Consider the following 72,089-nt stretch of genomic DNA (forward strand, 5'->3'; position numbering starts at 1 on the left):
GGAATATAATGTCATGCAAACGCCGCTCCATGGTGGGCGAAGTGCCCCCCTCCTCCCGCCATTCCATATTGTATTCCAAAGGAAGATAACTGTTCAGATGGGGATTCAGAGGGAGTTGACCACTCCTGTTTACCACCTGAGGTGTTTGCTCTAACCTGGCATGCTGATGTTGGTCATATCATGCATATGGAGCCTCGCATTGCTTGCATTATACATCTTATATGTCATCAGCTTAGTTTAGATTTGCTTTGTGTGAATGCCACCTGTTTTGTTTCTATATCATACTCCCACCATTCCTAAATATTTATCTTTTTTAGAGATTTGAACAAGTGACTACATATAGAGCAAAATGAGTGAATCTACACTCTAAAATATGTCTATATACATCCGTATGTGGTAGTCCATTTGAAATCTCTAAAAAAAGACAAATATTTAGGAATGGAGGGAGTATATAGGAATTATGCAATGCCATCTTCTTTAGCCAGGCATCATATATGTGAATCATGCAATGCCATCCTGTTTAGCCAGTCATCGTATACGTGAATTGTATCGTGCCATATTTTTTTCATAATGTATTCCATTTGTCAACAGTGTTTATACATTCATCTACTCTTCCTGTGCATCAGCCATTTGAGTCGGTCATGGAAAAATCTGGAGTGAAAACAAGGTCTTCTGAGCAGTCAGTGCTACCTATCGATGCAGATTTCTTGCTGGTTACAAATAGCTCCTCAAAGGAGGATTCAGAGACAGATGACTAGTCATATCCACCCCCCGAGGAGCATGCTCTAACTTGGCAGGGTTATATTGCTCATATCATGCATATGGTGTCTTGCATTGCCATGCCATCTTCTTATATTAGACATGCTTTGTGTGAATGCCTCCTGTTTGCTTTCTATATCAGATATATGAATTATGCAATGCCATGTTTTTCAGCCAGTTATCATATATGTGAATTATGCACCGCCATGTAGCCAGGCATCATATATGTGAATTATCTCATGCCATCTTTTTTTATTACGTATTCCATTTGTCGACAATTTGTGTATATTGAACTACTCTTCATGTGTATCAGCCATTTGAGCCGGTTATGGAAAAATCTGCAGTGAAAACAAGGTCTTTAGAGTAGGCAATGGTACCTGTTGAAGCATATATCTCGATGGTTACAGGGAGCTCCTCAGAGGAGGATTTAGAGACAGATGACTAGTCCTATATCCCACTTGAGGTGTATGCTCTAAGTTGCAATGTTTATATTTCTCATATCATGCATATGGTGTCTTGCATTGCTTAGTTTAGACATCATATGCACAATATTGAATTCCATGTGCTTAGTTTAGAGATCATACATGCGAGTGCCAGCTGCTTAGTATATGAATCAATTATGTCAATTATATCATGCCATCCTGTATACTTAGACAACATGTATGTGAATTATTTCATCCCAACCTATTTTAGAAAGACATAATAAAGTTTTGTCATATCATCCTATTTAGATACTCATCATATGTTGAAATATGCCATTATATCATGTTAAGTTATCCATCATATATCTGAAACTGTGTCATGCTATCCTGTTTAGTTAGGCATCATATATGTGAAATTGTGTCATGGTGTCCTGTTTGGTTAGACAACATATATGTGAATTACCACATCTGTCTATCATACAATGTCTGTATGTTCAATTTCTTTGCTTGTTTATCAGGGGTGATGGCAGTATCTAAGGGAGCAAAAACCCGTTCTTCACAAAAGATAGTGCTACCTGTCGATGCAGATAGAACCATAGTTGTACCGGCCCCACAAACTATCCCCACCACACATAATCGAGACTTTTCCAGATTGCACACTTACACCGTTGGGAAGAGAACCAGCTACAACCCATCTAACCGCAACCCCAGCGGATAGGAACCCACTTCTAGTTGACAAAGCACCATGTCCACCATAGAGTACCCACACACAAGCAGTTTGTAAAGCAACTGCAGTGCTCAAAGCACAAAGACCACCACAGCTAATCCAAACTCCACATTTAAAGCAGAAGAGCAACTGATCTCAGGTCAGATTCCATAGCTATGGTCCATACTCCTTTGTTGTTGCATCACTGTATTTACTCATACCAATTACTTTCGAATTTGAAGGATCCAATTGAAACTCCAATGGTGCAACATGTATGTTTTAAACCTATTTCTTTAACTGGATTGCTGTTCTAACTTCTTGCTCTATGTTGATTTCAGTTTCAGTTGTATAAACAGTTATGTTCTCATGTCATGCACATTACAAGTGTTGCCAATGCTGTGTAGTTTCTCACACTTATATTCTGTCTATGCTGCCGTGTCTTAAAAATATATGAGTTGAACTGTGTCTCTATCTTGATTAGGCAACATAAACTAGAATGATATGGACAATACAGTGACCATAGTACCTAGATATATGTTTGTTTCATGTTGTTATCCTGTCCACCTTACTACTGAACCGGTTTACCAAAATGAGTTTTGTATACTACATGCTAAACATGTGATGTGTCTGCTTGTTTTTCTTGTAGTATGCAAACAAAATATTGCAGAAGAGCACCCCACTATGCAATGGTAGAGAAAGTAATGCAGATAAGGTTCAAGATAGTGAGACAACCCTGTTGGTCTCCAAGAAAGGTGATAAAAACGATCTTGTAGACAGTGAGGAAACCCCACAGTCCTGCGTTGATGTAGTGTTCGAGTTACTGGCCAGTACCGCTAGCACGAGATCTTTGAACTCGCTTCCTGAATCAATTCAGCTTCTTTAGTGTCAGCTACAAGCTGAAAGGCATCAGTCAGTTGTGCTGCGGCAAGAAGCCGAAGGACTGAGGAAGTCCCTGCAGAATTCAGATGCATACTTTCTTGTGCAACAACAAGCGCTGGAGGATTTAAGCGCCAAACAAAAGAAAGTTAATAAGCTTGATAAGCATCTTGCCAGCATTATGGGTACCCAGGATATTGTTTCTTGAGCTCTTCTGAAGTGGTTTTAGTTCTGGACTTTTTTTGCTGTGGCGTTTATATGCCGGTTTGTTCCCTATATTTGCACTGGTGGCGAACTTTGATGCCCAGTGGATGTAATATGTGTAATAGCCGTGATAGCCTAGCTTAAGTTGCTTTCTTATTTATTTACTTGTTGTCTTGTTTATTTGTTTGCTTGTAGTCAGTGCAGTTCTTTTTCCACAGTTTGCTAGTGGCCGCAATAACCTATTTTTTAAAACTAGGCCACAATAACCATGGTCTACATATTTACTGTAGTGACACTGGGCCTCCTATGGGCCGTAGAAACAATGGGCCTTCTACGGGTCGTAGACACAATGGGCCTTATACGGGCCATATCATCAATGGGCCGTATGATCGATTGGCCAAACATGGGCCAATAACAGACCGCATTACGACCGTAAACGGGCTAGAGTTGGAATCGTCCATTCATGGGCCGACCATAACGGGCCGTCGTTAGTAGGCCCTATTTGATGATGCTATGAAAATGGCCCAACGTATTAACGGACCACAAACGGGCCGACTATAACAACAGGCTGAATTTGGCCCACAAGCAGAAAATGATAGTAACGGGCCATAAGTAATCGAATGCTCGAAATGATCCCAAGAATAAATGGGCCCTGAGAAGGCCGAAAGATAACATGTGCTAGAAACGTCCAATGGAATAACAAGCCGTTAATGGGTATAAAGTGATAAACTGTTCATTACAGGCCAGTTTCACCACGGGCCGTTAATGGGCCAAGAGTTACAAAGGGCCGCATATGGGCCAAAAGATGTCATGGGCCATACATGGGCCGGAAGTTAAAACGGGCTGGAATCATATTGGACGGCCCAGATGTCGCTACTAGGCCTAATTCGGGTGGGTCATAACGGGCCCTGGGTTAGCGGGCTGTAAATGTGCTATATGCGAACAGGCCATTAACAAGATTTCCGTGGGCCGGCCCGCCACCTTTTGACCAAGTCAAACGGGCCGGCCTTTTCACAGGAATGGGCCTCTGTTGGGCCGTGCCATGTGTCGATGTATCATAGGCGCCTTCAGTCCAATGGGTGGATGACATCTATCTAAACAGTGAGCCGACACGTGTTTCCTCCAGCCAATGATGATTTTACACGTGGAAAATACCCATTGGCCCGGGCTGTTAACGGGTTATCGGATCCAAAACCAAACCCGATAGCTTAACAACGTTCCATTAGGTGGATGCCACGTGTCGGTCACCCTGACGAAAGCACTTTTGCGATGCGTGATTTATCGTCATGGAAGTGGACACTTCCGTGATGATAATTTTGGTAATGTCATGGAACACTTCTACGACAGCACAGGTATGACTAGCTTGATTCTGTCATAAAATCTTCATGGATGTACATGCATGACAGAAAACGTGACCTACTGTGATAAACACGTATCATCACGGAAGTGTATTTTTTTGTACTGATCATCCCTCCACTCTCTTTTGACCTCATCACTCTCAAAATAATGCCATGGAATAATTTTATTTAATGGCATAATATTCATTTTCATTTTGAAAATGAATGTTTCTTCAATATGCTATGAAGCAACCATCATTTTCCTCGCTCAGAAAATTCCCAATAAATTCCCAAATATTCTTTGGGGCATGCCTCACCTTCCCAAGGGGAGCTACCAAAGCAAAGCAGAGGATAGATGCCGGTGATGCACGGTGGGAGAGAAGGGCCGGCGACATCACCGGCACTACGCCGACAGGCGACGGGTGTTGAGGAAGAAGATTCATCGCTATCGAGGCCGCCTTGCTCGAGAAGCGGCCTCCACAATGCGATGCGGAGGGACACCTCCTCCATGTTGATGGTCGACCAGTCGGATTCTGAATCGGATCCGCCGCTGGTGTAAGGGCATATTTCTCCCTATGTGGTTTTGGTGATTGACGACAGTGCATTTGTAGACTAATCGTGTGCATTGAGCATATCAGATATCTCATGTCTAGGCATAAGACTATTCGTTGCCCCTCGGAGCCTATCAAAGACGGCAGTTCTCTACATTTATTTTTGGTGGATTTGAGTCGTAGGAAAGCCGTACTATTAAAAGGGGGTCCGCTTCGGAAAGGTTAGGACAGAATCAACACATACACATCTGTTTCTTTGCACAATCTTTCCTTCGCTTCTTTGGAGCTCTGTTCATTTATCCTTGTCGCTGCGAGAGGAAGGCTTTCAAGTGCTATAGTTTCTGTGGCGTGTGGTAGTACTGCTCAAGAGAGCAGTAGTATCGCAGTGGCCCACGGTAGTACCGCTCAGGGAAGCGGTAGTACCGCTCCTAGCAAGCGGTAGTACCGCTGCCTCTATCCCATAACGCTGTCGCGCACAGAAGTAGGCATGGAAGTAATTTTTTACTTCCGCCCCTACGCGATAGTACCGCTCCCTGCGAGCGGTAGTACCGTGCCGAATTTTCGCACGTCCCAATCTCAGTGGAAGTAGTCACGAACATAATTTATTTAGTCTGTACCTTTTCCAACCCTGGTGAGACCTGCCTTGCGGTAGTAAGGAAATGATAAGTGGTTTTTAGTAAGGTATTCTCTGCAAGCATTGAAATTATCGGTAACAGATGGTTTTGTGATAAGGTAATTCGTAACGGGCAACAAGTAACAAAAGTAACTAAGGTGCAGCAAGGTGGCCCAATCCTTTTTGTAGCAAAGGACGAGCCTGGAAAAACTCTTATATAAAGCAAAGCACTCTCGAGGACACATGGGAATTACTGTCAAGCTAGTTTTCATCATGCTCATATGATTCACGTTTGTTACTTTGTTACTTTGATATGTTAGTGGATTGGTGCTTGGGTACTGCCTTTCCTTGGACAAGCATCCCACTTATGATTAACCCCTCTCGCAAGCATCCACAACTATGAAAGAAGAATTAAGGTAAACCTAACCATAGCATGAAACATATGGATCCAAACCATCCCCTTATGAAGCAACGCATAAACTAGGGTTTAAGCTTCTGTCACTCTAGCAACCCATCATCTACTTATTACTTCCCAATGCCTTCCCCTAGGCCCAAATCATGGTGAAGTGTCATGCAGTCGACGTTCACATAACACCACTAGAGGAGAGACAACATACATCTCATCAAAATATCAAACGAATACTAAATTCACATGATTACTTATAACAAGACTACTCCCATGTCCTCAGGAACAAACAAAATTACTCACAAAGCATATTCATGTTCATAATCAGCATTAAGGATCGAACTAAGAAAAATGGTAAAGATAGAAGTGTGATGGTGATACGATACCGGAGCACCTCCCCCAAGCTTGGCAGTTGCCAAGGGGAGTGCCCATACCCATGTATTTATGTCTCTTTCTTAGGAGGTGGTGTTGATGGGGTTGTTGATGACGTAGGCTTATTCCTTAGCTTGCGCTTGAGGATATAATTTTGCTCCCTTAAGTCACCGATCTCCTACTCAAGGCTAAGTATCTTTTTACATAGTTCCTGTTTGTTTTCCTACAAGAGACGAAAAGGGATAAACTCGATGTTAGGTTTCTTTGCTCTATCAGGGAGACTTGACTTATTAAACTCCACATGCATGTCCCCAGGTTGAGGTAGTGGGACTTTATCTTCATCTGGGCTTGTCTCCTCCTTTCCTTTAGGATAATAGTCTTCTTCTTCCTCCGTGGTCCAACCACAATGCTCCGAGTCCCCATAGACTTTGGGGTCTGCAAGGTAATCAGCCACATAGCTTTCTCCTTCCGAATCGTGGGACGACATATTGCTCTAAATCTATGGCAGAAATAGCTCAAAACAAAAACAGAGGATTTCGTCGTGGTACGGTGGTCAAAACCTTCGGGAGATTATATAATGATTTTTTATCAACCAAAAGAAGTATCGTGAAACAAAACGGAGTCCAGAGGGCACATGAGGTGGCCACGAGGCAGGGGGCGAGCCGAGGGGGTAGGATGCACCCTCCAACCTCATGGGTGCCTCGTGTCTCTTTCGGACAACTTTTAATTCTCCTAATTTTTAAATATTCCAAAATATAGAAAAATTGCTATTTGAGCAGTTTTGGAGTCGCTTTACTTACTGTACCACATACCTATTCCTTTTCGGAGTCTGAAACGTTCTGGAAAGTGTCCCTTATGTACTCCTCCGGGGTTACGGTGTCAATTACATTGGTTTCAACATTTATGGGATTACCTGAGATATAGTGTTTGATTCTTTGACCGTTTACCACCTTCGAATTTGTGCCTTCGACGTTGTTGATTTTGATGGCACCAGAACGATAGACCTCCTCGATAATGTAAGGACCTTCCCATTTAGAGAGAAGTTTTCATGCGAAAAATATTAAATGAGAGTTGTATAGCAAAACATAATCACCTACATTAAACTAACGCTTTTGTATCCTTTTGTCATGCAATCTTTTAACTTTTTCTTTAAACAACTTGGCATTCTCATACGCCTGGGTTCTCCATTCATCAAGCGAGCTAATGTCAAATAACCTCTTCTCATCGGCAAGTTTGAAATCATAATTGAGCTCTTTAATAGCCCAATATGCGTTATGTTCTAGTTCGAGAGGTAAGTGACATGCTTTTCCATAAACCATTTTATTTTGAGACATACCCATAGGATTTTTATAAGCAGTTCTATAGGCCCATAATGCATGATCAAGTTTCTTGGACCAATTCTTTCTAGATCTATTAACAGTCTTTTGCAAAATCAATTTAATCTCTCTATTACTCAATTCTACTTGACCACTAGACTGTGGAAGGTATGGAGATGCAATTCTATGATTAACATCATACTTAGCAAGCATTTTACGAAAAGCATCATGAATAAAATGTGAACCACCATCAATCATTACATATCTAGGGACTCTAAACCTCGGAAAAATAGAAGTGTTATGATGAGCACTACTAGTTGGAATAGATTCTACCCACTTAGTAATGTAATCAACAGCAACTAAAATATGTGTATACCCATTAGAGGAAGGAAAAGGTCCTATATAATCAAAGCCCCAAACATCTAATGGTTCAATAACAAGTGAATAATTCATAGGTATTTCTTGACATCTACTAATATTACCATTCTTTGACATTCATCACAAGACAAGGCAAACTTACGGGCTTCTTTGAAAAGAGTAGGCCAATAAAAACCGGATTGCAATACCTTATGTGCAGTTCTATCTCCAACGTGGTGTCCTCCGTAAGCCTCGTAGTGACACTTGCGTAGGATCTGTTCCTGTTCATGCTCAGGCACACAACGTCTAATAACACCATCTACTCCTTCTTTATAAAGGTGTGGGTTATCCCAAAAGTAATGTCTTAAATCATAGAAAAACCTTTTCTTTTGCTGGTATGTGAAACTAGGTGGTATAAATTTAGCAACAATGTAATTAGCATAATTAGCATACCATGGTGTAGTATGAGAAGCATTTATGACAGCTAATTGTTCATCAAGAAAGCTATCATCAATAGGTAGTGGGTCATCAAGAATATTTTCTAACCTAGACAAGTTGTCTGCAACGGGGTTCTCAGCTCCCTTTCTATCAATAATATGCAAGTTGAATTCTTGTAACAAGAGAACCCATCTAATGGGTCTAGGCTTAGCATCTTTCTTTTCCATAAGATATTTAATAGCAGCATGATCAGTGTGAATAGTAACTTTGGAATCAACAATATAAGGTCTAAACTTATCACATGCAAACACAACTGCTAAGAACTCTTTTTCAGTAGTAGCATAATTTCTCTGGGCACTATCTAGAGTTTTACTAGCATATTGGATAACATTTAATTTCTTATCAACTCCCTGTCCTAGAACAGCACCAATAGCATAATCACTAGCATCACACATAATTTCAAAGGGTAAATTCCAATCAGGTGGCTGAACAATAAGTGCAGAAATCAAGGCTTTCTTAAGTATTTCAAATGCTTCTACACAATCATCATCAAAGACAAAAGGAACATCTTTTTGCAAGAGATTAGTTAGAGGCCTAGAAATTTTAGAGAAGTCTTTAATAAACCTCCTATAGAAACCAACATGACCAAGGAAACATCTCATACCTTTGATATCTTTAGGACATGCCATCTTTTCAATAGCATCTACTTTAGCTCTATCAACTTCAATACCTCTTTCAGAAATTTTATGCCCCAAGACAATACCTTCATTAACCATAGAGTGACACTTCTCCCAATTCAAGACAAGATTAGTTTCTTCACATCTCTACAAAATTCAATCAAGGTAGCTTAAGTAATCATCAAAAGAAGCTCCGTAGATGGAGAAATCATCCATGAAAACCTCAACAATCTTTTCACAAAAGTCAGAGAATATAGCGGTCATACATGTTTAAAAGGTAGCAGGTGCATTGCATAAACCAAAAGGCATACGTCTATAAGCAAAGGCACCGAAAGGGCACGTAAAAGTGGTCTTTTCCTGATCCTCTTGTGTCACGGGTTTTTGAGAGAAACCAGAATAACCATCTAGAAAGCAAAAATGTGTATGTTTGGATACTCTCTCTAGCATTTGATCAATAAAAGGTAGAGGGTAATCATCTTTTCTAGTAGATTTATTTCATTTGGGAAATCAATTACCATTCTATAACCTATAACAATTCTTTGTGGGATCAATTCATCCTTATCATTAGGAACAACTGTAATACCTCCCTTCTTAGGGACATAATGGACAAGACTTACCCACTGACTATCAGCAACAGGATAAATTATACCTACCTCCAGAAGCTTTAGTATTTTATTTTTTACCACTTCTTTCATTTTAGGATTTAACCATCGTTGATGATCAACAACTGGTTTAGCATCTTTCTTCAGTTTTATTTTGTGCTGGCATAGAGTGGGACTAATGCCCTTAAGATCATCAAGAGTATATCCAATAGCGACACGGTGCTTCTTCAGAGTTTTCAATAGTTTCTCTTATTCATGCTCTGAAAGGTTAGCACTAATAATAACAGGATATATCTTCTTTTCATAAAGATAAGCATATTTAAGAGTATTAGGTAATTGTTTAAGCTCAAACACGGGATTACCCTTGGGTGGAGGAGGATCCCCAAGGATTTCAATAGGCAAGTTGTGTTTCAAAATAGGTCCTTGCTTAAAGAATACTTCATCTATTTCCCTTCTTTCATTCATAAGCATATCATTTTCATGGTCGAGCAAATATGTTCTAAAGGATCATTAGGAGGCACGGCAATAGAAGCAAGACCAATAATTTCATCTTTACTAGGCAATTCTTTATCATGGGGTTGTCTACGAAATTTAGCAAAATTAAAATCATGAGACATATCCCCTAAACTGACAGTAACAATATCCTTTTCGCAGTCTATCTTAGCATTAGCAGTATTCAAGAAGGGTCTACCTAATATAATGGGACAAAAGTCATCTTGCGGGGAACCAAGAACAAGAATATCAGTAGGATATTTAATTTTCCCACACAAGACTTCAAAATCTCTAACAATCCCAAGTGGTGAAATAGTGTCTCTATTGGCAAGCTTGATAGTGACATCAATATCTTCTATCTTAGCAGGTGCAATATCATGCATAATTTCTTTGTATAAGGAATGAGATATTGCACTCATACTAGCACCCATATCACATAAGCGATGATAACAATGATATCCTATTTTAACAGAAACAACAGGCATGCCAACAACATGTCTATGTGTATTTTTAGTGTCAGATTTAGCAATTCTAGCAGCTTCATCACAGAAATAAATAACATGTCCATCAATATTATCGACCAAGAGATCTTTGACCATAGCAATATTAGGTTCAACTTTAATTTGTTTAGGGGGTGTAGGTGTTCTAGCATTACTCTTACGAACCACAGTTGAAGCTTTAGCAGAAAAGGTGGTTTCTCAATATAAGCGGTAGGAACAATATGATCAACATTATAAGTAATAGTTTTTTCTTCAACTTTAATAGGTTCTACTACCTTCACTTCAATGGGAGGATGATATTTAAACCACTTCTCCTTAGGGAGATCAACATGAGTAGCAAATGATTCATAGAAAGAAGCTACTATCTTAGAGTCAAGTCCATATTTAGTGCTAAATTCACGAAAAGCATCAGTATCCATAAAAGATTTAACACAATCAAACATAGGGGTTATACCTGACTCCTTACCTTTGTCGGGTTCCCAATCTTCAAAGTTGTGTTTAATTATTTCCTATAAATCCCATTTGAATTCAATAGTCTTCATCATAAAAGAACCAATACAAGAAGTATCAAGCATGGAGCGATCATTATGAGAAAGCCAAGCATAAAAGTTTTGAATAATAATTTATCTTGAGAGCTCATGATTGGGCATGAATATAACATTGACTTAAGCCTCCCCCAAGCTTGAGCGATACTTTCTCCTTCACGAGGCCAAAATTAATTCCATGATCCAATATCATCACATAGCCTATACCATGTCAATGCCTTTCCCTTCAAAGATAAAGGAAAGACCTTCTTCTTGACTACATACTCGGGCATACCTTCAAGCTTAAATAATCCACAAACTTCATCCGCATAGATTAGGTGCATATCGGGATGTAATGTTCCATCTCCTGTATAGGGATTAGCTAGCAGTTTCTCTATCATGCCCGAAGGAATTTCAAAGTAAATATTTTCAGTAGGTTCAGTAGGTTGAGGAGCAACTCCTTGCACTTCTGGTCGGGGTGAAGATACCCCGAACAAGCCCCTCAAAGGATTATTTTCCATGGTAACAAGTGACAGCAAATTTCAGCACACTATATAAATGTTTCCTTACCAAATTCCGCCTACCAAAGGCGCTTCACTCCCCGGCACCGGTGCCAGAAAAGAGTCTTGATGACCCACAAGTATAAGGGATCTATCATAGTCCTTTCGATAAGTAAGAGTGTCGAACCCAACGAGGAGCAGAAGGAAATGACAAGCGGTTTTTAGTAAGTTATTATCTGCAAGCATTGTGAAAGTGCAACTAATCGCTGGGTGGTTTTGGTAATTCTTAACAACATGTAGTTCATTGAACTAATGCTCTTTCAAGATGATCATCTCAGAAAGTTGAATGATTGGCATGGCATGGACTAGAGATGTGGACCCCTCAAAATGCTAAGGATACATATTGGCAACAAGCTCAAGACTCTACATTTTCATTTAAGTGATCCAAGATCACATTGAGTCAATAGGAAAGACAATACTATTAAAAGGGGATGAGGTGTTGCTTAATGGCTTACTTGCTCAAAATGCTTAGTGATATGCTCCAAAACCCTCAACCACTTTCTCATTTCCACATATGTCCTAAACCTAAAAGTCAAATTCGGCCCCACTGATTTGATATATCTGGCGCCACCGAGTTTCATTTGACATAGCCACTGCCACAAATCCTAGTCACTTTGGTTTCACCGATAGGGATTTCAGTCTCACCGAGATGGGATGGCAAACTCCCTGTTTACTTTCTGTAACATTTCAGTCACACCGAAATGAGTGAATCAGTCTAGTCTGCGATGCAAACTCCCTGTTTCCTTTTCGTAACACTTCGGTTCCACCGAAGTGAGCGAATCGGTCCCACCAAGTTTGCCTGACCAACTCCCTATGTGCCTATTGCTGAAATCGGTCCCACCGAGTTTATGCGATCGGTCACACCGAGATTACATTATGCCCTAACCCTAGCATATCGGTCTCACCGAGATGACTGTGTCGGTCCCACCGAAAAGCCTAACATTCATATTTTGACCTGAATCGGTTTGACCGAGTTTTACCATTCGGTCTCACCGAGTTTGGGAATCTGTATGTAACGGTTAGATTTTGTGTGGACGCTATATATACCCCTCCACCCATTCTTCATTAGTGAGGAGAGCCATCAGAACATGCCTACACTTCCAGCATTCATCTGAGAGAGAACCACCTACTCATGTGTTGAGACCAAGATATTCCAATCCAACCACAATAATCTTGATCTCTAGCCTTCCCCAAGTTGCTTTCCACTCAAATCATCTTTCCACCATAGCCAAATCTGTGAGAGAGAGTTGAGTGTTGGGGAGACTATCATTTGAAGCACAAGAGCAAGGAGTTCATCATCAACACACCGTCTATTACCTTTTAGAGAGTGGTGTCTCCTAGATTGGTTAGGTGTCACTTGGGAGCCTCCGTCAAGATTATGGAGTTGAACCAAGGAGTTTGTAAGGGCAAGGAGATCGCCTACTTCGTGAAGATCTACCCCAGTGAGGCAAGTCCTTCATGGGCGATAGCCATGGTGGGATAGACAAGGTTGCTTCTTTGTGGACCCTTCGTGGGTGGAGCCCTCTGTGGACTCGCGCAGCCGTTACCCTTCGTGGGTTGAAGTCTCCATCAACATGGATGTACGATAGCACCACATATCGGAACCACGCCAAAAATCTCCGTGTCAACATTGCGTTTGCTCCCTCCAAACTCCTCCCATTTAGTTTCTTGCAAGTTGCATGCTTTACTTTCCGCTGCCCATATACTCTTTGCATGCTTGCTTGAATTGTATTGAGATTGCTTTACTTGTGCTAAGTTGCTAAGATCTACCAAGAACTAAAACTGGGAAAGGTTAAGTTTTTATTTGGTCAAGTAGTCTAATCACCCCCCTCTAGACATACTTTCGATCCTACACATTGAAATTATCGGTAACCGATAGTTTTTTGATAAGGTAATTCGTAATGGGTAACAAGTAACAAAAGTAAGTAAGGTGCAACAAGGTGGCCCAAACCTTTTTGTAGGAAAGGACAAGCCTGGACAAACTCTTATATACAGCAAAGCGCTCCCGAGGACACATGGGAATTATTGTCAAGCTAGTTTTCATCATGCTCATATGATTCGCGTTCGTTACTTTGATAATTTTATATGTGGGTGGACCGGTGCTTAGGTACTTCCCTTCCTTGGACAAGCATCCCACTTATGATTAACCCCTCTCGCAAGCATCCGCAACTAAGAAAGAAGAATTAAGGTAAACCTAACCATAGCATGAAACATATGGATCCAAATCAACCCCTTATGAAGTAATGCATAAACTAGAGTTTAAGCTTTTGTCACTCTAGCAAACCATCATCTACTTATTACTTCCCAATGCCCTCCCCTAGGCCCAAATCATGGTGAAGTTTCATGTAGTCGACGTTCACATAACACCACTAGAGGAGAGACAACATACATCTCATCAAAATATCGAATGAATACCAAATTCACATGATTACTTATAATAAGACTTCTCCCATGTCCTTAGGAACAAACATAACTACTCACAAAGCATATTCATGTTCATAATCAGAGGGGTATTAAATAGCATTAAGGATCTGAACATATGATCTTCCACTAAATAAACCAACTTGCATCAACTACAAGGAGTAACCAACACTACTAGCAACCCACAGGTACCAATCTGAGGTTTTGAGACAAATATCGGATACAAGAGATGAACTAGGGTTTGAGAGGAGATGGTGCTGGTGAAGATGTTGATGGAGATTGATCCCCTCTCGATGAGAGGATCGATGGTGATGACGATGGCGGTGATTTCCCCCTCCCGGAGGGATGTTTCCTTGGCAGAATAGCTCCGCCGGAGCCCTAGATTGGTCCTGCCCAGGTTCCGCCTCGAGACAGCGGCGCTTTGTCCTGAAAGCTTCCTTATGATTTTCTCCAGGGTAAAAGACACCATATAGCAAAAGATTGACGTCGGGGGCCTGCCAGGTAGCCCACGAGGCAGGGGGCGCGCCCTCCACCATCGTGGCTGGTGGGTGGCCCCCTTTGGTGCTTCCTTCGCCCAATATTTTTAACATATTCCAAAACTGACTTTCTGGAGATTCAGGACTTTTGGAGTTGTGCAGAATAGGTCTCTAATATTTTCTCGTTTTCCAGCCCAGAATTCCAGCTACCGGCATTCTCCCTCTTCATGTAAACCTTATAAAATAAGAGAGAAAAGGCATAAGTATTGTGACATAACGTGTAATAACATCCCATAATGCAATAAATATTGATATAAAATCATGATGCAAAATGGACGTATCAGTGTCGTTGGGAGCCTCCAATTAAGTTGTGGAGATAGCCCCAACCTTGTTTGTAAAGGTTCGGTCGCCGCCTTCAAGGGCACCACTAGTGGAATCACGACGTCTCGCTTTGTGTGAGGACGTGAGGAGAATACGATGGCCCTAGTGGTTTCTTGGGGAGCATTGTGCCTCCACACTGCTCCAACGGAGACGTACTTCCTCTGAAAGGGAAGGAACTTCGATAACACATCCTTGTCTCCACCGACTCCACTCTTGGTTATCTCTCACCTTTACTTGCGCAAGCTTATATTGTGTTGTATCCCTTGCTTGCTTGTGTGCTTATTGTTATTGCATCATATAGGTTGTTCACCTAGTTGCACATCTAGACAACCTACTTTGATGCTAAGTTTAATTTGGTCAATAAAAGCTAAAAACCGTTAGTTGCCTATTCACCCCCTCTAGTCAACCATATCGATCGTTTCAATTGGTATCAGAGCCTCATCTCTTTATTAAGGACTTTTGCCATCTGAAGAGTATGGTTGACACCACGGACGAGGTGGAGGATCACCCTTGTGCGAATCCCACTTTGTCCGCGACCGATGGGGGATCCTCGGTCTCTCATGAGGAGTTCAATTCAGCTATGGACACATTGAAAATCTCCATGGCGGCCGAGGTTAAATGCATGTTTAAGGAGTTTCTTAATGGGCTTAAATTATCCACCGAACCGTTGGAAGTGGTTGATCCCGCTAACAAGGTGGCGGATGCTAACTCTAGAAGGGGGAAGCTAGTAGTGAGCAAGCTCCTTTGCCTAGTGGTAGGAGTGGGTGTGGCATCTTTGCCCTTGTTGAACTTCAACTTACTTATGGAGGACCGGTTCCCTCCACGCATATGAATCATGTTGGTCCTCCTCCTAAGCTTGTGAAAAATGAGGATTTTGCTTCTTGGGTGTATCGCTTTAAACATCATTCAAATCATAGTTATGCTAATATTTTGATAATTATTGAGCAAGGTTTCTACCCGCATGATCCAAGCAACTTCACTCCTAAATAAGCCGCGGACCATCAATTCAACGAGTCCGCTCTCTTCATTCTCCAAGAAGCAATTCCTCCCGAAGATATTGCTCACCTCTGACCCTTCACTGTGGCCAAGGAAGCATGGCAACATGTTGTTTCCATTTACAAGGGAAGCGCAAGCATCCAACGCTCCAACTTTGAAGTGGTACAAGATGAAGCCGATGAGTTTGTGATGAATGAAGATTAAGAACCTCGTGAGCTTTACCGGAGATTAACCAATTTCACTGTCTCACTCCGAGATCATGGGACCAAGGATACAGATGAAAATTGGACAGGCAAAAGTTTCTCAAGGCCATGATGCCCTACCACAAGGCTATGTCCTCCGTCATCCGTCAAAGGCCGAACTTTCATGCCTTGTCCTCAAGTGAAGTGTTGGATGAGTTTGTTGCTATGAGGATCTTGGACAAGACCGCCGACAATGCGGTGTTGCATTCTCAACGATCAAAGAAGCCCAACCTTGCTTTGAAGGCCAAGGCTAGTGTGGAAGAAGAGAGTGAAGAGGAAGAAGAGGAATGTTGCCCCGAAGATACCAAGTATATGCTTATCATGAGCACATGGCTCTCGTGTCACGGAAATTTTGGAGCAAGAAGAACAAAAGGCCCAACTTCAACAATAACAACTCAAGTGGCACCAAGGGTAAACAACGTGTGAGGACATGCTATAATTGTGGCAATGTGAGCCACTTTGTTGCGGAATGCCCGTACAAGAAGAGGGAAGACAATGGGGGAAAGATTATCCGAAAAGACAAGGCCAAGTCCTTCCCCAACAAGAATAACTTCACCAAGAAGACTCCTCCCAAGGGGTTGGTGGCACAGGAAGAGTACAATGAGGATTATGATGATGATGAAGACGGTGAGACGACTGCCATGGCCTCCGTTGCCATTGCAACAACTCCACGGGTGTCCCTCTTCGACTCACCCAACAAGAACATCATCGCCAAGTGCCTCATGGCTAAAGCCACCAACAAGGTAACCCCCAACATCAAAACCACCATCACTACTAATCCTTCCTTGACGGATTGCATTGATGAAAGTGAGGGTTCGAAGGAGGAAGAAAATGAATTTGAGTCTTTTATGAGTAAGCTCAAGGGTAAATCCAAGAAGCACTTCGTTTCTCTCTTGGAACAACTTGGTGAAGTCAATGACATGATCGAGGCTCTCAAAGAAACCATCTCTAAAATGGAAGAGCATAGTCGTGACTATGCCGATGAGATATCGGATCTCTCTAATGCGCTTGAGGAAGAGCGTGGCCATTGTTTGGCTCTTTAGGAGTCACACAACGATGATCATGCTAAATTAAAGAAAGATATTGATCATGCTCTTGTTGCATCTCGTGTGCTCAATTCCGAGAATGCTAAACTTGTGGTTGACCATGCTAGACTCAAGGAGGAGTTTGATATACTTTAAAAAGCTCACAAGGCCTTGAAGAGTGCTCATGCAAGCCTCAAAGAGTCTCATGATCAACTCCAAGTGAAGCTAACCAAGGAGAAAGCCACATTTCCTTATATGGTTTTAATTGATAATGCAAATGCTACTAACCCATGTTGTAAGCATGTGCGTATTGTGGAGGAGAATGCCAAGTTGAAGGAGCAACTTGAGAAAGTCCTTGTGTCGTGCATACAAGGAGAGAAGAACCTCAACGATCTTTTGAGCAATCAAAAGGAAGTTGTGGCCAAGGAGGGGATTGGGTTTGCACCCAAGTCCAAGAAGAAGAAGAAGAATGACAAGACCACACAACCTCCTTCCCTCAAGCAAAGCTTTGTGAAGGAGGGAGAGGGTACTCCTAAGGAGAAGAAGAACAACACGAAGGGTGGCGGTGTCAAGAAGGGCAATGCCACTCCTTCCAATAAACCAGCGATTTTAACCCTTCTTATGTGTTGTGCCATGCTAGTGATGGGCATGTTTATGCCAAATTTGTTAGTTCTTCTTATGAGTACATTGAATGGACTATTTGGGTTCCTAAGACCCTTGTTGCTAACATCAAAGGACCCATTACAAAATGGTACAAGCATTGGTCTCTTGTAGGTGTTTGCTTCTGGTGGGAGATCATGGTTGCTCGATAGTGGAGCCACAAATCATATGACAAAAATCAAGGACTTGGTGGTGTTCCTGCATAAAGTTTCATCTGTGCCCACCAATGTCGAATGGGGTGATGCTTCATCTTCTAAGGTATTGGGTCTTGGCAAGGTTGTCATTTCTCTTGATCGAGAAAGTCATGCTTGTTGAGTCCCTTGCGTACAAATTACTTTCCGTTCGTCAACTTTCACTCATGGGCTTTGCCACTTTCTTTGATATTGATACCATGTCCCTCTTGTGGAGCAAGACTCTTAAAGTAGCCTTTGTTGGGCATGTCGAGAACAGTCCTTATGTGATTAACTTTTCAGAGCAACCCACTAAGACCGCGACATGCCTAATGTCTAAAGTTGACGTGGGATGGCTTTGGCATCGCCGTTTAGCCCATGTCAATATGAGATATTTGCAAAGTATTCTCAAGGGGGACCATGTCCGTGGACTAACAAATGTTAGTTTTGCCAAAGATCGTGCTTGCAGTGCTTGTATCAAAGGAAAGCTACATGAGAAGGCTCACCCTCCCACGACTATCATCTACTCGAAGAGGCCCTTGGAGCTCCTTCACTTGGATATCTTTGGGCCTCCATCCTTTGATAGTCTTGGAGGTAGAAAGTATTGCTTGGTGATTGTGGATGATTACTCAAGATACACTTGGGTATATTTCATCAAGAGGAAGAGTGAGACCCAACAAACCGTCATCGACTTTGCAAATGAAGCTCAACGTCAACACAATGCAAAGATCTTGACAATAAGAAGTGACAATGGAACCAAGTTCAAGAACTACACCTTGGATGAGTTTATTAGTGATGAGGGGATCAAGCATCAATATTCCGCACCTTACACCCCTCAACAGAATGATGTAGCGGAGAGGAAGAACCGGACATCGCTGGACGCGACAAGGACCATGATGGTGGAGTTCAAGTCTCCATACAACTTTTGGGACGAAGCCATCAACACCACTTGTCATGCATCCAATCGTCTCTATCTCTGTAAAGGCTTGAACAAGACTCCATATGAGATACTCACCGGTAACAAGCCCAACCTCAAGTACTTTCGGATGTTCGGTTGTAAGTGTTCATTCTTAGGAAAGGTGTTTGTTTGTCAAAATTTGAGGCTAGATCTCATGAGGGTATATTTGTCGGTTATGATACAAACTCTCATGCTTACCGTGTCCTCAACATGTCCACGTGACTCATTGATGAGACATGTAACATGGAGTTTCACGAGAATAACAGCTCCAAGTGGAGCAAAGTGGTACTTGTCATGTAGGTGATGAAGTTCCTCCCCAATACATAAGAAGAATGGGTGTTGGTCATATCCTACCCATTGAGGAACCCCTTGTGACCGAAGGAGAAGGACAATGTTCCACTCAAGTGGAACCATCACCAACCCAAGACTCACATGCTTCCGAAGAACAAAGTGAAGGCCCTCAACCAAGTGAACAAGATCAATGACAAGATCAATCTCAAGATGGTGGTGGACCACCAAGTGATGCCCAAGGTCAAGTTCTTCCCCCTGAGCTAGTTCAAGATCAAGAGCAAGCTCAAGATCAAGAACAAGCTCAAGACGACGCTCCAGATGATCAAGTTACTGCTCCTCAACTCTCTCTTGAGGACGACTTGGAGCGTCGTGCCGCCAAGTTTGCATCCAAGCTCACTACCAAAGATCATCTCATGAAGAATGTGCTTGGAAGCTTAAGAAATGGGGTAAGCACTCGTAGCAATTAGCAAACTATTGTGAACATCACACGTTTGTTTATTATGTTGAACCCCAAAAGGTCTATGAGGCGCTTGAGGATCCAGATTGGCTCAATGCCATGCATGAAGAACTCAACAACTTTGAGCACAACAAGATGTGGAGATTGGTTCAAAGGCCAAAGGGGAACCATAATGTCATTGGAACCAAGTGGATATTCAAGAAAAAGGAAGATGCTCATGAGATTATCGTTCACAAGAAGGCTCGTTTGGAAGCACAAGGCTACTCCCAAGTCGAGGGTATCGACTACGGTGAAACCTTTGCTCCCATTACTCACCTTGAATCTATTTGTTTATTGATTGCTTATGCTTCTCATCATAACTTCAAGTTGCAACAAATGGATGTGAAGAGTGCTTTTATTAATGTTCCTATTAATGAGTTGGTGTATGTCAAACAACCCCGGGGTTTTGAGGATCCGAAGTTCCCCAATCATGTGTACCAACTTGATAAGGCACTCTATGGCCTTAAACAAGCCCCACGTGTGTGGTATGAGCACCTTACCAAATTGTTGCAAGATCGTGGGTTTGAAATTGGGAAAATCGACCCCACTCTTTTTACTAAGAAGGTCAAAGGGGAGTTGTTTGTATGCCAACTATATGTTGATGATATTATCTTTGGTTCTCCTAACAAAGCTTTCAATGAGGAGTTTGTTGCTCCCATGACCTCGAAGTTCAAGATGTCCATGATGGTAGAGTTGAAGTTCTTTCCCGGGTTCGAAATCAAACAAAGAAGAGAAGGAACCTTCATCAACCAAGCCAAATACACTCAAGACATGCTCAAGCCATTCAAGCTAAGTGATGTCAAGCCGGCTTCCACTCCAATGCCCGTCAAATGCCGACTTGACATTGATCCCAATGGTAAAGCGGTGGATCAAAAGGTATATCGTTCCATGATTGGCTCCTTGCTTTACCTTTGGGCATCTAGACTGGATATCATGTTGAGTGTGGGAATTTGTGCACGGTTTCAAGCTACACCTAAGGAAAGCCACTATGTGGGGGTCAAGCGAATATTTTGATATTTGGCTCATACCCCAAACTTTGGCTTATGGTACCCAAGAGGAGCTACCTTCAACCTTATGGGCTATTCGGACTCAGATTGGGCGGGAGACAAAGTGGATAGGAAGTCAACTTCCGGAGGGTAAAAATTTCTTGGTTGCTCTTTGGTGAGTTGGTCTTCTAAGAAGCAAATTTGTGTGTCTCTCTCGTCCACCGAAGCGGAGTATGTGTCCGCTGGTAGTTGTTGTGCTCAACTTCTATGGATGAGGCAAACTTTAAAGGATTACGGTGTCATTTGTGACAAAGTGCCTCTTTGGTGTGACAATGAAAGTGCCATCAAGATTTCTCTCAACCCGGTGCAACACTTCAAGACGAAGCATATTGAGATTCGGTATCACTTCATCCGGGATCACATTAGGCGAGGGGAGGTCAAGCTCAAGTATGTCAACACTCATGATAACCTTGCAGATATTTTCACGAAGCCTTTGGATGAAGCAAGATTCCATGAGCTAAGGCATGAGCTAAATATCATTGATTTGAGCAATGTGGCTTCAACCTTTGCACACCCCACCATACTCATCTTGATGTCTTGTTTAGGTGTAGGCATGGACATAGGGGGAGTGTTGTTCTCACAATGAACTCTCCCTCCCCCATTATGCATAAATTGGTCAACTCTTTCACATTAGCCATTTTTGATGGTACTTGTGCTTCAAAGACGAGTTTCGGTGATGGTCCCAAGGATAATTCTTCGCGGTACCATACCAATTGACTCAAACATAGGTGGCACCGGCCAACGCCCTCTCTCCTTGAGAGGCTTTGATTTGCGTTTGGTCCTCATTGTCTTTTGCCTTTGAGTCGTGTTTGTGTTTGAGTTGCCTCATGAGTGCTCGTGTGCGTGTCTGATTTCTTGAAGCGTGCATTGTAAAGGCCCTGTTTTTCTATTTTTGTCAGAACTTGCACTTTCTTGGGCATATGGTACTACCGTGGCTAGCCATGGTACTATCGCAGGAGGTGGGTGGCATTTGTGCTTGTGCAGCTGCAACCCCGGCATGGTACTACCACTTCTAGCACGGCAGTAATTTTGTACTACCACTTCCAGCACGGCATGGTACTACTGCTCTGTGTGCAGTATTTCCGCCCGGGCAGTACTACCGCGATGACCCGCGGTACTACCGCGCTGTCGAAAGCGCGTGGGGGTTAAGAGCGGGCATGGAGAGTTCCAACTCCCCATACCCATTCATCTCTTCCCCTCACTTCATCTCTCTCTCTCTCCTGCCCATGAACGGTGCCGGAGGACCTCGCCGGATCTCCGTCTCCGGCCGCTCGCCTCGCAATACGGCCGGTGGGATCGATCCCCACCTCACCCTCTTGCCATGGAACCGAGTATCTTCCTTAGTCCCTCTCTCTTTGCCCCGTTGGTGTGCTTCTAGGTTTTGGGAGATTGATGTCTACTACACAACCTTCTTCTTGTAGACATTGTTGGGACTCCAAGTGCATAGGTTTGTAGGACAGTAGCAAATTTCCCTCAAGTGGATGACCTAAGGTTTATCAATCCGTGGGAGGCGTAGGATGAAGATGGTCTCTCTCAAACAACCCTGCAACCAAATAACAAAGAGTCTCTTGTGTCCCCAACACACCCAATACAATGGTATATTGTATAGGTGCACTAGTTTGGCGAAGAGATGGTGATACAAGTGCAATATGGATGATAGATATAGGTTTTTATAATCTGAAAATATAAAAACAGCAAGGTAACTAATGATAAAAGTGAGCACAAACAGTATTGCAATGCTTCGAAACAAGGCCTAGGGTTCATGCTTTCACTAGTGCAAGTTCTCTCAATGATAATAACATAACTGGATCATATAACTATCCCTCAACATGCAACAAAGAGTCACTCCAAAGTCACTAGTAGCAGAGAACAAACGAAGAGATTATTGTAGGGTACGAAACCACCTCAAAGTTATTCTTTCCGATCAATCCATTGGGCTATTCCTATAAGTGTCACAAACAACCCTAGAGTTCTTAGTAAAATAACACCTTAAGACACAAATCAACCAAAACCTTAATGTCACCTAGATACTCCAATGTCACCTCAAGTATCTGTGGGTATGATTATACGGTATGCATCACACAATCTCAGATCCATCTATTCAAACCAACACAAAGAACTTCAAAGAGTGCCCCAAAGTTTGTACCGGAAAGTCAAGACGAAAACGTGTGCCAACCCCTATGCATAGATTCCCAAGGTCACGGAACCTGCAAGTTGATCACCAAAACATACATCAAGTGAATCAATAGAATACCCCATATTGTCACCACAGGTAAGCACATGCAAAACATACATCAAGTGTTCTCAAATCCTTAAAGACTCAATCCGATAAGATAACTTCAAAGGGAAAACTTAATCCATTACAAGAAGGTAGAGGGGGAGAAACATCATAAGATCCAACTATAGTAGCAAAGCCTGCGGTACATCAAGATCGTGCCATATCAAGAACACGAGAGAGAGATCAAACACATAGCTACTAGTACATACCCTCATCCCCGAGGGTGAACTACTCCCTCCTCATCATGGAGAGCGCCGGGATGATGAAGATAGCCAATGGTGATGGATCCCCCTCTGGTAGGGTGCCGAAACAGGACCCCGATTGGTTTTTGGTGGCTACAGAGGCTTGCGGCGGTGGAATTCCCGATCTAGGTTATATTCTGGAGGTTTGGGAATTTATAGGAGAGGTTGGCGTCAAGAACAAGTCAGGGGCACCACAGGGAGTCCACGAGGCAGGGGGAGCGCCCTCCACCCTCGTGGGGCCCACGTGACTCCCCTCCGACAACTCTTCGTTCCAGTATTTTTTATATTTTCAATAAAAAATCTCCATTTATTTTCAGCGCATTCCGAGAACTTTTATTTCTGCACAAAAATAACACCACAGTAGTTCTTCTGAAAACAACGTCAGTCCGGGTTAGTTCTTGTTGGAAATATGCCCTAGAGGCAATAATAAAATGATTATTATTATATTTCCTTGTTCATGATAATTGTCTACTATTCATGCTATAATTGTATTGACCGGAAACCGTAAGACATGTGTGAATACATAGACCACAACATGTCCCTAGTGAGCCTCTATTTGACTAGCTCATTGATCAACATATGGTCATGGTTTCCTAACTATGGACATTGGATGCCATTGATAACGGGATCACATCATTAGGAGAATGATGTGATGGACAAGACCCAATCCTAAGCATAGCACAAGATCGTGTAGTTCGTTTGCTAAAGCTTTTCTAATGTCAAGTATCATTTCCTTAGACCATGAGATTGTGTAACTCCCGGATACCGTAGTAGTGCTTTGGGTGTACCAAACGTCACAACGTAACTGGATGACTATAAAGGTGCACCACAGGTATCTTCGAAAGTGTCCATTGGGTTAGCACGAATCGAGACTGGGATTTGTCACTTCGTATGATGGAGAGGTATCTCTGGGCCCACTCAGTAATGCATTATCATAATGATCTCAATGTGACCAAGTAGTTGGTCACAGGATCATGCATTACAGGATGAGTAAAGTGACTTGCCAGCAACGAGATTGAACGAGGTATTGGGATACCGATGATTGAATCTCGGGCAAGTAACATACCGATTGACAAAGGGAATTGTATACGAGATTACTTGAATCCTCAACATCGTGGTTCATCCGATGAGATCATCGTGGAACATGTGGGAGCCAACATGGGTATCCAGATCCCGCTATTGGTTATTGGCCGAAGAGTTGTCTCGGTCATGTCTGCATGATTCCCGAACCCGTAGGGTCTACACACTTAAGGTTCGAAGATGCTAGGGTTATAAGGAAGATTTGTATGTGATTAACGAATGTTGTTCGGAGTCCAGGATGAGATCCCGGATGTCACGAAGAGTTCCGGAATGGTCTGAGGTGAAGATTTATATATGGGAAGTCATCATACGGTCACCGAAAATATTTGGGTGTATACCGGTATTGTACAGGGACCACCGGAGGGGTTCCGGGGGTCCACCGGGAGGGTACATCAGTCCCGGAGGGCCTTATGGGCTGTTGGTGGAAGGGAACCAGCCCCTAAGTGGGCTGGGCACCAACCCTCCTAGGGCCCATGCGCCTAGGGTTGGGGAGAACCCTAAGGGGGCGCCTCCCCTTGCTTGGGGGGCAAGCCCCCTCCCCCTTGGTCGCGCCCCCCTCTAGATCTCATCTAGAGGGGCCGGCCCCCTTTCCCCTTCTCCCTATAAATAGAGGGGTGAGGGGAGGGCTGCCGTAACACATCAAAGGTGCAGCCCCTCTCCTCCTCCGCACGAGCTTGGCGAAGCCCTGTCGGAGAACTGCCACTCCATCACCACCAAGCCGTCGTGCTGCTCTTGGAGCCATCTTCCTCAACCTCTCCCTCCTCCTTGCTGGATCAAGGTGCAGGAGACATCACCGGGCTGCACATGTGTTGAACGCGGAGGTGCCATTGTTCGGCGCTAAGATCGGAATCCACCATGATCTGAATCGCTTCGAGTACAACTCCTTCATCCGCGTACTTGCAACGCTTCCGTCTCTTGATATTCAAGGGTATGAGATGCACTCCCCTCTCTCTCGTTGCTAGTTAGTCCATAGATTGATCTTGGTGATGCATAGAAATTTTTAATTTCTACAACGATCCCCAACAATGGCATCATGAGCTAGGTCTATGCGTAGTTTCTATGCACGAGTAGAACACAAGTTTGTTGTGGGCGTCGATTTTGTCAATTTACTTGCCACTACTAGTGTTATCTTGTTTTGGCGGCATCGTGGGATGAAGCGGCCAGGACTGACCTTACACGTACGCTTATGTGAGACAGGTTCCACCGACTGACATGCACTAGTTGCATAAGGTGGCTAGCGGGTGTCTGTCTCTCCCACTTTAGTCGGATCGGATTCGATGAAAAGGGTCCTTATGAAGGGTAAATAGCAATTGGCATATCACGTTGTGGTTTTGGCGTAGGTAAGAAACGTTCTTGCTAGAAACCTATAGCAGCCACGTAAAAACTTGCAACAACAATTAGAGGACGTCTAACTTGTTTTTGCAGCATATGTCGTGTGATGTGATATGGCCAAAACGGATGTGATGAATGAAATATATGTGACGTATGAGATTTATCATGTTCTTGTAATAAGAATCATGACTTGCATGTCGATGAGTATGACAACCGGCATGAGCCATAGGAGTTGTATTTAATTTATTGTATGACCTGCGTGTCATTGAATAACGCCATGTAATTACTTTACTTTCTTGCTAAACCGATAGCCAGAGTAGTAGAAGTAATAGTTGGCGAGACAACTTCATGGAGACACGATGATGGAGATCATGATGATGGAGATCATGGTGTCATGCCGGTCATGATGATAATCATGGAGCCCCGAAGATGGAGATCAAAAGGAGCAAAATGATTTTGGCCATATCATGTCACTATTTGATTGCATGTGATGTTTATCATGTTTTTGCATCTTATTTGCTTAGAACGACGGTAGCATAAATAAGATGACCCCTCATAATAATTTCAAGAAAGTGTTCCCCCTAACTGTGCGCCATTGCGAAAGCTTGTTGTTTCAAAGCACCACGTGATGATCGGGTGTGATAGATTCTAACGTTCACATACAACATGTGTAAGCCAGATTTACACATGCAAAATACTTAGGTTGACTTGACGAGCCTGGCATGTACAAACATGGCCTCGGAACAGAAGAGACCGAAAGGTCGAACATGAGTCGTATAGAAGATACGATCAACATGAAGATGTTCACCGATGATGACTAGCCCGTCTCACATGATGATCGGACACGGCCTAGTTGACTTGGATCATGTATCACTTAGATGACTAGAGGGATGTCTATATGCGTGGGAGTTCATTAAATAATTTGACTAAATGAACTTAATTATCATGAACTTAGTATAAAATCTTTGCAATATGCCTTGTAGATCAAATGGCCCACGCTAATGTTGCCCTCAACTTCAACGTGTTACTAGAGAAAGCCAAGCTGAAAGATGATGGTAGCAACTATACGGACTGGGTCCGGAACTTGAGGATCATCCTCATAGATGCCAAAAGAGCATATGTCCTAGATGCACCGCTAGGTGAAGCACCCGTTTTCCCAGCAACTCGAGATGTTATGAACGCTTGGCAATCGCATAGTGATGATTACTCCCTGGTTCAGTGCGACATGCTTTACAGCTTAGAACCGGGGCTCCAAAAGCGTTCTGAGCAGCACGGAGCACATGAGATGTTCCAAGATCTGAAACTGGTTTTACAGGCTCATGCCCGGGTCGAGAGATATGAACTCTCCGACAAGTTCTACAGTTCTAAGATGGAGGAGAATAGTTTTGTCAGCGAGCACATACTCAAAATGTCTGGGTTGCACAACCGCTTGTCTCAGCTGGGAGTTAATCTCCCGGATAACGCGGTCATTGATAGAATCCTTCAGTTGCTCCCACCTAGATACAAGAGCTTTGTGATGAACTACAATATGCAGGGGATGGTGAAAACCATTCCGGAGGTATTTTCAATGTTGAAAACAGCGAAGGTGGAGATCAAAAAGGAACATCAAGTGTTGATGGTCAATGAAACCACTAGTTTCAAGAAAGGCAAGGGTAAGAAGAACTTCAATAAGGACGGCAAGGGAGTTGCCGCGCCCGGTAAGCCAGTTGCTGGGAAGAAGCCAAAGCACGGACCCAAACCTGAGACTGAGTGCTTTTATTGCAAGGGAAATGGTCACTGGAAGCGGAACTGCCCCAAGTACTTAGCGGACAAGAAGGCCGGCAACACCAAAGGTATATGTGATATACATGTTACTGATGTGTACCTTACTAGTACTCGTAGTAGCTCCTGGGTATTTGATACCGGTGTGGTTGCTCATATTTGTAACTCAAAACAGGAGCTACGGAATAAGCGGAGACTGGTGAAGGACGAGGTGATGATGCGCGTTGGGAATGGTTCCAAGGTCGATGTGATCGCCGTCGGCATGCTACCTCTACATAGACCTACATGATTTGTTTTAAACCTCAATAATTGTTATTTAGTGCCAACTTTGAGCATGAACATTGTATCTGGATCTCGTTTAATACGAGATGGCTACTCATTTAAATCTGAGAATAATGGTTGTTCTATTTATATGAGAGATATGTTTTATGGGCATGCCCCGCTGGTCAATGGTTTATTCTTAATGAATCTCGAACGTAATGTTAGACATATTCATAGTATGAATACCAAAATATGTAAGATTGATAATGATAGTCCCACATACTTGTGGCACTGCCGTCTTGGTCACATTGGTGTCAAATGCATGAAGAAGCTCCATGCAGATGGACTTTTGGAGTCTCTTGATTACGAATCATTTGACACGTGCGAACCATGCCTCATGGGCAAAATGACCAAGACTCCGTTCTCTGGAACAGTGGAGCGAGCAACCAACTTATTGGAAATCATACATACTAATGTGTGTGGTCCAATGAGCATTGATGCTTGCGGTGGCTATCATTATGTTCTCACCATCACTAATGACTTAAGTAGATATGGGTATGTCTAGTTAATGAAACACAAGTCTGAGACCTTTGAAAAGTTCAAGGAATTTCAGAGTGAGGTAGAGAATTAACGTGACAGAAAAATAAAGTTCTTACGATCAGATCATGGGGGAGAATATTTAAGTCATGAGTTTGGTATGCACTTAAGGAAATGTGGAATTGTTTCACAACTTACGCCGCCTGGAACACCTCAGCGTAACGGTGTGTCCGAACATCGTAATCGCACTCTATTGGATATGGTGCGATCTATGATGTCTCTTACCGATTTACCGCTATCATTTTGGGGATATGCTTTAGAGACAGCTACATTCACTTTAAATAGGGCACCATCTAAATCCGTTGAGACGACACCGTATGAATTATGGTTCGGGAAGAAACCTAAGCTGCCGTTTCTAAAAGTTTGGGGATGCGATGCTTATGTCAAGAAACTTCAACCTGAAAAGCTCGAACCCAAGTTGGAAAATGCGTCTTCATAGGATACCCTAAGGAAACCATTGGGTATACCTTCTACCTCAGATCTGAAGGCAAGATCTTTGTTGCCAAGAATGGGTCCTTTCTGGAGAAAGAGTTTCTCTCGAAAGAAGTAAGTGGGAGGAAACTAGAACTTGATGAAGTACTACCTTTTGAACCGGAAAGTAGCACAGCATAGGAAGATGTTTCTGTGGTGCCTGCACCGACTAGAGAGGAAGTTAATGATGAAGATCAAGGTACTTCCGATCAAGTTGCTACTGAACTTTGTAGGTCCACAAGGACACGTTCCACACCAGAATGGTATGGCAACCCAGTCCTGGAAATCATGTTGTTAGACAATGGTGAACCTTCGAACTATGAAGAAGCGATGGCGGGCCTAGACTCCAACAAATGGCTTGAAGCCATGCAATCCGAGATAGGATCCATGTATGAAAACAAAGTATGGACTTTGATAGACTTGCCCGATGATCGGCGAGCAATAGAAAATAAATGGATCTTTAAGAAGAAGACGGACGCGGATGGTAATGTTACCATCTATAAACCTCGACTTGTCGCTAAGGGTTATCAACAAGTTCAAGTGGTTGACTATGATGAGACCTTCTCACCCGTAGCGAAGCTGAAGCCCGTCCGAATCATGTTAGCAATTGCCGCATTCTATTATTATGAGATATGGCAAATGGACGTCAAAACAACATTCCTTAACGGCTTTCTTAAGGAAGAATTGTGTATGATGCAGCCGGAAGGTTTTGTCGATCCTAAGAATGCTAACAAGGTATGCAAGCTCCAGCGCTCCATCTATGGGCTGGTGCAAGCATCTCGGAGTTGGAACATTTGTGTTGATGAAATGATCAAAGCGTTTGGGTTTATGCAGACTTATGGAGAAGCATGCGTTTACAAGAAAGTGAGTGGGAGCTCTGTAGTATTTCTCATATTATATGTGGATGACATATGATTGATGGGAAATGATATGGAACTTTTGGACAACATAAAGGTCTACTTGTGTTAGTGTTTTTCAATGAAGGACCTTGGAGAAGCTGCTTACATATTATGCATCAAGATCTGTAGAGATAGATCGAGACGCCTCATAGGTCTTTCGCAAAGCACATAACTTGATAAGATATTGAAGAAGTTCAATATGGATCGGTCCAAGAAGGGGTTCTTGCCTGTATTGCAAGGTGTGAAATTGAGCTCGGCTCAATGCCCGACGACGGCAGAAGATAGAGAAAAGAAGAGTGTCATCCCCTATGCCCAAGCCATAGGGTGTATTATGTATGCCATGCTGTGTACCGGACCTGATGTAAACCTTGCCATAAGTTTGGTAGCAAGGTATCAAAGTAATCCCGACATGGAACACTGGACAACAGTCAAGAATATCCTGAAGTACCTGAAAAGGACTAGGGATATGTTTCTCGTTTATGGAGGTGATGAAGAGCTCGTCGTAAAGGGTTACGTCGATGCTAGCTTTGACACAGATCTGGATGACTCCAAGTCACAAACTGTGACAACACTGGAGCTATTGCCCTTGCCAAGGAGCCCAGGTTTCACAAGAAGACCAGGCACATCAAGCGTCGCTTCAACTACATTCATGAAAATGTTCAAGATGGAGACATAGATATTTGCAAAGTGCATATGGATCTGAATGTCGCAGATCCGCTGATTAAACCTCTTCCGCGAGCAGAACATGATCAACACCAGAACTCTATGGGTGTTCGATTCATCACAGTGTAACTAGATTGTTGACTCTAGTGCAAGTGGGAGACTATTGGAAATATGCCCTAGAGGCAATAATAAAATGATTATTCTTATATTTCCTTGTTCATGATAATTGTCTACTATTCATGCTATAATTGTATTGACCGGAAACTGTAATACATGTATGAATACATAGACAACAACATCTCCCTAGTGATCCTCTAGTTGACTAGCTTGTTGATCAACAGATGGTCATGGTTTCCTAACTATGGACATTGGATGTCATTGATAACGGGATCACATCATTAGGAGAATGATGTGATGGACAAGACCCAATCCTAAGCATAGCACAAGATCGTGTAGTTCGTTTGCTAAAGCTTTTCTAATGTCAAGTATCATTTCCTTAGACCATGAGATTGTGTAACTCCCGGATACCGTAGTAGTGCTTTGGGTGTACCAAACGTCACAACGTAACTGGGTGACTATAAATTGCACGACAGGTATCTTCGAAAGTGTCTGTTGGGTTAGCACGAATCGAGACTGGGATTTGTCACTCCGTATGATGGATAGGTATCTCTGGGCCCACCCGGTAATGCATCATCATAATGAGCTCAATGTGACCAAGTAGTTGGTCACAGGATCATGCATTACAGAACAAGTAAAGTGACTTGCTGGCAACGAGATTGAACGAGGTATTGGGATACCAACGATTGAATCTCGGGCAAGTAACGTACCGATTGACAAAGGGAATTGTATACGGGATTACTTGAATCCTCGACATCGTGGTTCATCTGATGAGATCATCGTGGAACATGTGGGAGCCAACATGGGTATCTAGATCCCGCTGTTGGTTATTGGCAGGAGAGCTGTCTCGGTCATGTCTGCGTGATTCTCGAACCCGTAGGGTCTACACACTTCAGGTTCGATGACGCTAGGGTTATAAGGAAGATTTGTATGTGATTAACGAATGTTGTTCGGAGTCCAGGATGAGATCCCGGATGTCACGAAGAGTTTCGGAATGGTCTGAGGTGAAGATTTATATATGTGAAGTCATCATACGGTCACCGGAAATATTTGGGTGTATACCGGTATTGTACAGGGACCACCGGAGGGGTTCCGGGGGTCCATTGGGAGGGTACATCAGTCCCGGAGGGCCTTATGGGCTGTAGGTGGAAGGGAACTAGCCCCTAAGTGGGCTGGGCGCCAACCCTCCTAGGGCCCATGGGCCTAGGGTTGGGGGGAACCCTAAGGGGGGCGCCTCCCCTTGCTTGGGGGGCAAGCCCCCTCCCCCTTGGCCGCGCCCCCCTCTAGATCTCATCTAGAGGGGCCGGCCCCCTTTCCCCTTCTCCCTATAAATAGAGGGGTGAGGGGAGGGCTGCAGTAACACATCAAAGGTGCAGCCCCTCCCCTCCCCAACACCTCTCCTCCTCCGCGCGAGCTTGGCGAAGCCCTGCCGGAGAACTGCCACTCCATCACCACCAAGCCGTCGTGTTGCTGTTGGAGCCATCTTCCTCAACTTCTCCCTCCTCCTTGCTGGATCAAGGTGCGGGAGACATGACCGGGCTGCATGTGTGTTGAACGCGGAGGTGCCGTTGTTCGGCGCTAAGATCGGAATCCACCGTGATCTGAATCGCTTCGAGTACAACTCCTTCATTCGCGTACTTCCAACGCTTCCGTCTCGCGATCTTCAAGGGTATGAAGATGCACTCCCCTCTCTCTCGTTGCTAGTTACTCCATAGATTGATCTTGGTGATGCTTAGAAATTTTTTAATTTCTGCAACGATCCCCAACAGTTCTAACCAAATCATGTAAAAATATTAAAAACATGGCATGAATACATCAAAAATTATAGATACGTTGGAGACCTATCAGAGATGCATGTGTAGTTCTTGTGATTTTTGGCTAAATCTTTGCAAGAGGAGATTGTTGGAGAGTGCCAGTGCGGTAGATATGCTATTTGGTGTGATGCAACAGTGTAGTTTTGATCAACGGTAGTACTAATCTACTTTTACGGATGTTCCTAGAACCATTCTTGTGAGATGTTGTTCCGTGCGATACTACCGCTCCCCTTGGAGCGGTACTACCGCTTGCTCGTGCAAGAGCTGCCCCATGCGGTACTACCGCCCGGTGCACGGAAGTAAAATTTTACTTCCGCTCCAGGCGTGGTACTACCGTGCCAACCCGGCATAGAACTACCGCGGCTAGAGCGGATGTAAAGTTTTACGTTCGGATCCTGGCCCAGTACTATCGTTGAGTTAAAAATTACTCTATTTTGTCCAACCAATCCCATTTTTACTTGTTTCATTTGGTTTTTGCCTTGGTCTTTGCAATAATCTTCTTGCTCTTTTCGTGTGTTTGGGTTTGTGTGTCTTAGGTGGTGGCTCCGGTTCCAATGCAAGGCGCTCGAATCCTAGCCGTGACACAAGCTCCAAGCGGCTTCGCAGCCAAGAAGTTCCTAAGGGCTCCAGTGCCCCGCAACACCATGTCAAGCACACAACTAACAAGCACAAGGAGCCAACTGTTGGCATGGACGAAATGCCTCAAGGGGAGTTTCTGATTTGAAGAAAGCTCAACCCCTACGTCAAGCCTAGAGAACTCAGCAGGGGTAATGCACTACAAAAAAATACACTTCCATGATGATACGTGTTTGTTTGTCACAGTAGGTCACGTTTTTTGCCATGCATGTACATCCATGACGATTTTATGACAGAATCAAGATAGGCATACCTGTGATGTCATAGAAGTGTTCCATGACATTACCAAAATTATCATCATGAAAGTGTCCACTTCCATGACGATAAATCGCGCATCATAGAAGTGCTTTCGTCAAGGGTGACCGACACGTGGCATCCACCGTAACGGCTCACCGTTAAGCTATCGGGGTAGTATATGAAACTCATTTTGGTAAACTAGTTCAGTAGTAAGGTGGACAGGATAACGGCATGAAACAAACATATATCTATGTAGTTTGGTCACTGTATGGTCTATATCATTCTAGTTTATGTTGCCAAATCAAGATAGATACAGTTCGAATCATATCTATTTAATACAAAGCAGCATAGACAGAATATAAGTGTGGGAAACTACATAACAATAACAACACTTGTAATGTGCATGGCATGAGAACATAACTGTTTATTCAATTGAAACTGAAATCAACATAGACCAAGTTACAATAGCAAACACATTAAAGAAACAGGTTTAAAACATACCTATTGTGCCATTGGAGTTTCAATTGCATCCTTCATATTTGAAATTAGTTGGAATGAGTAAATACAGTGATGCAAGAGCAAAGTAGTATGAACCATAGCTACAGAACCTGACCTGAGAACAATTCTTCTTCTGATTTAAGCGTTGACTTGGGGTTCGGAGAGGTGGTCCTCGTGCTTTGGACACTGCAGTTGCCTTACTAACTGCTCATGTTTGGGCGCTGTGTGGTGGAGACGGTGCTGTGTTAACTGGAACTGGGTTACTATCTGCTGGGGTTGGGGTGTCACGCCCAATATGTGACCCTATCCAAAAGGAACTCGAAGGTCCTACCAAGGATAGACCCGCATATTGAAACGCTTTTGCAAGGTGGATATCATTACATCAACATTACATAATACATGGGGATACATACAAAAGGCATACAATGCTACATGAATACAACATCACAATACATAAGAGCATCATCCGACTACGGATGAAACACAAACAGAAACTCAAATGACATCCACCCTGCTAGCCCAGGCTGCCGACCTGGAACCTATCCCCTGATCGAAGAAGAAGAAGAAGAAGAACTCAATGCAAGCAAGCATCGCTCTCGCGTCATGATCATCGAATAACCTATACCTGCAACTATGGTTGTAGTAATCTGTGAGCCACGAGGACTCAGCAATCCCATTACCATGGGTATCAAGACTAGCAAAGCTTAAAAGGGAAAGGAAGGGGTAAAGTGGTGAGGCTGCAGCAGCGACTAAGCATATATGGTGGCTAACATACGCAAATAAGAGCGAGAAGAGAACAAACGGAATGGTCGTCAACTAGTAATGATCAAGAAGTGATCCTAAACTCCTACTTACGTCAAACATAACCCAGAAACCGTGTTCACTTCCCGGACTCCACCGAGAAGAGACCATCACGGCTACACACGCGGTTGATGCGTTTTAATTCGGATCTGGTGTCAAGTTATCTACAACCGGACATTAACAAATTCCTATCTGCCTATAACCGCAGGCACGACTTTCGAAAGATTATACCCTGCAGGGGTGTCCCAACTTAGCCCATGACAAGCTCTCGCGATCAACGAAGGAATAGACCTTCTCCCAGGAAGACCCGATCAGACTCGGAATCCCGGTTTACAAGACATTTCGACAATGGTAAAACAAGACCAGCAAAGCCGCCCGATGCACCCACAATCCCGATAGGAGCTGCACATATCTCGTTCTTAGGGCAACACCGGATGAGACATCCTACGAGTAAAGCCAGCCCTCGAGTTGCCCCGAGGTGGCCCCGCAGTCTACTCGGTTCGGACCAACACTTAGACAAGCACTGGCCCGGGGGGGCTAAAATAAAGATGACCCTTGGGTTGGCCGACCCAAGGGAAAGGGATAGGTGGTGGTGAGGCAAATGGTAAAACCAAGGTTGGGCCTTGCTGGAGGAGTTTTATTCAAAGCGAACTGTCAAGGGGGTCCCAAAAATCACCCGACCGTGTAAGGAACGCAAAATCCGGCAACATAACACCGGTATGATGGAAACTAGGGCGGCAAGAGTGGAACAGAGCACCAAGCAAAAGGCCGAGTCTTCCACCCTTTACCAAGTATATAGATGCATTAATAATATAAGAGATATTGTGATATCCCAACCAAAAACCTGTCCACCATGGAGAAATCTTCAACTTCACCTGCAACTAGCAACGCTATAAGAGGGGCTGAGCAAAAGCGGTAACATAGCCAAACAACGGTTTGCAAGGGAAAGGTGTCAAAGGTTAGAGGTTCATGGAATTTGGGATGGCTTGATAAACAGGTGATAGGTAGCGCAGCATAGCGATAGAACGAAACAACTAGCATAGCAATGATAGTAGTGAGATCCAGAGTAGCAGTCATCTTGCCTGAAATCCCGCAAGGAAGAAGAACGAGTCCATGAAGAAGATGAACGGATGAAGCCGAACCAAGCGTAGACGAACGAATCCCCATGATCGCAACGAAACAGGAACTATCGAAAAGAAGCACACAACATAGTAAACACACCACACATGAACATGACATGATGCACAACAAGCATGATGCATGACAAATCTAGATGAAGCTACTCATGGCAAGAGATGATGCAAACAAGAGCAACACATCAAAGCAAGTATAAATGAGGCCGGGAACAACATATAATAATTCCGGTAAGTCCTCATATGCATATTTCGAAATTGGTCCAGATCTGAATAAACCTTACGTTCAAGTTGTTAAACATCAAGTTAAGATTCACCAAGATGATCTACACGAGATTCTAGTCAAGTTACATATAATGTTCATTTAGTTCGGAGCTACGGTCTAGAAGATATGAGCAAAGCAAGTTAAACATGGCATTGATGCAAAATGCACCCAAACATCAAGCAAACACCTCAAAATATGGATGCAACATGACAATATGAAACTATATGCAAAATCAAGCAAGTTTCATATAGAGCACACTCAAAACGGAGCAACGGTTCAACACACCACACACTATACAAGTCCTAACAACAATCTGTCCAAAACAGCAACTAGGCATATTGCAAGCATCAAAACAACATGCTACAGCATCACAATATGAAAACAAAAGGCATTTACATGATGTATAGGTAAATCATAACAAAACATGAACATTGAGCTAACTCCAGAAATCACTAGAACATGCTCAAACACACATGGTAAGATTGCAAGTTATAACAATTTTAGACTTTGCAGAAAATAACATCATGATGCAATGTTTAGAGCTATCAAACAACATGTTATAGGAACTTATCATGGCAAACAAAGGCATGGCATGAATCTACTAAATGCATAGATCAAAAGTCCCTTAGTGACCATAAGCCAAAAAGGATCATAAAATAAGATGGCACCCACTTAAACATAGCAAGTTATTATACAGATTCAAACATGGCAGAAACAGAATTATGAAGGCATGTTAATGAGCTTGTGCAACTCACTACAGAGCAATACATGGCATGGCAAGTCACCCAACAGTAATAAGGCATGTTTTTGAAGCTAAGCATGGCAAGAGAAAGTCCATAGGGTGCATGGATCACTAGCAAAACACATGGAAACAACTGAACTTAATGTTAACAGGCTGACAGCAACATTTTCAAGCAACTTTGGAGCAAGATATGAACAAGCTACATCAGGATATAAATGCAACCAGGGGCATTTATGGTTAGAGGATGACATGTAGATCAAAACATATTTAATGATCACCTCCAGATTATGCATAGAATGATTAGTAGCAACATGTTTATATAGCATCACGAAATAACAGAATCAGCCTAGCAAAACAGCAACATCATGTACACTACTTAACAAGCTCGATTCACTCACCACAAGTCATTGCATGACAAGATAAGCATAGAATCATCAAGAAGACATGTTTGTGTAACAAACCAAGTCAAGAACAAGTCCATAGCATGTAAGGATCAACTATAGCAACCTTGGTAAAATTGAATAACATGTAAACAATCTGTCAGGAAACATTTTGAAGCAAAAGTAGAGCACGAAAATGACATGCTAGACTACTCCATAATTACAAATAGGGGCATTATTGGATAGACAATAACCACTTGTTCAAAACACCCTTACTGAAGTATCTCTAAATATGCATGGATCTCTCTGTAGCATCAAGTTTACATGGCATCGAAATAACAGCAGAACAGGGACCAAAATCAGTAATATCACGAAGCCTAGTTTGCATGCTTGTGCTAGTCACCACATTGATCACAAAAATGCATGGCATACACCACTGTAAAGAAGACATGGCATAGTTCAAAACACATGAAGACATCAGTCTCATAGGATGCACACATCAATCATGGCAAAAATGACAAAAGAGCTCGTTCTGATAACAGACAGCAGAAAACATTATGAAGCACTCTTACCATGATGATTCAGGCATCAATATGACCTCAAATGAATATGATGCAATGGAATGAAATGATGTACTCGTTGAGACGAACAATTTGACATATTACACGCACGAAACGGAGCTACAGATGCAGAGTTACAGCATGATGAACATGGCATGAAAATGACACAGATCTGGGACTTAGCAGATTTGGACCTCGGGGGAAAGTGGACGACGGGATCCCGCGGGCCGTTTGGATGGTCGGGCGGGTGGATCTCATCCCACCCGCCGGATCCGGCGACGTGGCGGCCGGCGACGGCGGCCGGAGGGCGGGGCGGCACCGGAGGAGGCCGGGGAAGGCCGAAGGGTGGCGGCGCGGGGCGGAGGACGTCGAGGCGACGGGGCACGGGGCGAGCTCTGGCGGCCGGCGCGGGAGGCGGCTCGGCGAGCCGGGGAGCCGGGCGCCGCGGGAATGGCGGAGACGGCGGCGGCCGGTGGCGACGAAGGCGGAGCGGGGCGGCGGAGGAGATCCCGGGCGGCTGCAGCGGCGCTCCGCGGCCGGGGCGAGGAGGCGGCGGCCGGCGCGGGGCGGGCGGAGCCCGGCGGCGGCGGGGCCGGCTCAGGGCGGGCGCGGGGCAGGCGGCGGTCGCGCGGCGGCGGGTGCGGAGCGGGCCCGCGCGGGCCCCGGATGGGCTCCGCGGGCCGGGGCAGTGGGGAGGGCGCGGGAGGCCACGTGGTGGACGCGGATTGGACGAGGGGGCGCGGGGCGGACGTGTCCGGCGCCGGGCGGACGCGTCCGGCGGCGGAGAGGGAAAAATCTAGGGTTTCGGGCGATTTGATCCGCGAATTTCGGGGGAGGGGCATATTTATAGGTAGAGGGAGCTAGGAGAGTCCAAATGAGGAGCGGTTTTCGCCCACACGATCGTGATCGAATGACCGAGAGCATGGAGGGGAGTTAGATGGGTTTTGGGCCATTTTGGAAGGGTGTTGGGCTTCAAAGAGAAGGAGGCTTTTACGGTTACCCGGTTAACCGTTGGAGTACCAAACGACCTCCAAATGGCACGAAACTTGACAGGCGGTCTACCGGTGCTATACCAAGGCCACTTGGCAAGACTCGGGCCATTCCAAGAAAGTTTAACACCCGCTCACGAAGAGAGGCAAGAAGGGGACGCCGGATGCAATAGGAGCGCCGGATTGCAAAACGGACAACGGGGAAAATGCTCGGATGCATGAGACGAACACACATGCAAAATGAAATGCACATGATGACATGACAAAATGCAACACGCAAGCAAAAGACATGGCAACGACGGCGAATAACTGGCAGACACCTGGCGCATCGGATCTGGGGAGTTACATGGGGTTAGAAGGGGTGTAGCTGGTTCTCTGTGCAACTGGGTAGGGATACAATCTTTGTGAGTCTGGGTTATGTGTGGTGGGGCTGGTTCTTGGGCAAGTACAACCGTGGTTCTATCTGCATCGACAGGTAGCATGATCTTGTCTGAAGACCATGTTTTTACTCCCACAGATACTGCCATCACCCCCTCCAATTGAAATGGCTGATAAACAAGAGAAGTAATTGAATGTACAGACATTGTAAGATAGACAGGTGAAATGGATAGTAGGGAAGAAAACAGGGCATGAAATAATTCACATTTATATTGTCTAACCAAACAGAATAGCAGGACATAATTTCACATATATGATGGCTAATTAAACAGGATAGCATGACACAATTTCACATGTATGATGGCTAACTAAACAGGATAGAATGACATACTTCAAAATATGATGACTATGTAAACATGATGACATGATATAACTATACGATGTGTCTATTAAAGTGGTTGGCATGCCATAAATCACAAACACGCCGTTGATGGAAACATGATGGCATGATATAATTCATGGATAGAATGACATAATTCAAAATATGATGACCATGTAAACAGGATGAGATGATATAACTATATTATGTCTTTAGAAAATGGGTTGGCATGCCATAATTCAGATACATGTTGTCTATGTAAACATCATGGCATGGTATAATTCAAATATATGATTTATATACTAAGAAAGTAAGCAGAGGGCAATCGCATATATGATGTGTCAACTAAGGAGATGGCATTCAATATTGTGTATATGATGTAAAAACTAAGCATTGCAATACAACATATGCATGATATGAGTAATATAACCGTGCCAAGTTTGAGCATACACCTCAGGGGGATAATAGGACTGGTCATTTTCCTCTGAATCATCCTCTAAAGAGCTATCTGTAACCAGAAAGATATCTGCTTCAGCAGGTAGCATTGTCTGCTCTGAAGACCTCGTTTTCACTCCAGATTTCTCCATCACCAATTCAAATGGCTGATGCACAGGAAGAGCAATTGAATATACAAACATTGTCGACAAATGCAATGAGAAATACAAAAAAAGGATGGTCATGATATAATTCACATATGTGACGCTTGGCTAAACAACATGGCATTGCATAATTCATATATATATATATATATATATATATATATATAATGCCTTGCAACAAGATAGCATTGCATAATTCACATATATAATGTCTTGAAACAAGATGGCATTGCATAATTCACATATATGGTAATTAGACACTAAACAGGTGGCATTCACACAAAGCATGTCTAAACTAAGCAAATGACATAGCAATGTAAGATACCATACACATGATATGAGCAACATAACCCTGCCAAGTTGGAGCATGCACCTCGGGGGGGGGGGGAATAGGACTGGTCATCTGTCTCTGAATCCTCCTCTAAGGAGCTATCCGTAACCAGCAAGACATGCACTTCGTCAGATAGCATTGTCTGCTCTGAAGATCTTGTTCCCACTCCAGATTTTTCCATGATCGTGCCGGTTGGCGATTGCACAGGAAGAGTAATTGAATGTACTAAAATTGTTAACAAATTTAACACGTAATAAAAAATGATGGCATGATATAATTCACATATGAGATGTTTGGCTAACCAGGGTGGCATTGCAAAATTCACATATCTGATGCCTGGCTAAACAAGATCGCATTGCATGATTCACATATACGATAAAGAAACTAAACAGATGGCATTTACACAAAGCATGTCTAAAATAAGTAGATGACATCTTTGATATATACAGTAAGCAATGCAAGGCACCATATGCATGATATTACCAACATCAGCATGCCAAGTTAGAGCGAAGACCTCAAGGGGTAAATAGGAGTGGTCTTGTCCTTCTGAATCCCCCTCAGAATAGTTATCTTCCTCTTGATTACGATCCGAAATGGGTGGAGGGGGGCTGCCTTTGCGCCCATGATGTCTACTACACAACCTTCTTCTTGTAGACATTGTTGGGCCTCCAAGTGCAGAGGTTTGTAGGACAGTAGCAAATTTCCCTAAAGTGGATGACCTAAGTGTTGGGAATATTACCACTAGGCGTGAACCGGCCTTCTTGGGCCGGGATAACTTCATTAGTGGTATGAACAGATGAAGGCCCAAGGCCTGTAGCCGGTTTAGAACCTGTAGCCGTAAATCGGCCTGATGTGCAACTTGTATTGTAAGTTAGGAACAGAGAGATACCAACCGGGATACGAGTATGGACCGGTTGGGACTCTATGGACCGACGGGCGTCACCCATGTATATAAGGGGACGACCCGGCGGCGGTTCAGGGGGAGAACGACAACTCGAGTCTAGGCGAAGCTTGTTTGCTCCCTAGCCATCGAGACCACATCAATTCCATCACAACTAGACGTAGGCTTTTACCTTCATCGAAGGGGCCGAACTAGTATAAAACCCTCGTGTCTTTGTGTCCGCTTTAACCCCTTCAAGTAAACTCGTAGCGATGGCTCCACGACTAAGTCCTTTCACTAGGACATCTGCCGTGACAAATCCACGACACTAAGGTTTATCAATCCATGGGAGGCGTAGGATGAAGATGGTCTCTCTCAAACAACCCTGCAACCAAATAGCAAAGAGTCTCTTGTGTCCCCAACACACCCAATACAATGGTAAATTGTATAGGTGCACTAGTTCGGCGAAGAGATGGTGATACAAGTGCAATATGGATGGTAGATAAAGGTATTTGTAATCTGAAATTATAAAAACAGCAAGGTAACTAATGATAAAAGCGAGCGTAAATGGTATTGCAATGCTAGGAAACAAGGCCTAAGGTTCATACTATCACTAGTGCAAGTTCTCTCAACAATAATAACATAATTGGATCATATAACTATCCCTCAACATGCAACAAAGAGTCACTCCAAAGCCACGAATAGCAGAGAACAAACGAAGAGATTATGGTAGGGTACGAAACCACCTCAAAGTTATCCTTTTTTATCTATCTATTCAAGAGTCCGTAGTAAAATAACATGAAGCTATTCTTTCCGTTCAATCTATCATAGAGTTCATACTAGAATAACACCTTAAGACACAAATAAACCAAAACCCTAATGTCACCTAGATACTCCATTGTCACCTAAAGTATCCCTAGGCATGATTATACGATATGCATCACACAATCTCAGATTCATCTATTCAACCAACACAAAGTACTTCAAAGAGTGCCCCCAAAGTTTCTACCGGAGAGTCAAGACGAAAACGTGTTCCAACCCCTATGCATAAGTTCATGGAACCCGCAAGTTGATCACCAAAACATACATCAAGTAGATCACGTGAATATCCCATTGTCACCATAGATAAGCACGGCAAGACATACATGAAGTGTTCTCAAATCCTTAAAGACTCAATCCGATAAGATAACTTCAAAGGGAAAACTCAATTCATCACAAGAGAGTAGAGGGGGAGAAACATCATAAGATCCAACTATAATAGAAAAGCTCGCGATGCATCAAGATCGTGCCATAGAGAGAACACGAGAGAGAGAGAGAGATCAGACACATAGCTACTGGTACATATCCTCAGCCCCGAGGGTGAACTACTCCCTCCTCATCATGGAGAGCACCAGGATGATGAAGATGTCCACCGATGATGGGTTCCCCCTCCGGCTGGGTGCCGGAACGGGCTCCTGAGAGGTTTTTGGTGGCTATAGAGGCTTGCGGTGGTGGAACTCCCGATCTATCTTCTGTTTCGATGTTTTTAGGGTATATGGGAATATATAGGTGAAAGAAGTCGGCCGGGAAACCTCGAGGGGCCCACGAGGGTGGAGGGCGCGCCCAGGGGGGTGGGCGCGCCCCCTATCTCGTGGCCTCCTTGACGCTTCCCTGGCTTGCACTCCAAGTTCCCGGGATTGCTTCTATTCCAAAAATAACTTTTCCGAAGGTTTCATTCCGTTTGGACTCCGTTTGATATTCCTTTTCTTTGAAACACTGAAATAGGCAAGAAAACAACAATATGGGATGGGCCTCCGGTTAGTTGGTTAGTCCCAAATATGATATAAATGTGCAAAATAAAGCCCATAAACATCCAAAGCGGGTAATATAATAACATGGAACAATAAAAAATTATAGATACGTTGGAGACATATCAAGCATCCCCAAGCTTAATTCCTGCTCGTCCTCGAGTAGGTAAATGATAAAAACAGAATTTTTGATGTGGAATGCTACCTAGCATAATTCTCAATGTAATTTTCTTTATTGTGGCATGATTGTTCAGATCCAAATGATTCAAGATAAAAACTTATAAAACATAAAAATAATAATACTTCAAAGAATACTAACAAATAATCATTTCTTATCAAAATAGCATAGCCAAAGAAAGCTTATCCCTAGAAAATCATATAGTTAGGCCATGCTTCATTTCCATTACACAAAATACTCCCATCATGTACAACCCCGATGACGAGCCGAGCAATTGGTTCATACTTTTTAAAGCGCTTCAGCTTTTTCAACTCTTACGCAATACATGAGCGCAAGCCATGGACATAGCAGTATAGTGGTATATGGTGGTGGTTGTGAGGACAAAAAGGGAGAAGATAGTCTCACATCAACTAGGCGTATCAACGGGCTATGGAGATGCCCATTAATAGATATCAATGTGAGTGAGTAGGGATTGCCATGCAACGGATGCACTAGAGCTATAAATGTATGAAAGCTCAACAAAAGAAACTAAGTGGGTGTGCATCCAACTTGCTTGCTCACGAAGACCTAGGGCATTTTGAGGAAGCCCATCATTGGAATATACAAGCCAAGTTCTATAATGAAAAATTCCCACTAGTATATGAAAGTGACAACATAGGAGAGTCTCTATCATGAAGATCATGGTGCTATTTTGGAGCACAAGTGTGGAAAAGAGATAGTAACATTGTCCCTTCTCTCTTTTTTCTCTCATTATTAATTATTTCCCTTTTTATTTTTGTGCTTTTCTTTTTCTCTTGTTTTTCTTTATCCCCCCCTTTTTTGGACTTTCTCCCTTTTTTTCTTTTTCTTTTTTCCTTTTTTTGTAAAGTCCGAAGTCTCATCCCGACTTGTGGGGCAATCATAGTCTTCATCATCCTTTCCTCACTAGGACAATGCTCTAATAATGAAGATCATCACACTTTTATTGATTTACAACTCAAGAATTACAACTCAAAGCTAGAACAAGATATGACTCTCTATGAATGCCTCCGGCGGTGTACCGGGATATACAATGAATCAAGTGTGACATGTGTGAAAATTATGAAGGTGGCCTTGCCACAAATACGATGTCAACTACCTGATCATGCAAAGAACAATATGACAATGATGATGCGTGTCATAATAACGGAACGGTGGAAAGTTGCATGGCAATATATCTCGGAATGGCTATGGAAATGCCATAATAGGTAGGTATGGTGGCTGTTTTGAGGAAGGTAAATAATGGGTGCATGATACCGGCGAAAGTTGCGCGGTATAATAGAAGCTAGCTAAGTGGAAGGGTGAGTGTGTGTATATCCATGGACTCACATTAGTCATAAAGAACTCATATACTTATTGCAAAAGTCTACTTAGCCCTCGAAGCAAAGTACTACTACACATGGCCCTAGAGGGATAGATTGGTAGAAAAGACCATCGCTCGTCCCCGATTGCCACTCATAAGGAAGACAATCAAAAGAGCACCTCATGCAACAAATTTGTCACACAACTTTTACCATATGTGCATGCTACGGGACTTGCCAACTTCAACACAAGTGTTTCTCAATTTCATAATTACCCACTAGCATGACTCTAACATTACCAACTTTATATGTCAAAACAATTATCAAGCATCAAATTGATCCTAGTGTTTAATGCACTTTCTATGATAGTTTTTATTATACCCAAATTGGATGCTCATCATTCTAGGACCAATTTTATAACCATAGCAAATACCATGCTGTTCTAAGAGACTCTAAAAATGATATAAGTGAAGCATGAGAGACTAACAATTTCTTCAAAATTAATCCACCGCTGTGCTCTAAAAGATATAAGTGAAGTACTACAGCAAACGACAAACTACTCCGAAAGATATAAGTGAAGATCAATGAGTAGTTAAATAATTATGTAACTATGTGAAGACTCTCTCTCATTTAAGAATTTCAGATCTTGGTATTGTATTCAAATAGCAAGCAAAACAATATAAAATGACATTGCAAGGATAGCACAACTCATGTGAAGAAGCAAAAACTTAGGTTCAACTGATACTAACCGATAGTTGTTGAAGAAGAAAGGTGGGATGCCTAACGGGGCATCCCCAAGCTTAGATGCTTGATACTTCTTGAAATATTATCTTGGGGTGCCTTGGGAATCCCCAAGCTTGAACTTTTGTGTCTCCTTAATTCCTCTCATATCATGGTTTCTCTATTTCTCAAAAACTTCATCCACATAAAACTCAACAAGAACTCGTGAGATAAGTTAGTATAAACCAATGCAAAAACCTTATCATTTTCTACTGTAACAAATCACAAACATTATTATTCAACATTGCATACTAAATGTATGTGCATATTTAATATTCATATCCTCAAATAGAATCATTAAACAAGCAAACATATGCAAACAATGCAAACATAACAGCAATCTGCCAAAACAGTATAGTCTGTAAAGAATGCAAGATTCATCATACCTCCCTAACTCCAACAATTATGAGAAAAATACTAAGCTGTAGAAGATTTATCAGACCTCATTATGCAAAAAGATTAAACATTTTATCACTCTCTTAATTTTCTAGGGAATTTTTGCAACAGCAGTAAACTTTCTGTTTTGAAACAGCAACATGTATACTTGCAAAATAAGCATGGTAAAGGCTATCCTTGACATTTTTATTGAAAATAAAGATTCAATACATTGTTATAAATAAAAGCAATCAAATACTAATAAAATAAAATGACGCTCCAAGCAAAACACATATCATGTGGCGAATAAAAATATAGCTCCAAGTAAAGTTACCGATGAACGAAGACGAAAGAGGGGATGCCTTCCAGGGCATCCCCAAGCTTAGGCTCTTGGTTGTCCTTGGATATTACCTTGGGGTGCCTTGGGCATCACCAATATTAGGCTCTTGCCACTCCTTATTCCATATTCCATCGAATCTTTACCCAAAACTTGAAAACTTCACAACACGGAACTCAAAACAAAACTCATAAGCTCCGTTAGTATAAGAAAATAAATCAGCACTTTTGGTACTGTTGTCAACTCATTATAAATTCATATTGGTGTAATATCTAATGTATTCCAACTTCTCTATGGTTCATACCCTCCGATACTATTCATAGATTCATTAAAATAAGCAAACAACACAAAGAAAACAGAATCTGTCAAAAACAGAACAGTCTGTAGTAATCTGTATCATTCGAATACTTCTGTAACTCCAAAAATTCTGAAATAAATTGGTGGACCTGGGGAATTTGTCTATTAATTATATGCAAAAAGAATAAACCTAAAAGCACTCCCCAGTAAACAATGGCAGCTAATCTCATGAGTGCTAAAGTTTCTGTTTTTTACAGCATGATCATAAAGACTTCACCCAAGTCTTCCCAAAGGTCCTACTTGCCACTTTATTGAAAAAACCTATAAAACATGTTTAATACAGTAGCATAATCATGTGAACACACAAAAACATTAAGGGTAAATATTGGGTTGTCTCCCAACAAGCACTTTTCTTTAATGCCTTTTTAGCTACGCATGATGATGACAATAATGCTCAAATAAAAGATAAGAATTGAAACATAACGGGAGCATCATGAAGCATATGACTAGCACATTTAAGTCTAACCCACTTCCTATGCATAGGGATTTTGTGAGCAAAAAACTTATAGGAACAATAATCAACTAGCATAGGAAGGCAAAACAAGCATAACTTTAAAACTTTAAGCACATAGAGAGGAAACTTGGTATTATTGCAATTCCTACAAGCATATGTTCCTCCATCATAATAATTTTCAGTAGCATCATGAATGAATTCAACAATATAACCAGGACCTAAAGCATTGTTTTCATGATCTACAAGCATAGAAAATTTACTACTCTCCACATAAGCAAAATTCTTCTCATTCGGAATGGTGGGAGTATCATAAGAAACTCGAACACTATAAATTGTTTCCACATTAAAAGAGTAATGTTCAGAAAAAGGGTAATCCTAATCATAACAAGTTTTATAAATATAATCTTCACTACTTTTTATAGCATAAGTTTCATCACAATAATCATCGTAAGTAGCAACTTTGTTCTCATCATAATCGATTGAAACCTCTTCCAAGATAGTGGAATCATCACTAAATAAAGTTGACACTCTTCCAAATCCACTTTCATATTCATCACAATAAGATTCAACATCCTACAAAATAGTGGGATCATTACTTCCTAAAGTTGACACTCTTCCAAACCCACTTTTATCAATATAATCATAAGAGGCATGCTATCATCATAACAACTTTGCATATCAAAACTTGGGAGGCTAAAAATATCATCTTCATTAAACGTAGCATCCCCAAGCTTGGGACAAACATTAATTTCAGCAAATATATTCTCAAATATTTCATCCTCATCAAACATAGCTTCCCCAAGCTTGGGCCTTTTTATATCATAAGCATTATCACTCTCATCATTAATAGTATGGATAGCACCAATAGTATAGCAATTATCATCATCACAATGAGTAGTAGGAGCAACATAATTTGGGAGAGATAACTTTCTACCTTTGCTGCTCCGTCTTTTCTTTTTCTTCTTCACATTATGTGTGGGTTCAACCCTGTTCTTTGAGCTAATTGTTGATGAGATTGGTTGAATAGAAAGCTCCTCCTCGTTACCTGATTCATCATAAGAAATAATAGGAGGATATTGGGAAGTCTCTTCCCTTTCATTAGTATTCTCTTCATCTTCTATTTGCTTTCTTTTCTTTAGGTAATTGGCAATATAAGGATTTTCAATGCAATTCACCGCACAATACAAATAAATCTTTTCTAGATCAATATCAAGAAAATGCTCAAGATTAAATTCTGGAATATGCTTAGTTACACGTTTCAATTCCTCGTAACCCAAAAGCAAACTAAGTTCATTATGTTGTGCAAGGGAAATCAAGTCATCACAATTTTTGGACACTATTTGATCATGAAACAATTTGCATTGGAGATTTAAATGACCACGTTCATTGCAAAGTTCACAACGGTAAAGATATCTTAAATTTTCAGCACTCTTATCTAGCCTTTATTGCAACAATTTAGTTTCTAAATGCTTATGCCTCTTGCAATATCTATCTTCTCTATTTGGTGTGTACATGCAAACCCAATCCACTCCATCAAAATCGACATGCTTATAAGAGATATTTTCATCATGACTAGTGCAATCATCATTAGTACTATGGATATTCAAGGAGTTCATACTAACAACATTGCAATCATGCTCATCATTCAAAGATTTCATGCAAAACATTTTATAGACTTCTTCTTCTAGCACTTGAGCACAATTTTCCTTACCATCATTCTCACAAAAGATATTAAAAAGATGAAGCGTATGAGACAAACTCAATTCCATTTTTTTATAGTTTTATTTTATAGACTAAACTAGTGATAAAACAAGAAACAAGAAGATTCAATTGCAAGATATAAAGATATACCTTCAAGCACTTACCTCCCAGGCAACGGCGCCAGAAAAGAGCTTGATGTCTACTACACAACCTTCTTCTTGTAGACGTTGTTGGGCCTCCAAGTGCAGAGGTTTGTAGGACAGTAGCAAATTTCCCTCAAGTGGATGACCTAATGTTTATCAATCCGTGGGAGGCATAGGATGAAGATTGTCTCTCTCAAACAACCTTGCAACCAAATAGCAAAGAGTCTCTTGTGTCCCCAACACACCCAATACAATGGTAAATTGTATAGGTGCACTAGTTCAGCGAAGAGATGGTGATACAAGTGCAATATGGATGGTAGATAAAGGTATTTGTAATCTGAAATTATAAAAACAGCAAGGTAACTAATGATAAAAGTGAGCGTAAATGGTATTGCAATCCTAGGAAACAAGGCCTAAGGTTGATACTTTCACTAGTGCAAGTACTCTCAACAATAATAACATAATTGGATCATATAACTATCCCTCAACATGCAACAAAGAGTCACTCCAAAGCCAATAATAAAGGAGAACAAACGAAGAGATTATGGTAGGGTACGAAACCACCTCAAAGTTATCCTTTTTGATCTATGTATTCAAGAGTCCGTAGTAAAATAACATGAAGCCATTCTTTCCATTCAATCTATCATAGAGTTCATACTAGAATAACACCTTAAGACACAAATCAACCAAAACCCTAGTGTCACCTAGATACTCCACTGTCACCTCAAGTATCCGTGGGCATGATTATACGAGATGCATCACACAATCTCAGATTCATCTATTCAACAAACACAAAGTACTTCAAAGAGTGCCCCCAAAGTTTCTACTGGAGAGTCAAGACGAAAACGTGTGCCAACCCCTATGCATAAGTTCATGGAACCCGCAAGTTGATCACCAAAACATACATCAAGTAGATCACGTGAATATCCCATTGTCACCACAGATAAGCACGACAAGACATACATCAAGTGTTCTCAAATCCTTAAAGACTCAATCCGATAAGATAACTTCAAAGGGAAAACTCAATTCATCACAAGAGAGTAGAGGGGGAGAAACATCATAAGATCCAACTATAATAGCAAAGCTCGCGATACATCAAGATCGTGCCATAGAGAGAACACGAGAGAGAGAGAGAGAGAGATCAGACACATAGCTACTGGTACATACCCTCAGCCCCGAGGGCGAACTACTCCCTCCTCGTCATGGAGAGCGCCGGGATGATGAAGATGGCCAGCGGTGATGGGTTCCCCCTCCGACAGGGTGCTGGAACGGGCTCCCGAGAGGTTTTTGGTGGCTACAGACGCTTGCAGCGGTGGAACTCCGATCTATCTTATGTTTCGATGTTTTTAGGGTATATGGGAATATATAGGTGAAAGAAGTCGGTCGGGTAGCCTTGAAGGGCCCACGAGGGTGGAGGGCACGCCCAGGGGGGGTGGGCGCGCCCCCTATCTCGTGGCCTCCTTGACGCTTCCCTGGCTTGCACTCCAAGTTCCCAGGATTGCTTCTGTTCCAAAAATAACTTTTCCGAAGGTTTCATTCCGTTTGGACTCCGTTTGATATTCCTTTTCTTCGAAACACTGAAATAGGCAAGAAAACAACAATATGGGCTAGGCCTCCGGTTAGTAGGTTAGTCCCAAAAATGATATAAATTTCAAAAATAAAGCCCATAAACATCCAAAACGGGTAATATAATAGCATGGAACAATCAAAAATTATAGATGTGTTGGAGACGTATCAGCCCACCATGGAGCGACGTCTGCATGAAATTTTATTGCCACATAAGGCTCGTCTATTTTGCTCTACATGTTCAGTTCCATTGTGTACAATAACCAACATGCATTGGAATAAAACATAGTGAGATTATGAAAGGAGTGCATGCACAAATCCAGAGTGATAGTAGCAAACTGTGGATAGACCCAAAACCAATGATAGCAGGCAGATAATAGCTTTAGTTAAAAAATGCAGATAATGGCTCCTTTAATGTTTGTTTGCATCCAACATGAAACTCATAGTAGACACCCGAGATTAACTAGATAGTAGACAAATAGTACTGATTGTTACCCCAATATGTACCCCACAACCGTTTAAAAACTCAAGTTTTAGCATTAGTTTGGACCTAACTCAGAGTCTAATAGGTGAACACGATGATAAAGTAGCATGTCATCATATTAAGCGTTGCATAACGTAAGCAGACACGAAAGAGTGCGACCTCTCTTGCGGACTCGTGTAGTCCTCAAGGTCATCTGCTCAGTTGATGATGGTAATGCAGTTGTCATGGCTGCCAGCGGCGGGGAAGAAGATCTGAGGCGGCGAAAGACAGTCTGGAGAGCAGATCCCTATTGTGGTGAACCCTTGCATCGTTGGAGCAGCTGGGCTGGGGTGGAACACAGTGCCGCAGGAGAAGGACAAACCACACAAGGTTTTCTTTGACACATATCTGTAACAGAAGTAATAGTGTAAGGGCTTGTTTGAATTTGAGGATTCTAACAATGTGAGGGATAGGAAATAGACAGGAATAGGGTAGGAATGCATGTGCAAAATAGAGAATTTAAAAACACAGGATTTCTGCCATGGGTGTTTGATTCACAAGAATAAGAAGATCACAGGATGCAAAGAAGCATGGTCAGATTAAGTCAAACCACAAGGAAATGTACGGTTATAATGCTATTATGCTACTATCTTTTAGTCTCGTGCTTCATGAATAGGAATTTGAAAAGGAGGACAAGTGGAAATTAAAATTCCTACAGTTTTTATTTCAATGAGACACTAAAGGAACAAATCCTACGGTTTTCCTTTGCTCCATTCCTTTGAACCAAATTCATGAATAGTAGTACCATAGGAAACTTTCCAATTCCTATGTTTTACCTTCACTTTTCCTTTCAAGCACGGGCGATTCTAGCAGGCAGGCTTGAGCAAGGAAAAGCCTACAGTAAAAAAATGTTTTTGTGCTACTTCTATTACTTTGGTCCCAAGCCACTGCACTACTAGCTCAACTCCTAGGCCCATCGACAAATGCACAGCTCAAACGCGCAGAGATAAATAATGATGGCGTTCAAGAGAGTCCATCACAGATAGCTAAGTTGCCTAGTACCTCACTACTTGTCATATAGTAGGATAAAATAATCGTATTTCACGTTACTATGTGTGCTCAGTTGATAATATATATAACATGTAGAGTAAAAAAGAGATGCAACAAGTGTACAACCACTTTAGCGAAGCCATGTCGATCTCAGCGTGATTGGGTTGGTCGGTGAGGATGCTCCAGCTGACTTGGCTGCCGGAGGAGGGGAAGAAGATCTTAGGTATCTGTAGATGGAGCCCGGGGTACTACTCTGCTGTGATGGAGGGTTTTGTCGTTGGAGTAGCTCGGGTGAGTTGTACGACAAGAGAGACAAAGTGCTAGATGTAAAATACATCAGCCGCTCCTCTCTGAACTTAACTGTCAAAACTGAATTTAACTGTCGAAACTAAACTTAACTGTCGAAATTGAATTTTACCGTCGATACTGAATGCACTAGTAGCAGAAAAGCAGTAGCAGCAGCAGCAGCGCGTGCGAGAGCCAGGGCAACTGGTCATGTAGAAGCATCAGGTGAGGCTACACGTCAGTTGACTTACTTTTTCATCTCTGGTCAGTCGATTTTCCAGCCGTTGGATACGAAATCAAGGGCCTGCAGTTCATATTCAACCACCACGCCCGTGAACCGCCAGCCACCACCGGCCAAACAACCTCCCCCCGCCGCCCGCGGCCGGTGGTGCACCGCCCCGTCCGCCCCAAAACCACTCCCCACCGCCGCTGCCCCGGCCATCCCTCTAGCCCCCCACGTGCTAAGATTTTTCTCCGGTGATCCCCACGCCACCGCCCCACCACCGTCAGCGACCACCGCCCCCACCCTGAACCGCAAGATGGATAGTGGGGTACTTCTCCGATGATCCACCCTCCCTGCTACGGCTGGTTTTTCCTTAACTCCGGCGAGCCCCCCACTCCCTGAAAATCGACTGACCCAAATTTGATTCACTCGACTGAAATATAGCTAAATCGGAGCAGCATCGCAAGCAAGAGCAAGAGCGAGAGTAGCAGCGCGAGCAAGAGCAAGAGCAATAGCAAGATCAGACCAGGTAGGGGACCGAGAGCTAAAGCAGCAGCAGCTCCTACTGATGTGGACGTCGCCGCCGAGGGAGTGACACCATGGAGGAAGTGGCCGGCGACGCCGCCGTGTATGGAGTCACGCCGTGTCGGCTCGGGACCGAGCGCCGGCAGCACCATGAGATCGAATCAAGAAGAAAATGCGGCGATTAGTGTACAACCTCTTTGGTGGCGCCGATTAGGCCGCAGATTCATCCGAGGAAGCGGTGATGATGATGCTCTTCCTGTGGTGCAGGTGAAGACGACGGTGTGGGAATGGAGGTGGCCTAAAAGACAAGGGGAACGCCGGGGCATCTCCTTGGAGGTGGAGCACGGGGTGGCTGAACTGGCAGGACGACGAGATCAACGATGGATCCTCATTTGGTACAGTGGATGAGGGACGTCGAGGTGTTGCTATGGATGACTTTGTCGGGGAAGAGCCTCCGGCTGGGTGGCGGACGGAGGAGGGTGTGGGGCTTCGTGGGTTTTCGCGGCCTCGGTGTACAAATGGGTGGGCGGATGGGATGGGAGTGGGGAACCATGGCTTAGGGATGCGCTTGTCCGAAATGTGGGGTAAGTTACAAAAGTACACCCACCGTTTTGAGGCGGTTCTTTCGGTTCAGGGGTATCATGGACATTTCGAGTGTCGGGATTTCACAGGAGGTGGGAGTTTTCGCACGCGTTTTAATTTTGGAATAGCAAGGCGCGGGTTGAGATGGAGGGAGTTGTCGGAGCACAATGAGACAAAGATATATCTTAAATATTTCGGGGTAACAAGGCGCAGTTTGAAGAGGAGGGAGTTTTGCAGCATGATAGATAGAGACGCTATCTTGAAATTTCGGCATGACAAGGCGCGGCTTGAAATTTCGGGAGAACAAGCTCAACGTGTACCAAAAAAAGAGAATTTGCACCTCATCGCTAAAGAGTGCCATGTACCTTTTTACTATATTACTAGAAATGCATTCAAATAGAACAACAAAAAAACTAAAAAAACGAGACAACAACCATAACGTACAGTACCAAAACAATATGCACTTCCCTCAACAATAAAAAAACAATGTGCACGGATGCAATGTGGCCAAATGATGTCTGCCATCGGTATCTCAAATTCAAATCAGTCTGACCTTGTTCAATGTGTATACAATACAACATGCTCGTTTCCAAACCACACCATGCATATCTCCGTTATATTCATGCATGCATGGGTTTCAAACATCATGATCTCTTATTCAAATATTTGAATTCAACTTTACATTTATTATGACCTCACCTAGTATTTTACACCCACACAGTCGTCTTCTCTTTATAATTGTACCACTAACTTTCTCTCGTGCATGCATGCACACACACTACCTGTCGACATTATCCATCGCACACATGCAATCTTTTTCTTCAGGTCGGTCTCCCATGCAGGCACACACACACACCTCCCCCTCTCCATCATATCAGGCATTCTTTATCTCTCACGTGGATGCGCAATGATCAGTGTTCCTCTATGTGTGTGTGTGTGTGTGTGTGTGTGTATAGCTAGGTCTTTCACAGTTTCCACACAAATCGATCAATCTATATATCTAGTGAGGCCTCACCCTCTTTCCCACGTCCACATCGATCAATCTATACCTCTCTATATAGGATTACATAGCTAATACACCCACATTAATTATATATCCAATGTCCCCCTCTCATCATCCATGCCTTCCGCTTCATCTCTCAGACACGCGCACAGTGACGAAGACAGGGGGCAGCAAGGGCCCTCCGCCACTACGTGCAACAACGCATGTTCTTGCCCCCTCTCTTTAAATATCGATCTCACACTTGTGAACTCCTTCATAGTCTCCCTCCATTTGGCCCCTCGCACCATCTTCTAGCCCCCCACCGGATTTTGCCACATGTACAATCTAGCAGACTCCATGGTTGAACTTAAGCATAATGCACAAACCTCAAAACACAAGTGCTTCTCCTTTGTTCTAGAATCTTCTGTATCATAATTGCCCAAACTTTTTTTCTAGTTGAATTGCCATTATTTGTTTTTAATTTATGCTTTACAAAGCACAATTCCATGAATCATAAAATAGATTAAGGGCTTCTTTGACTCAAAGGATTCTCAAAGGAATTTTGGAGGATTCTAATCCTTAGGAATTTTTTCTATCTTGGTTGTTTGATTCGTAGGATTGTAAACCATAGGAATTTTTCCATAGGATTCATTTTCACTAGATTTCATAGGAAACATCCCATCCACTCAAACCTCTTTGAAAGAATCCTACGTTTTTTCTATTCACAATCAAACACTCACACAATCTTTGTAGGATTCAAGACGACATTCCACTCTAATCCCATGTTTTTCCTATTCCCGCGTTTTGGAAATCCTACGAATCAAAGAGGCCCTAGCTTTTTGATAAAATCTAATTGATTTTGAATGAGATGAACTATAAGAATTAAACGAAGGTCTACATCAGGCATATATGACTCAGAGCTTACATGCTATAGTGTGGCATTTATTCACAATTTGGTTGCCAAATCTGATGTGTGCAATGCACGTATACCTTACTAGTACTTCGAGTATGTGCAAAACACGTAAATTAAATTCCAATGGCACGCTACACAGTGTCTCTCTTACAGTTCATGAAGCCACGTGGCAATGTGGAGGCATTGTTGTGACCTCCTTGTGTGGATTGATCACAGTTTCGTGCTACTAGTTCCAGAAGAATGTACTCATCCTCTCTGAGCCACACTAGCGGTACATGCACGAAGCGAAGATGTGCACGCACGCCACACACGCACTCATTCCCTCGCACGCACACACGGGTACACGGGTGGACGCATTTTTGTACGAAGATCCACCCCATGTGATAATTTGACGCGTGTAAAGTCCTTCACTTCATTGATGGTCAATTAATACAGCGCATGCAAATTGAGTGGACATGAGGGCGGAAGAAAGACATTACTACTCCACTGCGCGCATGCGAGTAGTTAAATCATGGGTTGCTAGTACTTCCATTGGTGTACTTCATATTTTGTGCCAAGTTTTGACCATATTTGCAAGTAACATAATATTTATGCATGTCCTAAAAAGTGGCATAAAAAAGGGGCCAATAAACCAGGACGCAGGCAACATGGTCAATTTTTGCCAGGGCTATTGTTGGTGGCCTTTGTATTTAAATATGGACGGAGTGGAGTAGTACTACCTTTATCTTAGCCTCGTAGGGCTCTCCCAGCGCCTAGGCTTGCCTCCCCACCTCGCCCACCAGATCCAGCCATGGAGGATCCCACCATGGATAATGCCTTCGATCCCAGGATCCCACGGGCTGCCCTCTCGCTACGGCCCGTAGCACTGCCGCCTTTGAGCGAAACCCACATGTGTTTTAGAGAGGATCCATTGCTCTAGAATCACAGATCAGTGGCACCGGAGGACATGCCAGGGCTGCATTTTAGGTGGTGGGAAGCAAGGGCAAATCGGATCGAGGAAGCGTCGCATCAATTGGAGAGAAGTTCCAAGGAGCTGCGCCTGGCGCAGCACAAGGCGGAGGCACAAGTCGATCTCAGGGGAGAGATGCTGAGGGATGTCAGCATCTGGCAGCGTCGCGTTGATTCCGAGCTAGGGCTAATAGCAGAGATCATATTCACGGAGTCGAATGCAGAGGAAAGAACGTGCATGCCTGCGCAATGGCATGAGTAGCCGGTGCAATTGTTCAAATGGGTGGTAGGAGAAGCCAAATCTCGGGACCAGTTGCGGCGGTGTCGCTGGGCATGCATCGTAGGCGAGGTGAGCTGCCCTCCTTCCCTGTTAGTGCTGTAGTGAACTTGCAACGCCATGTCGGTTTGCAACCTTGACAATCACTCCATCTATATGTATTGTATTCCTGTGAAAATACTTGGTCGTTTGGAAAAAGATGGTAATTTATTTATCACTAGTGTTAGAATTCTTGGTCGTGACAATCAAATGAAGCCACAACTAGAAGTCTCCATCGCGTAATACTTTACGGTCGGTCGCACCAACAGACAGTCGGTCGGACCCATGTCTCACCGAAGGGACATGCATCGGCTTGATATGACATGTACGGCTAGTTACATCACTGACTTGTGCGATCGCATTTGAGCAGTGTAGTACTCCGTCTATCTCAATTTACAAGTCTTGCACGTGTACCTAGGTCGTTAATTTTACCAACTTAATAAGAGGCATAGATTACAAAAAATATATCATTAAAAACATCAAATGTTCTATTTTTTAATGATATATTTTTTATGTTAAACAATTTATTTTATATAAGTTACATTGACAACCTAGATGCACGTGCAAGCCTTGTAAACTCAGATGGAGGGAGTACTTTAAATTTATGTTCCACTAAACTCATCGAGAGCCGTTTCGGGCCTCGAAACCAAAACCATCAATTAATCGTTACCTTGTTCCCATCACATTCGAAAATACTAGTGCTAAAATTAAGTGCAAGCCTGCTCACACCTACTAGTACGTACCAAACCTGAACGTGTTCCCACTATGCAGGTTTTAGTACTAGTGCTAGTACTTAGGTTATAAAAAGGGGAACTACCTAACCAAAAATTACTCTACCTTGATCCTCATAACTCCTTCTTATTCGTCCGTCCTTGCCATGGCCGGTGTGCAGAGCTCTAGGTTGAGACTACTCGTAACAAGGGAGCGGCAACCAAGGCTGCAGAAAAAAAGAGGGCTCTCTGCCATGTAGAGACCTCGAAAGATCTCTCATGGGAAGCGACGGCTCCCAGGAGCACCCTAGCCGTGGAGGCGAACATGCCGAGCTGGTGGCGCTGGAGTCATTTTCCCTCGACGACATGCCCGATTAGCTCAATAGGCACCTCAATAAGCAGAAGGAGTTCATCCATGGCTTGGTGGAGCTGCTGAAGGTGAGCCTCGACAACATGCCCGCTGAGCTCAATGAGCAGGGGGAGTTAACCGCCAGCTTGGTGATGCTACTGAAGAAGAGCATTGCCTCGGAGAAGAAGGCGACCACCGAAACCCTGCAACTTCAGGAGGACAAGGCGAAGCTCTGCCATGAGCTCGACCTGCTGAAGGAGAAGAACGCTGGCTGGAAGAAGCTGCATGAGAATAGTAGTTCCTTGATGAAGATGCTGCAGGCCCTCGTCATGGAATAGAAGGAGGAGTTGGCGAAGCTCTGCATCGAGCACCCAACTGCTGTCAAGGTACGTAATGCGGTCGTGGAACAGATGATGAAGGCTCACATCGAGAAATCCCGTGTCATGGACAGAATGAAGAAGATGTCAAAGGAGACACGCAAGGAGATGGAGGTCATGGAGGGATGAAGAAGCAGTTATGACTCCTTGGCCAGCAACCCTTCATGTAGTGAGAGCAGTGCCCCAAACTTGTGTGCGTGTCTTCCTTATTTTTTTGGGGTGATAATCTTCCTTCTTCTTTTGCTCATGTGTTTCTTCTTTTGCTTTGGGTGTTTCACCGCACGTGTCCTGTTCTCTGTGAGGCATGCATAGAACAATGCTAACAATGAGATGACTAGGAAATTAGATCATTTTTATCGCCATATGGCACTGGGTTGCCATGTTTTGTGCTCCTCCGTCGTAGTACTACTCTAGTGAAAAACTTGAGTATAGCGCACGGTTCTTTGCTCCTCCCCAGGTCGTCGGCACATTTATATGAGCAGTCAAATCACAAGGCCCCACCTTCCAGCAGTAATGAGCCATCAAGTCACAAAGGCCCTCACCTCTCGTGAAACCGACCAAGCTAGACTGCCCCACCCTCTAGCCTTTTAAAAATGTATAGTTTTGTATAGTAGTAGTATCGATGGATTGCGCCATGGAGCAAAACAAAAGATGAAATTAAATAAAAAAAGTGGTACATATAGAGAGTGCTCGTCGCCAAATTATGCATATAGTACTATTAAAAAAGCTAGTACGTGCTTAAATGGGGTGCTAAATTCTATTAAAGAAATTAGCATACCAATTTAATTCTTGGGTTCTTATTATTTATGCCACTAGTTGTGTATCACTACTCAGTTTTGCCATTAGAAGTTACAACTACTCAAAAATTCCATCGATGTGTGAGATGCCTGCTCAAAAATGCAATTAGATATCTCAAAAATGCCATCATTAAGTTAGATGTTTGCTCAAAAATGCCATTAGACATTGTTATTTTCACGTCAAACCCGTTGACCATGTTACATGACGAAAATAAGCCGATTCTCACAATCATATGTGTGGCCCCACTTGTCAGGAGTAACCAAGCGAATAATTTTACAAGAAAATAAGAACGTTGTTGGGATCAAGTAGGCCCTACACTTTATTTTACTGTAGTGAGATAGACACTACTAGGAAAAGGGCTATAGATGAAATGGCCACTAATGGCGCACTAGACATGTGGTGCACCACTACCATATAACAGTGGTGCACCATGTGCTAGTGCGCCATTAGTGTGAAAGACACTAATGGCGCACCAGACACATGGTGCGCCACTAGTAACAATTTTTTATTTTTCCAAACATACTAATGGCGCACCAGGGCACAGTGCGCAATTACTAGTTCTAACTAGTAATGGTGCACCGGCCACATATTGTGCCACTACTATATTCTTTTTATTCTTTTTTTGCAAAACTACTAATGGCGCACCGGGGAATAGTGTGCCATTACTAGTTTAAACTAGTAATGGCACACTGTGACCCGGTGCGCCATTAGTATTTTTCTTTTGCAAAACTACTAATGGCGCACTACCAGCAGGTGCGCCATTAGTAACCAGGGTTACTAATGGCGCATTTGTAGGTGGTGCGCCATTAGTAACCTGGGACCAGCTAGATATTTTGGACAGCCACACCTACCCACTCACTTTCCCCACTTCAGTCTCTCCACCTCCTCCTCCAAGCTTGTCTCGGCTGCCTCCTCCTCCTCACCTCATTTGCACCATAGATTCATCCAAATTAAGTGGTTAAATTACCTTTTTTTATAGGTAAGTAAGGGGAAGCTATCTTTATGTTGTTCTCCCTCCAACAACGTGCACATGCACTTTTTATGGCCTAGCTAGATCTATGTATGTTCGTGGTGTTGCATATGTTTGTGGTGTTGCATATATGTTTGTGTTTGCAGGTACCAGTATTTGAAATGCGATAGTTGCCAATATTTTGCCGGAATGTTGATTCATTTCCGTTTCGGCGAGAATTTTGGCACTATGCATTCTTTTTGGTCCTATTTTTAGGGAAAGTCATTCCAAATTTTTTCTTGGTTCTAAAATATCGTTTTGCTCTACCCGCAGGCGACCATGGTCTGCACGATGACCGAAGGCATCATGAATAGGTTTTTGAGCTCTGCGAAGGCCGAGATGCTTCAAAAGAACGAGACGGAGATAAGATGTCCGTGTCGAAGATGCAAGCTAAAGAGCCTTATTGCGGACCCGGATTCCAGGCAGATGCAGGACCACCTGCTCTTGCGTGGTTTCATGGATGGCTATCAGTGGCAAGGTGATGAAGATGACTATGAAGTCATCCATGGGGGCCGTGCAAGAAATGAGGAAGGGAAGCAAGACATCCACCGCGGCTTGGGCGGGAGAGAAGACGAAGAATCTCCAGGACATGATCATGATGGTGATGCTATACACAGTCATCATGTAGAAGATGCAGGACATGATGATGAGGAATATGCCGGTGCAGACGAAGGGCATGATCATGAAGATGACGATGCCGGCGGAGCAGTCGACGATGGACCATCGATGGGCTGGGTGCAGGACCTCATATTCAAGAGCTGCTTCTCAAGCAGACGGATAACGCAATAGCTGCCGCCCGAGAGAAAGCCAAGCTGGATCAAATGGAGATAGATGCGGTTACTCCATTGTATGAAGGATGTAGGCCTGAGGATACCCGCCTGAAAGTAACGCTCATGGCTCTAGAGATGAAGGTAAAACACAAAATGACCGACGCATGCTTCGACAACAACATGTCATTCTGGCACGAACGTCTTCCCAAGGGGAACAAGTGCCTGACCAGTTTCGAGGAGGCGAAGAAAATCGTGTGTCCTCTGGATTTACCGCACGTGAAATACCATGTGTGCATGAACAATTGCATCATTTATCGGGACGAGCATGCGGAGTCTACCATATGTCCGGTGTGCGGCGTCACTTGATACAAGAAGAGGAAGAAAGCTCCTCAAAAAGTGGTGTGGTACTTTTCGATCACTCCTCATCTGTAGTGGTATTTCGCGGACCCTAAGGTAGCAAAGCTCCTGTGTTGGCACACGGATAGGGAGGAGAAGAAGCGAGAAGATGACGCAAATGATCCGGAGATAAATAAAAAAGACAAAATGCTGAGTCACCCTAAGGATGGGAGCCAGTGACAAGCATTGAACTTCGAACACCCAGAATTTGGGAAGGATCCAAAGAACATCATGCTGGGCGCGAGCACCGATGGAGTCAATCTGTTTGGCAGCCAGAGAAGCACACATAGCACCTGGCATGTGTTTGTGTGGATGTACAACCTTCCCCCTGGTTGTGCATGAAGAGGAAGTACATTCACATGAGTATGCTAATTGAAGGGCCGAAACAACCAGGGAACAACATCAATCTGTATCTGGGGCTGCTGAAAGAGGAGCTAGATGATAACCCACAAGTATAGGGGATCACAACAGTTTTCGAGGGTAGAGTATTCAACCCAAATTTGTTGATTCGACACAAGGGGAGCCAAAGAATATTCTTAAGTATTAGCAGCTGAGTTGTCAATTCAACCACACACTACTAGAAAAACCCCTACTAATGGCGCACCTATTATGGCTATTAATGGCGCATCTGTGGTGCGCCATTGATAGCACGCCATTAGTAATTTTTACTAATGGCGCACCACCTGGTGCGCCATTAGTATCTGGTATACTAATGGCGCACCTCGGGTGCGCCATTAGTATATGCCAGGGTGCGCCATTAGTATGCCTCCCAGGGGCCATGTATACCCAGGTGCTTTGGCATACTAATGGCGCACCACCTCTGGATGCGCCATTAGTAACCGCGGCATACTAATGGCGGACTGCTCAGTGATGCGCCATTAGTATGCACTATCATACTAATGGCGCACTGTCATGTGATGCGCCATTAGTATGAATATTAGTTTTTTTTTATTTTTTTATTTTCTGTTTTTTGCACAGGTTACAAAATGTATAGTTTGACAAAATATAGACAGCACACATCAACAACAGATTCATCAAAATAGTATAGTCTTTGAATACAATTCATCATATTAGTCTCCGAATACAATTCATCATATTAGTCTCCGAATTGAAAAGACCGAACAAAGATAGAACATTATATTACAAGTCTCGAGACCGCGAGTAGCGAGTCTGTCTTCACATTACAAGTCGATATCGATCATCTAAACTACCATCACATAGAAGAGAGCTGCGGTCATCACGATGAGCATCATCACGATGAAACTCGTCTTCATCCGGTTCCTCCAACGCTCCCTCCCCTCTCCCGCTAGATAGCGGGCGTATCTAGATTCGGCCTCGGCCCTAGTGGTGTACCCTTTGTAACTGTTACCGCTGAATCGGTGAACCTGTCTCCGACACTCCTCCCAGTCATCGTAGACTCCGGGAACCTTACCCTTGTACACGACATACGTCGGCATCGCTATGCACTAGCCAAACGAAACGTTAGTACCAATTCACAGACAATACATAAGCAATATATAAGTATGCAACAGAACGATCGGAAGAGAAAAGCAAGACATTAATAGCATCGATTACATCTAAGTTGAACGACTCTCGAAACCAAAGAGACATACTACAAGTTCATTAAAGTTTAATTACAACATGAGCCAATCGATGTTTCAGAACTAGACAACTCGACTCAAGGGACCGGAGCGTGGATGAAGCCGCCGTCTATCGTGGGAGTCATGAAAGAACGGGCGTTGTCATCCTGCATTTGTAGCATTGTGTCGATGTCACTGTTGGACGGTTGATTTCTGAGGTAGAACTGCCCCGAGGTACGAAGGACATCTTGATGGATGATTTCCGCAAACTCCGACTGGATGCGAAAGAATTCTTGTCGGAGGTCCGCGTCCTGGATTGCCGACACGCTCGCGGCCCAATCTTTGAGTTTACTCGGTAGCAGAAGTTGATGATGGTCCCGTACGATCGCCCGCATGTGATGGATGGCGTAGTAGGCACCCTTCTGACCGCCAGGCGGCTGCTTGACGCAGCAGAACGTCGTATTGTGGGAGAACACGTGCTTGCCGTACTTACGAATAGGCCTGGTGAAGGTGCCTCCAGATTGGGCGTAGCCGGGGAGAACATCATCAAGAACCTTCTTGACATTTGTGTAGTCTACGTTCGACTGACGGTCCGGGTCGAAATACGTGGCCATAGAATATTTGGGGCTTAGGAGGATGAGCGTGCAACGTGTGTCACTGCAGAAAACACGGAATGTTAAAAGAAAAACGATCGAAATGTAAGAATTCATATGTTACGGGCCGGTTGAGGGGAGGACTTACTCGGGAAAGTAAGGCACGAGGAAGTTATCCTTATCTTGGTTTGCCAGAATGACGCCTTCGAGGTAAGAACTCGCGACTTGCCGGTCCCCAGCGCTGCCCAAGATCTTGGCACGCATGTAGAAGGGGTCGACTATCACGATGTCCGGGGTCTTGTCGCGAATGATCCGCATCTCCATACTCAGCGAAAATAGCCGAACGAAGGTGTAGTGCAGCGGATGAAGGTTCAACATAGCGTGGATGTCATCAAAACGCAGGACGATCGTACGCCCGATGGAGTTATCCACAAAGCCCTTGCCCTCTGGCACCTTGGCCGCGAAAACCGGGTATGCCACATCCTTCTCTCTGAGACGCCGCTTCTCCAAAGCAAGAACACTGTCATGCAGACTCCGCATAGCACCGGTTGCAGCATTGAGCATATTTGTCGGTAGCATCGCCCTACCCGCCACATGCACCCTCCTCGAGATATCCTGCGGTGAAGGTGGCCCGTCCTGAGCACGGATCGTACTCGGTGCCGGCTGGCTCGCACCCTTCTTAGTCTTTCTTTTGCGTGCCTTCTTCTTCTCCTGTAATGGGACCGAGTTCTGCTCACAGACCGCCTTCTTGAGTGTGTTGGGGCTGATAATATTTCGCACCTCGCCTATCTGAGGCTCGGTGAAGTCGGCAGCTGGAGGCGTCTCCTGAGAGCTGAACGCCAGACGGCGCCTGTTGCAACTTGGCTTCTCCGCGGTACGAGCTAGATCGCACACGTCTTTTGTTGGGTTTGGTTCTTGAGAAGGAGGCCCCATGAAGTCGCCATCGTACCCATGCTCGGCAAAGTACTGATCGACATTGCCAAATGTATCATCGTCGTCGTCGTCGTCGTTCTGATCCTGTGCCATATGCATGTTTGGATCCAGTGGCATAGGGATGTCCGGCACCGTTACGGCGGTCTTGCCATGGGGCCGACTTGGCGCCGGCACGACTGGCGGTGTTGTCTTTGGGGTGGTGTCCCCCGCCCCCAAACGAATCTGGCTCTTCGGCCAAAGCAGGGGCCAGCTCAGGCAGGCGCTGAGGGTCATCACGTCTTCATCGTCGGCCCCGACGGGTCGAATCGGAGGTAACAAGTCGTCGCAGCCTGGCAGCACCCGAACCAGTTGAACCCTAAACAAGTTGGGTGGCATCTGGGTACCGTGGAACAAGGGGTTGCCCGGTTGAACGATTTTGCCCTTGGCGACATCGACCAACTCGTTGTTCACGAAGTGGAGGAGAGTGCACGGAACGTCGGCGGCGCCCTGCGAAAACATGTAGGGCGTCAGGGATGCCCAGTCAAAGGCAAGGAGATGAAGTCCTCGGCCGAGAGAGGCTTAATTAGTTACCGTGATGATGGCGTCGAGCTCGGCTAATGTCGAGGCACCGCCAACGGCGGGCGTGCAGTTGACGGAGGGGCCGCTTGCTGAAGAGGTGCCGGCCGGCGTACACCCGGGTGCATTAAGCTCCCGTGCCGGCGTCGGAGACACCAATGCCGCCTCCGCCGGAGGCACCAATGGCCCCGCCATCGCATTATGCGAGTTGCTGGCCGTGAAGCTAGGAATCGGGGGCGGCCCCTGTTGGCCGCCCGCAATCCACGCACTCAACCCCGAGATCAAGGTAGGCACAAGGGCGGTGATCGTCGCTCCGAGTCGTTGTTCCACTTGCTCTTGGACAATCTCCGGAATCCGCGCCACCTGTGCCTTGAGTTCTTGAACCTCTCGCGCCTGGCTTTCCGAGCTGGTCTTTTTCTCCTTCCGCACACCAGCGGTATAGTATGACCCCCATTTTGTCGACAAGCCTTTGCCGGCCACACGACCAGCTGACGTCGGCTTACTGAGCTTATCCTTGTTCTTCATTACATTCAACCCCCTATTTAGAGTGGTGTCCCAAGGGTTGCTCTTAGTCGACTCCGCGCTACTGCTTTCAGTCGCCTGCGGAAGGAATGTGAACCATTTAGAAATTTGGCTTCATTAATTAGAATGCAACCATATGGAGCTAATTACGCGGGGGTGTATTCCTTACCAGAACAAGCTCAAGCGCCCTGGTCTTCGGATCCGTGGTAAGCTCCTTTGTTATCGGGTCCTCCTTGTACCGGGCCCTGACATAGTTCCTAGTCTGCTTGTTACCGCTGTATTTCTCGAAGCGGGGCGGTAGGCCTTGCTCGGCACGGTCCGCGTCCTCCTTGTCCCATATAGGCTCCGCCACTCTGTAACCGCCGGGACCGAGTGTGTGTTCCCCTATGTTCAGCTCCCGCATTTGTTTCCCCCACTCACTTGATTGGGAGCTTGCGGTGCTCGAGCAATTGATCTTGAAGTCGTTGTAGTCATCTTCGGTGATCGAAGGATTTTTCTCCTTGATCTTCTGATAACTCTCACCTTTCTCGATCATTCTCTTCACATTGCTTTTCCAAGTAGACAGGGCCTTGCTCATCTTCGTGAGGGCAGCATTGTTCACTTTATTCCCTTTGAGGCTTGTGTTTTCAAATTCAGCGGGGAACTTGTATCGTTCGTGCAGCTTCGTGAAGAGGAGGTTGCGCAAATTCCCTCGGTCAGGATGCCTCAGGTTCTCGGTGTTGATCGAGACGGTGCTCCGGACAATGCACCCGAGCTGAAGCGAGTACCCCTTGACTATTCGTTCGGGCGCCGTTGGATTCCCGTTGGAGTCCACTTCAGTAACTTCCTCCTTGAGGGTGCGGAGCACGATCGGGCGCCGGTCCTTCCGTTGCCTCTTCGGTTGGCTGCCATCTGTGCGTGCGCCGCCATCATCAGTGGTGGCATCCTCGGCGGCACCATCAGTGGTGGCATCAGTGTGGTCATCCTCGGCGGCACCATCCGTGGTCTCAGGATCGGTGGGGAAGGCGGCGGCCTCATACAAGTGAGGTTGTTCCTCCATCTCCTGGGACAGCTCCCAGAATGCCTTGCCGCCCGAACCCCCGGCCTCATCGTTGTGGGCCATGTTTCTCTCTAAATAGAAACAAAGTTTGGTCAAAAAGTTGGTTATTGTCAAGGAACAAGATCATGGTCTCATCATTTAGGGTTTGTCGACACCGAGGCATCCTAAAATCTAAGCTTTTATCATTGAGGGTTTTTCGACGCCGAGGCACCCTAAAAGCCTAACCTTTCATCATTTCGGTTTTTATCGACACCGAGGCACCCTAAAAGCCATGCATTAGTCACAAGTACGCCGGGGCACTTGATCCTACTTAATTAACTACTAAGATACCCCGGCCCATGCATTAGTCACAAGTACCCCATATGTCCTATTTTTAGCAAAGTCATGCTAAAATTCACGGAAAATTTCAGCATGACCTTTGCTGAAAATAGGACATATGGAGTACCCGAATTTGCCGGAACGGAAGTTAATCGACATTCCGGCAAACTCAAGGGCCTCTCGGGGTACCTGCAATATCATCACGACACGATGGTCGGAGACAAAACCCAGCAAACTAGCACCACAATGTGCCTCTACTTTCATATGGATGAAAAGGCCACAATGTGCCTCTACTAGCACCACAATCTTAGTTGCAGGTAATCTGTGTGTGTGTGCTGTTCCTTGCGTGTTTGTGGATAGCTGCTGAATATCGACACACAAAGCTACTTGTTTTCCTCAGAGAAAAAAAGCTAGTACTTATTTCCCTTATCAAATAAACAGTCAAAAGGAAATACTGCATATTGGAACATCAGTATGCATTGATTTATGAAAGAGACAGCCTAGCATGGGCAGCAAGAGCCACTCAGGCTAGCCAAGGAGACTGCCCATGAAACCACACCCCAAGGTAGAAGCCATCATTCATTACAAATTTGAATATATGATATTCCAGAAAATAATCTGTCTACAAAATGAGATACATTCCGTTTGAACTACCAAGTTACACAAAGAAAATGCACCTAAGCACCAAGAGGAACTGTTACAACTCCATAAGGTATATCCAAGTCACTGCTACTCATATTCAAAAAACCTAACTCCAATATAACCAGAAAGATTGTAAAACATTATATCTCCATGCTGACACGAACTGAAAGCGTAACAAAAATACCTATTATTCTAGGCAGCTGCCTTGCTAGTGATTCGGTGTCGTCGCAACTGGATCCCTCCCACTCGACCTGCGATCTTCTACAAGGAAAAAGTAGCAGCTCAGTCAACCACCATATAATTATACAAGGAAAAAATGCTACTTGGCACAAGTGTAAACGAGAAGCTTGAGGTAGCAGCAGATTGAAGTGATAAAGTGCAAAGGAGATTTCACAAAACAGTACTCTTAGTACATTTGCTATTTCACAAAATATAGCAAATCTGCTAGAGTTGCTCTTAGTACTCCCTCCGTTCCATAATTCTTATCATGGTTGAAATGGCTCCACGAGACGAGGGAGGATCAAACTGAATACGCACAGCTTACTCGATTGCTCGAGAGCATGCTTATATCAGCAATGGTCAATCATCATTGCCCCAAATCAGAATTCTATTTCAAAAAACATAGCAGAAAAAATGCCTTCCTGGACCATGTTTTGTGAACAGATAAACTTCTGGTGGTGAGCAAATGGCAGCGAATTTTGATAATTCGAACAGTTACTATGTCTAATGGACAAAGGTCTCTGTTATAAGCATGCCAGGAAGAGTGCAAAGCAAAGCGATGCAAAACTATATGTAAAAAGAAGGCAGCAACAACACAGAATTACCCCAAAAGAATAAAGAATATGCTACCTACTGAAAGCAGCAAAATGATCATGGATTACAAGTCTGAAGAAGCAAGCGAGAAGAAGCTATCTCCTGAAAGCAACAAAATCCCAAACAATAAAGAACAAGTACAACTAACAGAAGAGAAAAATTAAATTACCAAACAATAAAGAACAACCACTGCCTGCATTTTAACTTAAATGCAAACCACCAAAATCAATGTCAAGCAAAACCAAATAGTGCCTACAAACAATATATTTTGCATTAAACAGAGAGCATTGTTTGGCATACAGAACCCGTAATAATTTGTGGTCACCAATAGCTTGCAAAATTATGTAACAAGGGAGAATATTGGGCTATGCAATCATCCTGATGCCTACTGACCTACATCTAACTTCAAGTAGAAAGGAAACATGTACTTTAGAATCAAGATGAAATTGCACACATTATGGCAGTTGAAAGAAAGAAACTGCTCAATTACACAAACTATTACAAAGGCTTCTCAGGCTTGCTTAGTAGTACCGCATTCATGAAGAGACACAATGGTAGACCTGTATGCAAACTATTATGGGAAATCCAATAGAACTAAAAAAATCTGTACAAAGAGTTCATTTGATATTGAAGAATTTCACTTAACATTATCATTTTGTTATCCAACACTCAACACATACATGGCAAGAGAACATTATATTATACATAGCCAATGAAGGCCTCACATATTAACATTATATTATACATAGCCTAAGAAGTGTGACAGCTTAGGGCCTCTTTGATCCAAGTAAGTTCACAGGAACTTCGCAGTAGAGAGAGAGAGAGAGAGAGAGAGAGAGAGAGAGAGAGGAGCTTGCACCAGCATCACCACCACCAGCACCAGCAAGTTTGAGGCCTCTTTGATTCAAAGGAATTTTGGAGGATCCTATCACATATTCCTGTGACTTTTATCTATGATCACATATTCCTGAAATAGCAAATGTACTAAAACAGTAGAGTGGCATTTATCTATGATCAACAGATCCGCCAAAGAGCATAACAAATTTCTATATACATTTAACATAATCGATCATTCGAACTTGATTCTAAGGATCAACTACTCTAGGTATGTACGTACATGGCAGACAAAAACACCTAGCAATAGCAACAAGAGAACATAGTTTCGTCCCTTAGGAAAAAAACACGCCAGAGCATGAGAGATGGAGAGAGCAGAGAGAGAGAGGGGGGGATGATACCTTGACGAGCTCCCCTGATGGCGTGGGTAGTAGGGTCGGGGCAGCGTCCCGGGAAGAACTAGGCACACGCGGTCCGAGGTGCGTGCAGCCTGCGCGCGAGAGGAACCAGCATCAACCTTGACGATGAAAGGGGGAAGGGGAGGTATCATCAGGGAACCAGCATCATCAGGGAACCAGCAGCATCACGCGGCGGCACAATCGAATCGAACAAAGGGGGAAGGGGAGGAGAAGAGGACCTTGCGAGACCTTCAATGGCGGGGTCGCGGGAGAGAAGAAGCACGCGAGCAGCGGCGTGGTCGATGGGAGCAGCTCGAGCAGAGGTGGCGGCGGATCTGGCCGGCGTCGAGGGCGGCGGGGCGGCGGGCGGCGGTCGGGAGAGGAGAGGGGAAGGGGATCGAGGGCGAGGGCTCGGGCGAGGGAGAGGAGAGGGGAAGGGGATCGAGGGCGAGGGCTCGGGCGAGGGAGAGAGAGGGGATCGAGGGCTCGGGCTCGGGCGAGGGAGAGAGAGGGGATGGATACGAAGTAGGGGGGCACAATACTAATGGCGCACCACCCCTCGGTGCGCCATAAGTATATACATGCTAATGGCGCACCTCGGCCTGGTGCGCCATTAGTATTTTTTTTATTTCCGCTCGAGCCAACAGGTTATCACCCACCTGACCTCATCCACATCAACTCCCCTCTACTAGCTCGACTGGTCAGGTGCCAGTTCTCACACCAGGAGGTCCTGGGTTCGATTCCTAGGCTCCACAAAAAAAATTTATGCATTTTAAAATGCTGTTTGATACTTATTTGTTTTTAAATATGTTCAAACTTGTTTAAATCATAACAGTAATTTTTTTATAAGACAGTAATATTTTTTTTATAAGACAGTAATTTTTTTTATAAGACAGTAATTTTTTTATAAGACAGTAATATTTTTTTAAAAAATATCATCAAACAGTAATGCCGGTGGAGCGGGGGAGGGTGCGGGGGGTCGGTGGCGGCGGTTGAGTAGGGGAGGGGTGCGGGGGGTCGGCGGCGGCGGTTGAGTAGGGGAATCGAGGGTGCGGGGGGTCGGCGGCGGCGGCCGGTGGACCGGGGGGTGCTCGGCGGCGAGGGGGACCGGATCTGGCGAGGTGGGATAGCGATCGAGATGGAGGGGGATCGAGATCGAGTGTCCATGAAATTTAAAAATATTCATGATAGTTCAAAAAGTGCCCATGAAATACAATCGAGAAATGAAGGCTGCGATTTAAATACAATCGATCTTAGCTAGCTATCTGTTAACAATCTTCTTGCCCTTCTTTTTCGCAAATGGAGTTCTTCTGTGGAACGGACGTCCTTTAGGTAGGGTGGTCCTGCTTCTTCTTGTGGTGTATGCTGCTACTTCATCATCGTCGTCATGTTCGATCCTCGGGTCGCCGTACTTGTCGAAGTCTTGCTCATTGGCTACTCCATCCATTCCGATGATCTTCCTTTTGCCTCTCCTCACGACAACACGACTGGGCTTTGGCGGGTCGGTAATGAAGAAGCATTGGTCCACTTGGGAAGCCAGTACCCATGGCTCATTTTTCGCGGTGACGTTTGCGCCCGCGGTCTTGGATTTGGCTTCGGGTATAACCATGGTGGTGAAATATCGGTCTTCTTTTATGACGTTCTTGGCCCATCTGACACGGAACATCGGGACCTTCTCTCCAGCGTAGCTCAGCTCCCAGATCTCCTCGATCCTTCCGTAGTATCTGTCCTTGTCGTTACCGGTGTAGGATTCCATCGTTACCCCGGAGTTCTGATAACCATCGCTCTTCATGTCCTTGGCCTCGGTGTAGAATGTGTAGCCGTTGATATCGTACGCCTCATAGGTCATCAGGTTGTGCTCGGCGCCCTGTGACAAGGCGAATATGAGTTGTTCTTCCGCGGAAGAATCCTCATGTAAAGGGTACGACAGAAGCTTCTGCTTGAACCAACGCGTGAAACATGAGTTGTGCTCTTTGAGTATATCTCCGTCCGTCCTCTGTTGGCCTCGGTCATTGTACGTCTTCTTAATAAAGGTTTTGTGCTCTACCACCCAAGGATCGACCACGTCTATGTGTTGTAGCGCGACTAGGTTTGCTCTTTCAAAGTCGGCGAGTCGACCCTCGAAGTCGACATGCATTTCGCGGCGACCCTCACGGTGACCCCATCCAGCGAGCCTGCCGAGGTGCCTGTTGACGGGCAGACCAACGGGGTTCTCGATGCCTAGATAATTCGTGCAGTAGGAGATGCACTCTTCGGTCAGAAAGCCCCTGGCTATGCTTCCCTCTGGACGTGACATGTTGCGAACGTATCCTTTGATGACACCATTCATCCTTTCGAATGGCATCATGCTGTGCAGGAACGTCGGCCCGAGTTGGATGATATCCTCCACTATATGGACCAGCAGATGCACCATAACGTCGAAGAATGCGGGCGGGAAGTACATCTCAAGCTCGCATAGTATCACCACGATCTCTTCCTGTAGCCTTCTGAGTTGCCTCACGCCAATCGACTTCCGAGAGATGACGTCGAAGAAGTTGCATAGGCCAAATAGCGTTTCACGGACGTGCGCGTCCATGATCCCACGGATTGCAACTGGAAGTATCTGCGTCATCAGCACGTGACAGTCGTGAGACTTCATCCCGCTGAACTTCTGCTTCGCTGGGTCTAGGTATCTGCTTATCTTCCCCGCGTAACCGTAAGGAAGTTTTACTCCTAGGAGGCAGGTGAAAAACTGCTCGATCTCCTCCTGACTTAGAGTGAAGCACGCGGGAGGGTAGTCATTTCCGGTCTTCTTGGCCTTTTTGCCTTTGCGACGACTTTCTGTGTCCTGCTTCGCCTCATCATCATCATCATCATCATCATCATCATCATCATATATAGCGTGAAGCTCCTGCCTGATGCCCATTGATTTCAAGTCTGCCCTTGCTTTCGGCCCATCTTTGGTCCTCTCTGGCATGTTGAGCAGGGTACCA

The sequence above is a fragment of the Triticum aestivum genome, chromosome 2B (assembly GCF_018294505.1).
Source record: "Triticum aestivum cultivar Chinese Spring chromosome 2B, IWGSC CS RefSeq v2.1, whole genome shotgun sequence".
Taxonomy (NCBI): Eukaryota; Viridiplantae; Streptophyta; class Magnoliopsida; order Poales; family Poaceae; genus Triticum; species Triticum aestivum.